Genomic DNA, 67,405 nt, shown 5'->3' on the forward strand with positions numbered 1-67,405 from the left:
GATAGGGTGCCAAGGCACCGTGAAGAGCAGCAAGAGCTTTCAGGGCTGGGCCCTTCCTTGTGGGAGAAGGAGCCGGACGTTTGCCTTTTCGGCAAGAGGCTCTGCCGCGGCCGAGCGCCATGAGATGTTGCGTCTCTGGGAAAGCACAGATCCCCACTGCTGTTGTGCCTGTAGATAGGGTGCCAAGGCACCGTGAAGAGCAGCAAGAGCTTTCAGGGCTGGGCCCTTCCTTGTGGGAGAAGGAGCCGACGTTTGCCTTTTCGGCAAGAGGCTCTGCCGCGGCCGAGCGCCATGAGATGTTTTGTCTCTGGGTAAGCACAGATCCCCACTGCTGTTGTGCCTGTAGATAGGGCGCCAAGGCACCGTGAAGAGCAGCAAGAGCTTTCAGGGCTGGGCCCTTCCTTGTTGGAGAAGGAGCAGGACGTTTTCCTTTTCGGCAAGAGGCTCTGCCGTGGCCGAGCGCCATGAGATGTTGCGTCTCTGGGAAAGCACAGATCCCCACTGCTGTTGTGCCTGTAGATTGGGCGCCAAGGGTAGGTGAAGAGCAGCAACAGCTTTCAGGGCTGTGCCCTTCCTTGTGGGAGAAGGAGACGGACGTTTGCCTTTTCGGCAAGAGGCTCTGCCGCGGCCGAGCACCATGAGATGTTGCATCTCTGGGAAAGCACAGATCCCCAATGCTGCTGTGCCTGTAGATAGGGCGCCAAGGCACCTTGAAGAGCAGCAACAGCTTTCAGGGCTGGGCCCTTCCTTGTGGGAGAAGGAGCCGGACGTTTGCCTTTTCGGCAAGAGGCTCTGCCGCGGCCGAGCGCCATGAGATCTTGCGTCTCCGGGAAAGCACAGATCCCCACTGCTGTTGTGCCTGTAGATAGGGTGCCAAGGCACCGTGAAGAGCAGCAAGAGCTTTCAGGGCTGGGCCCTTCCTTGTGGGAGAAGGAGCCGGACGTTTGCCTTTTCGGCAAGAGGCTCTGCCGCGGCAGAGCGCCATGAGATGTTGCGTCTCTGGGAAAGCACAGATCCCCACTGCTGTTGTGGCTGTTAGATAGGGCGCCAAGGCACCGTGAAGAGCAGCAACAGCTTTCAGGGCTGGGCCCTTCCTTGTGGGAGAAGGAGCCGGACGTTTTCCTTTTCGGCAAGAGGCTCTGCCGTGGCCGAGCGCCATGAGATGTTGCGTCTCTGGGAAAGCACAGATCCCCACTGCTGTTGTGCCTGTAGATAGGGCGCCAAGGCACTGTGAAGAGCAGCAAGAGCTTTCAGGGCTGGGCCCTTCCTTGTGGGAGAAGGAGCCGGACGTTTGCCTTTTCGGCAAGAGGCTCTGCCGCGGCAGAGCGCCATGAGATGTTGCGTCTCTGGAAAAGCACAGATCCCCACTGCTGTTGTGCCTGTAGATAGGGCGCCAAGGCACCGTGAAGAGCAGCAAGAGCTTTCAGGGCTGGGCCCTTCCTTGTGGGAGAAGGAGCAGGACGTTTGCCTTTTCGGCAAGAGGCTCTGCCGTGGCCTAGCGCCATGAGATGTTGCGTCTCTGAGAAAGCACAGATCCCCACTGCTGTTGTGCCTGTAGATTGGGTGCCAAGGGTAGGTGAAGAGCAGCAAGAGCTTTGAGGGCTGTGCCCTTCCTTGTGGGAGAAGGAGCCGGACGTTTGCCTTTTCGGCAGAGGCTCTGCCACGGCCGAGCGCCATGAGATGTTGCGTCTCTGGGAAAGCACAGATCCCCACTGCTGCTGTGCCTGTAGATAGGGCGCCAAGGCACCGTGAAGAGCAGCAAGAGCTTTCAGGGCTGGGCCCTTCCTTGTGGGAGAAGGAGCCGGACGTTTGCCTTTTCGGCAAGAGGCTCTGCTGTGGCCGAGCGCCATGAGATGTTGCGTCTCTGGGAAAGCACAGATCCCCACTGCTGTTGTGCCTGTAGATAGCGCGCCAAGGGTAGGTGAAGAGCAGCAAGAGCTTTCAGGGCTGGGCCCTTCCTTGTGGGAGAAGGAGCCGGACGTTTGCCTTTTTGGAAAGAGGCTCTGCCGTGGCCGAGCGCCATGAGATGTTGCGTCTCTGGGAAAGCACAGATCCCCACTGCTGTTGTGCCTGTCGATTTTGCGCCAAGGCACCGTGAAGAGCAGCAAGAGCTTTCAGGGCTGGGCCCTTCCTTGTTGGAGAAGGAGCCGGACGTTTTCCTTTTCGGCAAGAGGCTCTGCCGTGGCCGAGCGCCATGAGATGTTGCGTCTCTGGGAAAGCACAGATCCCCACTGCTGTTGTGCCTGTAGATAGGGCGCCAAGGCACTGTGAAGAGCAGCAAGAGCTTTCAGGGCTGGGCCCTTCCTTGTTGGAGAAGGAGCCGGACGTTTGCCTTTTCGGCAAGAGGCTCTGCCGCGGCAGAGCGCCATGAGATGTTTTGTCTCGGGGTAAGCACAGATCCCCACTGCTGTTGTGCCTGTAGATAGGGCGCCAAGGCACCGTGAAGAGCAGCAACAGCTTTCAGGGCTGGGCCCTTCCTTGTGGGAGAAGGAGCCGGACGTTTTCCTTTTCGGCAAGAGGCTCTGCCGTGGCCGAGCGCCATGAGATGTTGCGTCTCTGGGAAAGCACAGATCCCCACTGCTGTTGTGCCTGTAGATAGGGCGCCAAGGCACTGTGAAGAGCAGCAAGAGCTTTCAGGGCTGGGCCCTTCCTTGTGGGAGAAGGAGCCGGACGTTTGCCTTTTCGGCAAGAGGCTCTGCCGCGGCAGAGCGCCATGAGATGTTGCGTCTCCGGGAAAGCACAGATCCCCACTGCTGTTGTGCCTGTAGATAGGGCGCCAAGGCACCGTGAAGAGCAGCAAGAGCTTTCAGGGCTGGGCCCTTCCTTGTGGGAGAAGGAGCAGGACGTTTGCCTTTTCGGCAAGAGGCTCTGCCGTGGCCTAGCGCCATGAGATGTTGCGTCTCTGAGAAAGCACAGATCCCCACTGCTGTTGTGCCTGTAGATAGCGCGCCAAGGGTAGGTGAAGAGCAGCAAGAGCTTTCAGGGCTGGGCCCTTCCTTGTGGGAGAAGGAGCCGGACGTTTGCCTTTTTGGCAAGAGGCTCTGCCGTGGCCGAGCGCCATGAGATGTTGCGTCTCTGGGAAAGCACAGATCCCCACTGCTGTTGTGCCTGTCGATAGGGCGCCAAGGCACCGTGAAGAGCAGCAAGAGCTTTCAGGGCTGGGCCCTTCCTTGTTGGAGAAGGAGCCGGACGTTTGCCTTTTCGGCAAGAGGCTCTGCCGCGGCAGAGCGCCATGAGATGTTTTGTCTCGGGGTAAGCACAGATCCCCACTGCTGTTGTGCCTGTAGATAGGGCGCCAAGGCACCGTGAAGAGCAGCAACAGCTTTCAGGGCTGGGCCCTTCCTTGTGGGAGAAGGAGCCGGACGTTTTCCTTTTCGGCAAGAGGCTCTGCCGTGGCCGAGCGCCATGAGATGTTGCGTCTCTGGGAAAGCACAGATCCCCACTGCTGTTGTGCCTGTAGATAGGGTGCCAAGGCACCGTGAAGAGCAGCAACAGCTTTCAGGGCTGGGCCCTTCCTTGTTGGAGAAGGAGCCGGACGTTTGCCTTTTCGGCAAGAGGCTCTGCCGCGGCAGAGCGCCATGAGATGTTGCGTCTCTGGAAAAGCACAGATCCCCACTGCTGTTGTGCCTGTAGATAGGGCGCCAAGGCACCGTGAAGAGCAGCAAGAGCTTTCAGGGCTGGGCCCTTCCTTGTGGGAGAAGGAGCCGGACGTTTGCCTTTTTGGCAAGAGGCTCTGCCGTGGCCGAGCGCCATGAGATGTTGCGTCTCTGGGAAAGCACAGATCCCCACTGCTGTTGTGCCTGTCGATTTTGCGCCAAGGCACCGTGAAGAGCAGCAAGAGCTTTCAGGGCTGGGCCCTTCCTTGTGGGAGAAGGAGCCGGACGTTTGCCTTTTCGGCAAGAGGCTCTGCCGCGGCAGAGCGCCATGAGATGTTGCGTCTCTGGGAAAGCACAGATCCCCACTGCTGTTGTGCCTGTAGATAGGGTGCCAAGGCACCGTGAAGAGCAGCAACAGCTTTCAGGGCTGGGCCCTTCCTTGTTGGAGAAGGAGCCGGACGTTTGCCTTTTCGGCAAGAGGCTCTGCCGCGGCAGAGCGCCATGAGATGTTTTGTCTCGGGGTAAGCACAGATCCCCACTGCTGTTGTGCCTGTAGATAGGGCGCCAAGGCACCGTGAAGAGCAGCAAGAGCTTTCAGGGCTGGGCCCTTCCTTGTGGGAGAGGGAGCAGGACGTTTGCCTTTTCGGCAAGAGGCTCTGCCGTGGCCGAGCGCCATGAGATGTTGCGTCTCTGGGAAAGCACAGATCCCCACTGCTGTTGTGCCTGTAGATTGGGCGCCAAGGGTAGGTGAAGAGCAGCAAGAGCTTTGAGGGCTGTGCCCTTCCTTGTGGGAGAAGGAGCCGGACGTTTGCCTTTTCGGCAAGAGGCTCTGCCGCGGCCGAGCGCCATGAGATGTTGCGTCTCTGGGAAAGCACAGATCCCCACTGCTGCTGTGCCTGTAGATAGGGCGCCAAGGCACCGTGAAGAGCAGCAAGAGCTTTCAGGGCTGGGCCCTTCCTTGTGGGTGAAGGAGCCGGACGTTTGCCTTTTCGGCAAGAGGCTCTGCCGCGGCCGAGCGCCATGAGATGTTGCGTCTCTGGGAAAGCACAGATCCCCACTGCTGTTTTGCCTGTAGATAGTGCGCCAAGGCACTGTGAAGAGCAGCAAGAGCTTTCAGGGCTGGGCCCTTCCTTGTTGGAGAAGGAGCCGGACGTTTGCCTTTTCGGCAAGAGGCTCTGCCGCGGCAGAGCGCCATGAGATGTTTTGTCTCGGGGTAAGCACAGATCCCCACTGCTGTTGTGCCTGTAGATAGGGCGCCAAGGCACCGTGAAGAGCAGCAACAGCTTTCAGGGCTGGGCCCTTCCTTGTGGGAGAAGGAGCCGGACGTTTTCCTTTTCGGCAAGAGGCTCTGCCGTGGCCGAGCGCCATGAGATGTTGCGTCTCTGGGAAAGCACAGATCCCCACTGCTGTTGTGCCTGTAGATAGGGCGCCAAGGCACTGTGAAGAGCAGCAAGAGCTTTCAGGGCTGGGCCCTTCCTTGTGGGAGAAGGAGCCGGACGTTTGCCTTTTCGGCAAGAGGCTCTGCCGCGGCAGAGCGCCATGAGATGTTGCGTCTCCGGGAAAGCACAGATCCCCACTGCTGTTGTGCCTGTAGATAGGGCGCCAAGGCACCGTGAAGAGCAGCAAGAGCTTTCAGGGCTGGGCCCTTCCTTGTGGGAGAAGGAGCAGGACGTTTGCCTTTTCGGCAAGAGGCTCTGCCGTGGCCTAGCGCCATGAGATGTTGCGTCTCTGAGAAAGCACAGATCCCCACTGCTGTTGTGCCTGTAGATAGCGCGCCAAGGGTAGGTGAAGAGCAGCAAGAGCTTTCAGGGCTGGGCCCTTCCTTGTGGGAGAAGGAGCCGGACGTTTGCCTTTTTGGCAAGAGGCTCTGCCGTGGCCGAGCGCCATGAGATGTTGCGTCTCTGGGAAAGCACAGATCCCCACTGCTGTTGTGCCTGTCGATAGGGCGCCAAGGCACCGTGAAGAGCAGCAAGAGCTTTCAGGGCTGGGCCCTTCCTTGTTGGAGAAGGAGCCGGACGTTTGCCTTTTCGGCAAGAGGCTCTGCCGCGGCAGAGCGCCATGAGATGTTTTGTCTCGGGGTAAGCACAGATCCCCACTGCTGTTGTGCCTGTAGATAGGGCGCCAAGGCACCGTGAAGAGCAGCAACAGCTTTCAGGGCTGGGCCCTTCCTTGTGGGAGAAGGAGCCGGACGTTTTCCTTTTCGGCAAGAGGCTCTGCCGTGGCCGAGCGCCATGAGATGTTGCGTCTCTGGGAAAGCACAGATCCCCACTGCTGTTGTGCCTGTAGATAGGGTGCCAAGGCACCGTGAAGAGCAGCAACAGCTTTCAGGGCTGGGCCCTTCCTTGTTGGAGAAGGAGCCGGACGTTTGCCTTTTCGGCAAGAGGCTCTGCCGCGGCAGAGCGCCATGAGATGTTGCGTCTCTGGAAAAGCACAGATCCCCACTGCTGTTGTGCCTGTAGATAGGGCGCCAAGGCACCGTGAAGAGCAGCAAGAGCTTTCAGGGCTGGGCCCTTCCTTGTGGGAGAAGGAGCCGGACGTTTGCCTTTTTGGCAAGAGGCTCTGCCGTGGCCGAGCGCCATGAGATGTTGCGTCTCTGGGAAAGCACAGATCCCCACTGCTGTTGTGCCTGTCGATTTTGCGCCAAGGCACCGTGAAGAGCAGCAAGAGCTTTCAGGGCTGGGCCCTTCCTTGTGGGAGAAGGAGCCGGACGTTTGCCTTTTCGGCAAGAGGCTCTGCCGCGGCAGAGCGCCATGAGATGTTGCGTCTCTGGGAAAGCACAGATCCCCACTGCTGTTGTGCCTGTAGATAGGGTGCCAAGGCACCGTGAAGAGCAGCAACAGCTTTCAGGGCTGGGCCCTTCCTTGTTGGAGAAGGAGCCGGACGTTTGCCTTTTCGGCAAGAGGCTCTGCCGCGGCAGAGCGCCATGAGATGTTTTGTCTCGGGGTAAGCACAGATCCCCACTGCTGTTGTGCCTGTAGATAGGGCGCCAAGGCACCGTGAAGAGCAGCAAGAGCTTTCAGGGCTGGGCCCTTCCTTGTGGGAGAGGGAGCAGGACGTTTGCCTTTTCGGCAAGAGGCTCTGCCGTGGCCGAGCGCCATGAGATGTTGCGTCTCTGGGAAAGCACAGATCCCCACTGCTGTTGTGCCTGTAGATTGGGCGCCAAGGGTAGGTGAAGAGCAGCAAGAGCTTTGAGGGCTGTGCCCTTCCTTGTGGGAGAAGGAGCCGGACGTTTGCCTTTTCGGCAAGAGGCTCTGCCGCGGCCGAGCGCCATGAGATGTTGCGTCTCTGGGAAAGCACAGATCCCCACTGCTGCTGTGCCTGTAGATAGGGCGCCAAGGCACCGTGAAGAGCAGCAAGAGCTTTCAGGGCTGGGCCCTTCCTTGTGGGTGAAGGAGCCGGACGTTTGCCTTTTCGGCAAGAGGCTCTGCCGCGGCCGAGCGCCATGAGATGTTGCGTCTCTGGGAAAGCACAGATCCCCACTGCTGTTTTGCCTGTAGATAGTGCGCCAAGGGTAGGTGAAGAGCAGCAAGAGCTTTCAGGGCTGGGCCCTTCCTTGTGGGAGAAGGAGCCGGACGTTTGCCTTTTCGGCAAGAGGCTCTGCCGCGGCCGAGCGCCATGAGATGTTGCGTCTCTGGGAAAGCACAGATCCCCACTGCTGTTGTGCCTGTAGATAGTGCGCCAAGGGTAGGTGAAGAGCAGCAAGAGCTTTCAGGGCTGGGCCCTTCCTTGTGGGAGAAGGAGCCGGACGTTTGCCTTTTCGGCAAGAGGCTCTGCCGCGGCAGAGCGCCATGAGATGTTGCGTCTCTGGGTAAGCACAGATCCCCACTGCTGTTGTGCCTGTCGATAGGGCGCCAAGGCACCGTGAAGAGCAGCAAGAGCTTTCAGGGCTGGGCCCTTCCTTGTGGGAGAAGGAGCCGGACGTTTGCCTTTTCGGCAAGAGGCTCTGCCGTGGCCTAGCGCCATGAGATGTTGCGTCTCTGGGTAAGCACAGATCCCCACTGCTGTTGTGCCTGTAGATTGGGCGCCAAGGGTAGGTGAAGAGCAGCAAGAGCTTTCAGGGCTGGGCCCTTCCTTGTGGGAGAAGGAGCCGGACGTTTGCCTTTTCGGCAAGAGGCTCTGCCACGGCCGAGCGCCATGAGATGTTGCGTCTCTGGGAAAGCACAGATCCCCACTGCTGCTGTGCCTGTAGATAGGGTGCCAAGGCACCGTGAAGAGCAGCAAGAGCTTTCAGGGCTGGGCCCTTCCTTGTGGGAGAAGGAGCCGGACGTTTGCCTTTTCGGCAAGAGGCTCTGACGTGGCCGAGCGCCATGAGATGTTGCGTCTCTGGGAAAGCACAGATCCCCACTGCTGTTGTGCCTGTCGATAGGGCGCCAAGGCACCGTGAAGAGCAGCAAGAGCTTTGAGGGCTGTGCCCTTACTTGTGGGAGAAGGAGCAGGACGTTTGCCTTTTCGGCAAGAGGCTCTGCCGTGGCCGAGCGCCATGAGATGTTGCCTCTCTGGGAAAGCACAGATCCCCACTGCTGTTGTGCCTGTCGATAGGGCGCCAAGGCACCGTGAAGAGCAGCAAGAGCTTTGAGGGCTGTGCCCTTCCTTTTGGGAGAAGGAGCCGGACGTTTGCGTTTTCGGCAAGAGGCTCTGCCGCGGCCGAGCGCCATGAGATGTTGCGTCTCTGGGAAAGCACAGATCCCCACTGCTGTTGTGCCTGTAGATAGGGTGCCAAGGCACCGTGAAGAGCAGCAACAGCTTTCAGGGCTGGGCCCTTCCTTGTGGGAGAAGGAGCAGGACGTTTGCCTTTTCGGCAAGAGGCTCTGCCGCGGCAGAGCGCCATGAGATATTTTGTCTCGGGGTAAGCACAGATCCCCACTGCTGTTGTGCCTGTAGATAGGGCGCCAAGGCACCGTGAAGAGCAGCAAGAGCTTTCAGGGCTGGGCCCTTCCTTGTGGGAGAAGGAGCAGGACGTTTGCCTTTTCGGCAAGAGGCTCTGCCGTGGCCGAGCGCCATGAGATGTTGCGTCTCTGGGAAAGCACAGATCCCCACTGCTGTTGTGCCTGTAGATTGGGCGCCAAGGGTAGGTGAAGAGCAGCAAGAGCTTTCAGGGCTGTGCCCTTCCTTGTGGGAGAAAGAGCCGGACGTTTGCCTTTTCGGCAAGAGGCTCTGCCGCGGCCGAGCGCCATGAGATGTTGCGTCTCTGGGAAAGCACAGATCCCCACTGCTGCTGTGCCTGTAGATAGTGCGCCAAGGGTAGGTGAAGAGCAGCAACAGCTTTCAGGGCTGGGCCCTTCCTTGTTGGAGAAGGAGCCGGAGGTTTGCCTTTTCGGCAAGAGGCTCTGCCGTGGCCGAGCGCCATGAGATGTTGCGTCTCTGGGAAAGCACAGATCCCCACTGCTGTTGTGCCTGTAGATAGTGCGCCAAGGGTAGGTGAAGAGCAGCAAGAGCTTTCAGGGCTGGGCCCTTCCTTGTGGGAGAAGGAGCCGGACGTTTGCCTTTTCGGCAAGAGGCTCTGCCGCGGCCGAGCGCCATGAGATGTTGCGTCTCTGGGAAAGCACAGATCCCCACTGCTGCTGTGCCTGTAGATAGGGCGCCAAGGCACCGTGAAGAGCAGCAAGAGCTTTCAGGGCTGGGCCCTTCCTTGTGGGAGAAGGAGCCGGACGTTTGCCTTTTCGGCAAGAGGCTCTGCTGTGGCCGAGCGCCATGAGATGTTGCGTCTCTGGGAAAGCACAGATCCCCACTGCTGTTGTGCCTGTAGATAGCGCGCCAAGGGTAGGTGAAGAGCAGCAAGAGCTTTCAGGGCTGGGCCCTTCCTTGTGGGAGAAGGAGCCGGACGTTTGCCTTTTTGGCAAGAGGCTCTGCCGTGGCCGAGCGCCATGAGATGTTGCGTCTCTGGGAAAGCACAGATCCCCACTGCTGTTGTGCCTGTCGATTTTGCGCCAAGGCACCGTGAAGAGCAGCAAGAGCTTTCAGGGCTGGGCCCTTCCTTGTGGGAGAAGGAGCCGGACGTTTGCCTTTTCGGCAAGAGGCTCTGCCGCGGCAGAGCGCCATGAGATGTTGCGTCTCTGGGAAAGCACAGATCCCCACTGCTGTTGTGCCTGTAGATAGGGTGCCAAGGCACCGTGAAGAGCAGCAACAGCTTTCAGGGCTGGGCCCTTCCTTGTTGGAGAAGGAGCCGGACGTTTGCCTTTTCGGCAAGAGGCTCTGCCGCGGCAGAGCGCCATGAGATGTTTTGTCTCGGGGTAAGCACAGATCCCCACTGCTGTTGTGCCTGTAGATAGGGCGCCAAGGCACCGTGAAGAGCAGCAAGAGCTTTCAGGGCTGGGCCCTTCCTTGTGGGAGAAGGAGCCGGACGTTTGCCTTTTCGGCAAGAGGCTCTGCCGTGGCCGAGCGCCATGAGATGTTGCGTCTCTGGGAAAGCACAGATCCCCACTGCTGTTGTGCCTGTAGATTGGGCGCCAAGGGTAGGTGAAGAGCAGCAAGAGCTTTCAGGGCTGTGCCCTTCCTTGTGGGAGAATTAGCCGGACGTTTGCCTTTTCGGCAAGAGGCTCTGCCGCGGCCGAGCGCCATGAGATGTTGCGTCTCTGGGAAAGCACAGATCCCCACTGCTGTTGTGCCTGTAGATTGGGCGCCAAGGGTAGGTGAAGAGCAGCAAGAGCTTTGAGGGCTGTGCCCTTCCTTGTGGGAGAAGGAGCCGGACGTTTGCCTTTTCGGCAAGAGGCTCTGCCGCGGCCGAGCGCCATGAGATGTTGCGTCTCTGGGAAAGCACAGATCCCCACTGCTGCTGTGCCTGTAGATAGGGCGCCAAGGCACCGTGAAGAGCAGCAAGAGCTTTCAGGGCTGGGCCCTTCCTTGTGGGTGAAGGAGCCGGACGTTTGCCTTTTCGGCAAGAGGCTCTGCCGCGGCCGAGCGCCATGAGATGTTGCGTCTCTGGGAAAGCACAGATCCCCACTGCTGTTTTGCCTGTAGATAGTGCGCCAAGGGTAGGTGAAGAGCAGCAACAGCTTTCAGGGCTGGGCCCTTCCTTGTGGGAGAAGGAGCCGGACGTTTGCCTTTTCGGCAAGAGGCTCTGCCGCGGCCGAGCGCCATGAGATGTTGCGTCTCTGGGAAAGCACAGATCCCCACTGCTGTTGTGCCTGTAGATAGTGCGCCAAGGGTAGGTGAAGAGCAGCAAGAGCTTTCAGGGCTGTGCCCTTCCTTGTGGGAGAAGGAGCCGGACGTTTGCCTTTTCGGCAAGAGGCTCTGCCGCGGCAGAGCGCCATGAGATGTTGCGTCTCTGGGTAAGCACAGATCCCCACTGCTGTTGTGCCTGTCGATAGGGCGCCAAGGCACCGTGAAGAGCAGCAAGAGCTTTCAGGGCTGGGCCCTTCCTTGTGGGAGAAGGAGCCGGACGTTTGCCTTTTCGGCAAGAGGCTCTGCCGTGGCCTAGCGCCATGAGATGTTGCGTCTCTGGGTAAGCACAGATCCCCACTGCTGTTGTGCCTGTAGATTGGGCGCCAAGGGTAGGTGAAGAGCAGCAAGAGCTTTCAGGGCTGTGCCCTTCCTTGTGGGAGAAGGAGCCGGACGTTTGCCTTTTCGGCAAGAGGCTCTGCCACGGCCGAGCGCCATGAGATGTTGCGTCTCTGGGAAAGCACAGATCCCCACTGCTGCTGTGCCTGTAGATAGGGTGCCAAGGCACCGTGAAGAGCAGCAAGAGCTTTCAGGGCTGGGCCCTTCCTTGTGGGAGAAGGAGCCGGACGTTTGCCTTTTCGGCAAGAGGCTCTGCCGTGGCCGAGCGCCATGAGATGTTGCGTCTCTGGGAAAGCACAGATCCCCACTGCTGTTGTGCCTGTCGATAGGGCGCCAAGGCACCGTGAAGAGCAGCAAGAGCTTTGAGGGCTGTGCCCTTCCTTGTGGGAGAAGGAGCCGGACGTTTGCCTTTTCGGCAAGAGGCTCTGCCGTGGCCGAGCGCCATGAGATGTTGCGTCTCTGGGAAAGCACAGATCCCCACTGCTGTTGTGCCTGTCGATAGGGCGCCAAGGCACCGTGAAGAGCAGCAAGAGCTTTCAGGGCTGGGCCCTTCCTTGTGGGAGAAGGAGCCGGACGTTTGCGTTTTCGGCAAGAGGCTCTGCCGCGGCCGAGCGCCATGAGATGTTGCGTCTCTGGGAAAGCACAGATCCCCACTGCTGTTGTGCCTGTAGATAGTGCGCCAAGGGTAGGTGAAGAGCAGCAAGAGCTTTCAGGGCTGTGCCCTTCCTTGTGGGAGAAGGAGCCGGACGTTTGCCTTTTCGGCAAGAGGCTCTGCCGCGGCAGAGCGCCATGAGATGTTGCGTCTCTGGGTAAGCACAGATCCCCACTGCTGTTGTGCCTGTCGATAGGGCGCCAAGGCACCGTGAAGAGCAGCAAGAGCTTTCAGGGCTGGGCCCTTCCTTGTGGGAGAAGGAGCCGGACGTTTGCCTTTTCGGCAAGAGGCTCTGCCGTGGCCTAGCGCCATGAGATGTTGCGTCTCTGGGTAAGCACAGATCCCCACTGCTGTTGTGCCTGTAGATTGGGCGCCAAGGGTAGGTGAAGAGCAGCAAGAGCTTTCAGGGCTGTGCCCTTCCTTGTGGGAGAAGGAGCCGGACGTTTGCCTTTTCGGCAAGAGGCTCTGCCACGGCCGAGCGCCATGAGATGTTGCGTCTCTGGGAAAGCACAGATCCCCACTGCTGCTGTGCCTGTCGATAGGGTGCCAAGGCACCGTGAAGAGCAGCAAGAGCTTTCAGGGCTGGGCCCTTCCTTGTGGGAGAAGGAGCCGGACGTTTGCCTTTTCGGCAAGAGGCTCTGCCGTGGCCGAGCGCCATGAGATGTTGCGTCTCTGGGAAAGCACAGATCCCCACTGCTGTTGTGCCTGTCGATAGGGCGCCAAGGCACCGTGAAGAGCAGCAAGAGCTTTGAGGGCTGTGCCCTTCCTTGTGGGAGAAGGAGCCGGACGTTTGCCTTTTCGGCAAGAGGCTCTGCCGTGGCCGAGCGCCATGAGATGTTGCGTCTCTGGGAAAGCACAGATCCCCACTGCTGTTGTGCCTGTCGATAGGGCGCCAAGGCACCGTGAAGAGCAGCAAGAGCTTTCAGGGCTGGGCCCTTCCTTGTGGGAGAAGGAGCCGGACGTTTGCGTTTTCGGCAAGAGGCTCTGCCGCGGCCGAGCGCCATGAGATGTTGCGTCTCTGGGAAAGCACAGATCCCCACTGCTGTTGTGCCTGTAGATAGGGTGCCAAGGCACCGTGAAGAGCAGCAACAGCTTTCAGGGCTGGGCCCTTCCTTGTGGGAGAAGGAGCCGGACGTTTGCCTTTTCGGCAAGAGGCTCTGCCGCGGCAGAGCGCAATGAGATATTTTGTCTCGGGGTAAGCACAGATCCCCACTGCTGTTGTGCCTGTAGATAGGGCGCCAAGGCACCGTGAAGAGCAGCAAGAGCTTTCAGGGCTGGGCCCTTCCTTGTGGGAGAAGGAGCAGGACGTTTGCCTTTTCGGCAAGAGGCTCTGCCGTGGCCGAGCGCCATGAGATGTTGCGTCTCTGGGAAAGCACAGATCCCCACTGCTGTTGTGCCTGTAGATTGGGCGCCAAGGGTAGGTGAAGAGCAGCAAGAGCTTTCAGGGCTGTGCCCTTCCTTGTGGGAGAAAGAGCCGGACGTTTGCCTTTTCGGCAAGAGGCTCTGCCGCGGCCGAGCGCCATGAGATGTTGCGTCTCTGGGAAAGCACAGATCCCCACTGCTGCTGTGCCTGTAGATAGTGCGCCAAGGGTAGGTGAAGAGCAGCAACAGCTTTCAGGGCTGGGGCCCTTCCTTGTTGGAGAAGGAGCCGGAGGTTTGCCTTTTCGGCAAGAGGCTCTGCCGTGGCCGAGCGCCATGAGATGTTGCGTCTCTGGGAAAGCACAGATCCCCACTGCTGTTGTGCCTGTAGATAGTGCGCCAAGGGTAGGTGAAGAGCAGCAAGAGCTTTCAGGGCTGGGCCCTTCCTTGTGGGAGAAGGAGCCGGACGTTTGCCTTTTCGGCAAGAGGCTCTGCCGCGGCCGAGCGCCATGAGATGTTGCGTCTCTGGGAAAGCACAGATCCCCACTGCTGTTGTGCCTGTAGATAGGGCGCCAAGGCACCGTGAAGAGCAGCAAGAGCTTTCAGGGCTGGGCCCTTCCTTGTGGGTGAAGGAGCCCGACGTTTGCCTTTTCGGCAAGAGGCTCTGCCGCGGCCGAGCGCCATGAGATGTTGCGTCTCTGGGAAAGCACAGATCCCCACTGCTGTTTTGCCTGTAGATAGTGCGCCAAGGGTAGGTGAAGAGCAGCAAGAGCTTTCAGGGCTGGGCCCTTCCTTGTGGGAGAAGGAGCCGGACGTTTGCCTTTTCGGCAAGAGGCTCTGCCGCGGCCGAGCGCCATGAGATGTTGCGTCTCTGGGAAAGCACAGATCCCCACTGCTGTTGTGCCTGTAGATAGTGCGCCAAGGGTAGGTGAAGAGCAGCAAGAGCTTTCAGGGCTGGGCCCTTCCTTGTGGGAGAAGGAGCCGGACGTTTGCCTTTTCGGCAAGAGGCTCTGCCGCGGCAGAGCGCCATGAGATGTTGCGTCTCTGGGTAAGCACAGATCCCCACTGCTGTTGTGCCTGTCGATAGGGCGCCAAGGCACCGTGAAGAGCAGCAACAGCTTTCAGGGCTGGGCCCTTCCTTGTGGGAGAAGGAGCCGGACGTTTGCCTTTTCGGCAATAGGCTCTGCCGTGGCCTAGCGCCATGAGATGTTGCGTCTCTGGGTAAGCACAGATCCCCACTGCTGTTGTGCCTGTAGATTGGGTGCCAAGGGTAGGTGAAGAGCAGCAAGAGCTTTCAGGGCTGGGCCCTTCCTTGTGGGAGAAAGAGCCGGACGTTTGCCTTTTCGGCAAGAGGCTCTGCCGCGGCCGAGCGCCATGATATGTTGCGTCTCTGGGAAAGCACAGATCCCCACTGCTGCTGTGCCTGTCGATAGGGCGCCAAGGCACCGTGAAGAGCAGCAAGAGCTTTGAGGGCTGTGCCCTTCCTTGTGGGAGAAGGAGCCGGACGTTTGCCTTTTCGGCATGAGGCTCTGCCGCGGCCGAGAGCCATGAGATCTTGCGTCTCCGGGAAAGCACAGATCACCACTGCTGTTGTGCCTGTAGATAGGGTGCCAAGGCACCGTGAAGAGCAGCAAGAGCTTTCAGGGCTGGGCCCTTCCTTGTGGGAGAAGGAGCCGGACGTTTGCCTTTTCGGCAAGAGGCTCTGCCGCGGCCGAGCGCCATGAGATGTTGCGTCTCTGGGAAAGCACAGATCCCCACTGCTGTTGTGCCTGTAGATAGGGCGCCAAGGCACCGTGAAGAGCAGCAAGAGCTTTCAGGGCTGGGCCCTTCCTTGTGGGTGAAGGAGCCCGACGTTTGCCTTTTCGGCAAGAGGCTCTGCCGCGGCCGAGCGCCATGAGATGTTGCGTCTCTGGGAAAGCACAGATCCCCACTGCTGTTTTGCCTGTAGATAGTGCGCCAAGGGTAGGTGAAGAGCAGCAAGAGCTTTCAGGGCTGGGCCCTTCCTTGTGGGAGAAGGAGCCGGACGTTTGCCTTTTCGGCAAGAGGCTCTGCCGCGGCCGAGCGCCATGAGATGTTGCGTCTCTGGGAAAGCACAGATCCCCACTGCTGTTGTGCCTGTAGATAGTGCGCCAAGGGTAGGTGAAGAGCAGCAAGAGCTTTCAGGGCTGGGCCCTTCCTTGTGGGAGAAGGAGCCGGACGTTTGCCTTTTCGGCAAGAGGCTCTGCCGCGGCAGAGCGCCATGAGATGTTGCGTCTCTGGGTAAGCACAGATCCCCACTGCTGTTGTGCCTGTCGATAGGGCGCCAAGGCACCGTGAAGAGCAGCAACAGCTTTCAGGGCTGGGCCCTTCCTTGTGGGAGAAGGAGCCGGACGTTTGCCTTTTCGGCAATAGGCTCTGCCGTGGCCTAGCGCCATGAGATGTTGCGTCTCTGGGTAAGCACAGATCCCCACTGCTGTTGTGCCTGTAGATTGGGCGCCAAGGGTAGGTGAAGAGCAGCAAGAGCTTTCAGGGCTGGGCCCTTCCTTGTGGGAGAAAGAGCCGGACGTTTGCCTTTTCGGCAAGAGGCTCTGCCGCGGCCGAGCGCCATGATATGTTGCGTCTCTGGGAAAGCACAGATCCCCACTGCTGCTGTGCCTGTCGATAGGGCGCCAAGGCACCGTGAAGAGCAGCAAGAGCTTTGAGGGCTGTGCCCTTCCTTGTGGGAGAAGGAGCCGGACGTTTGCCTTTTCGGCATGAGGCTCTGCCGCGGCCGAGAGCCATGAGATCTTGCGTCTCCGGGAAAGCACAGATCACCACTGCTGTTGTGCCTGTAGATAGGGTGCCAAGGCACCGTGAAGAGCAGCAAGAGCTTTCAGGGCTGGGCCCTTCCTTGTGGGAGAAGGAGCCGGACGTTTGCCTTTTCGGCAAGAGGCTCTGCCGCGGCCGAGCGCCATGAGATGTTGCGTCTCTGGGAAAGCACAGATCCCCACTGCTGCTGTGCCTGTAGATAGGGCGCCAAGGCACCGTGAAGAGCAGCAAGAGCTTTCAGGGCTGGGCCCTTCCTTGTGGGAGAAAGAGCCCGACGTTTGCCTTTTCGGCAAGAGGCTCTGCCGCGGCCGAGCGCCATGAGATGTTGCGTCTCTGGGAAAGCACAGATCCCCACTGCTGTTTTGCCTGTAGATAGTGCGCCAAGGGTAGGTGAAGAGCAGCAAGAGCTTTCAGGGCTGGGCCCTTCCTTGTGGGAGAAGGAGCCGGACGTTTGCCTTTTCGGCAAGAGGCTCTGCCGCGGCCGAGCGCCATGAGATGTTGCGTCTCTGGGAAAGCACAGATCCCCACTGCTGTTGTGCCTGTAGATAGTGCGCCAAGGGTAGGTGAAGAGCAGCAACAGCCTTCAGGGCTGGGCCCTTCCTTGTGGGAGAAGGAGCCGGACGTTTGCCTTTTCGGCAAGAGGCTCTGCCGCGGCAGAGCGCCATGAGATGTTGCGTCTCTGGGTAAGCACAGATCCCCACTGCTGTTGTGCCTGTCGATAGGGCGCCAAGGCACCGTGAAGAGCAGCAACAGCTTTCAGGGCTGGGCCCTTCCTTGTGGGAGAAGGAGCCGGACGTTTGCCTTTTCGGCAATAGGCTCTGCCGTGGCCTAGCGCCATGAGATGTTGCGTCTCTGGGTAAGCACAGATCCCCACTGCTGTTGTGCCTGTAGATTGGGCGCCAAGGGTAGGTGAAGAGCAGCAAGAGCTTTCAGGGCTGGGCCCTTCCTTGTGGGAGAAAGAGCCGGACGTTTGCCTTTTCGGCAAGAGGCTCTGCCGCGGCCGAGCGCCATGATATGTTGCGTCTCTGGGAAAGCACAGATCCCCACTGCTGCTGTGCCTGTCGATAGGGCGCCAAGGCACCGTGAAGAGCAGCAAGAGCTTTGAGGGCTGTGCCCTTCCTTGTGGGAGAAGGAGCCGGACGTTTGCCTTTTCGGCATGAGGCTCTGCCGCGGCCGAGAGCCATGAGATCTTGCGTCTCCGGGAAAGCACAGATCACCACTGCTGTTGTGCCTGTAGATAGGGTGCCAAGGCACCGTGAAGAGCAGCAAGAGCTTTCAGGGCTGGGCCCTTCCTTGTGGGAGAAGGAGCCGGACGTTTGCCTTTTCGGCAAGAGGCTCTGCCGCGGCCGAGCGCCATGAGATGTTGCGTCTCTGGGAAAGCACAGATCCCCACTGCTGCTGTGCCTGTAGATAGGGCGCCAAGGCACCGTGAAGAGCAGCAAGAGCTTTCAGGGCTGGGCCCTTCCTTGTGGGAGAAGGAGCCGGACGTTTGCCTTTTCGGCAAGAGGCTCTGCCGTGGCCGAGCGCCATGAGATGTTGCGTCTCTGGGAAAGCACAGATCCCCACTGCTGTTCTGCCTGTAGATAGTGCGCCAAGGGTAGGTGAAGAGCAGCAAGAGCTTTCAGGGCTGTGCCCTTCCTTGTGGGAGAAGGAGCCGGACGTTTGCCTTTTCGGCAAGAGGCTCTGCCGCGGCCGAGCGCCATGAGGTGTTGCGTCTCTGGGAAAGCACAGATCCCCACTGCTGTTGTGCCTGTAGATAGTGCACCAAGGGTAGGTGAAGAGCAGCAACAGCTTTCAGGGCTGGGCCCGTCCTTGTTGGAGAAGGAGCCGGACGTTTGCCTTTTCGGCAAGAGGCTTTGCCGCGGCAGAGCGCCATGAGATGTTGCGTCTCTGGGTAAGCACAGATCCCCACTGCTGTTGTGCCTGTAGATAGGGCGCCAAGGCACCGTGAAGAGCAGCAAGAGCTTTCAGGGCTGGGCCCTTCCTTGTGGGAGAAGGAGCAGGACGTTTGCCTTTTCGGCAAGAGGCTCTGTCGTGGCCTAGCGCCATGAGATGTTGCGTCTCTGGGAAAGCACAGATCCCCACTGCTGTTGTGCCTGTAGATAGGGCGCCAAGGCACCGTGAAGAGCAGCAAGAGCTTTCAGGGCTGGGCCCTTCCTTGTGGGAGAAGGAGCAGGACGTTTGCCTTTTCGGCAAGAGGCTCTGCCGTGGCCGAGCGCCATGAGATGTTGCGTCTCTGGGAAAGCACAGATCCCCACTGCTGTTGTGCCTGTAGATTGGGCGCCAAGGGTAGGTGAAGAGCAGCAAGAGCTTTCAGGGCTGTGCCCTTCCTTGTGGGAGAAAGAGCCGGACGTTTGCCTTTTCGGCAAGAGGCTCTGCCGCGGCCGAGCGCCATGAGATGTTGCGTCTCTGGGAAAGCACAGATCCCCACTGCTGCTGTGCCTGTAGATAGGGCGCCAAGGCACCGTGAAGAGCAGCAAGAGCTTTCAGGGCTGGGCCCTTCCTTGTGGGAGAAGGAGCCGGACGTTTGCCTTTTCGGCAAGAGGCTCTGCCGTGGCCGAGCGCCATGAGATGTTGCTTCTCTGGGAAAGCACAGATCCCTACTGCTGTTGTGTCTGTAGATAGGGCGCCAAGGCACCGTGAAGAGCAGCAACAGCTTTCAGGGCTGGGCCCTTCCTTGTTGGAGAAGGAGCCGGACGTTTGCCTTTTCGGCAAGAGGCTCTGCCGTGGCCGAGCGCCATGAGATGTTGCGTCTCTGGGAAAGCACAGATCCCCACTGCTGCTGTGCCTGTAGATAGGGCGCCAAGGCACCGTGAAGAGCAGCAAGAGCTTTCAGGGCTGGGCCCTTCCTTGTGGGAGAAGGAGCCGGACGTTTGCCTTTTTGGCAAGAGGCTCTGCCGCGGCAGAGCGCCATGAGATGTTGCGTCTCTGGGAAAGCACAGATCCCCACTGCTGTTGTGCCTGTCGATACGGCGCCAAGGCACCGTGAAGAGCAGCAAGAGCTTTCAGGGCTGTGCCCTTCCTTGTGGGAGAAAGAGCCGGACGTTTGCCTTTTCGGCAAGAGGCTCTGCCGTGGCCGAGCGCCATGAGATGTTGCGTCTCTGGGAAAGCACAGATCCCCACTGCTGTTGTGCCTGTAGATAGTGCGCCAAGGGTAGGTGAAGAGCAGCAACAGCTTTCAGGGCTGGGCCCTTCCTTGTTGGAGAAGGAGCCGGAGGTTTGCCTTTTCGGCAAGAGGCTCTGCCGTGGCCGAGCGCCATGAGATGTTGCGTCTCTGGGAAAGCACAGATCCCCACTGCTGTTGTGCCTGTAGATAGTGCGCCAAGGGTAGGTGAAGAGCAGCAAGAGCTTTCAGGGCTGGGCCCTTCCTTGTGGGAGAAGGAGCCGGACGTTTGCCTTTTCGGCAAGAGGCTCTGCCGCGGCCGAGCGCCATGAGATGTTGCGTCTCTGGGAAAGCACAGATCCCCACTGCTGTTGTGCCTGTAGATAGGGCGCCAAGGCACCGTGAAGAGCAGCAAGAGCTTTCAGGGCTGGGCCCTTCCTTGTGGGTGAAGGAGCCCGACGTTTGCCTTTTCGGCAAGAGGCTCTGCCGCGGCCGAGCGCCATGAGATGTTGCGTCTCTGGGAAAGCACAGATCCCCACTGCTGTTTTGCCTGTAGATAGTGCGCCAAGGGTAGGTGAAGAGCAGCAAGAGCTTTCAGGGCTGGGCCCTTCCTTGTGGGAGAAGGAGCCGGACGTTTGCCTTTTCGGCAAGAGGCTCTGCCGCGGCCGAGCGCCATGAGATGTTGCGTCTCTGGGAAAGCACAGATCCCCACTGCTGTTGTGCCTGTAGATAGTGCGCCAAGGGTAGGTGAAGAGCAGCAAGAGCTTTCAGGGCTGGGCCCTTCCTTGTGGGAGAAGGAGCCGGACGTTTGCCTTTTCGGCAAGAGGCTCTGCCGCGGCAGAGCGCCATGAGATGTTGCGTCTCTGGGTAAGCACAGATCCCCACTGCTGTTGTGCCTGTCGATAGGGCGCCAAGGCACCGTGAAGAGCAGCAACAGCTTTCAGGGCTGGGCCCTTCCTTGTGGGAGAAGGAGCCGGACGTTTGCCTTTTCGGCAATAGGCTCTGCCGTGGCCTAGCGCCATGAGATGTTGCGTCTCTGGGTAAGCACAGATCCCCACTGCTGTTGTGCCTGTAGATTGGGCGCCAAGGGTAGGTGAAGAGCAGCAAGAGCTTTCAGGGCTGGGCCCTTCCTTGTGGGAGAAGGAGCCGGACGTTTGCCTTTTCGGCAAGAGGCTCTGCCGCGGCCGAGCGCCATGAGATGTTGCGTCTCTGGGAAAGCACAGATCCCCACTGCTGCTGTGCCTGTAGATAGGGCGCCAAGGCACCGTGAAGAGCAGCAAGAGCTTTCAGGGCTGGGCCCTTCCTTGTGGGAGAAGGAGCCGGACGTTTGCCTTTTCGGCAAGAGGCTCTGCCGCGGCCGAGCGCCATGAGATGTTGCGTCTCTGGGAAAGCACAGATCCCCACTGCTGCTGTGCCTGTAGATAGGGCGCCAAGGCACCGTGAAGAGCAGCAAGAGCTTTCAGGGCTGGGCCCTTCCTTGTGGGAGAAGGAGCCGGACGTTTGCCTTTTCGGCAAGAGGCTCTGCCGCGGCCGAGCGCCATGAGATGTTGCGTCTCTGGGAAAGCACAGATCCCCACTGCTGTTCTGCCTGTAGATAGTGCGCCAAGGGTAGGTGAAGAGCAGCAAGAGCTTTCAGGGCTGTGCCCTTCCTTGTGGGAGAAGGAGCCGGACGTTTGCCTTTTCGGCAAGAGGCTCTGCCGCGGCCGAGCGCCATGAGGTGTTGCGTCTCTGGGAAAGCACAGATCCCCACTGCTGTTGTGCCTGTAGATAGTGCACCAAGGGTAGGTGAAGAGCAGCAACAGCTTTCAGGGCTGGGCCCGTCCTTGTTGGAGAAGGAGCCGGACGTTTGCCTTTTCGGCAAGAGGCTTTGCCGCGGCAGAGCGCCATGAGATGTTGCGTCTCTGGGTAAGCACAGATCCCCACTGCTGTTGTGCCTGTAGATAGGGCGCCAAGGCACCGTGAAGAGCAGCAAGAGCTTTCAGGGCTGGGCCCTTCCTTGTGGGAGAAGGAGCAGGACGTTTGCCTTTTCGGCAAGAGGCTCTGTCGTGGCCTAGCGCCATGAGATGTTGCGTCTCTGGGAAAGCACAGATCCCCACTGCTGTTGTGCCTGTAGATAGGGCGCCAAGGCACCGTGAAGAGCAGCAAGAGCTTTCAGGGCTGGGCCCTTCCTTGTGGGAGAAGGAGCAGGACGTTTGCCTTTTCGGCAAGAGGCTCTGCCGTGGCCGAGCGCCATGAGATGTTGCGTCTCTGGGAAAGCACAGATCCCCACTGCTGTTGTGCCTGTAGATTGGGCGCCACGGGTAGGTGAAGAGCAGCAAGAGCTTTCAGGGCTGTGCCCTTCCTTGTGGGAGAAAGAGCCGGACGTTTGCCTTTTCGGCAAGAGGCTCTGCCGCGGCCGAGCGCCATGAGATGTTGCGTCTCTGGGAAAGCACAGATCCCCACTGCTGCTGTGCCTGTAGATAGGGCGCCAAGGCACCGTGAAGAGCAGCAAGAGCTTTCAGGGCTGGGCCCTTCCTTGTGGGAGAAGGAGCCGGACGTTTGCCTTTTCGGCAAGAGGCTCTGCCGTGGCCGAGCGCCATGAGATGTTGCTTCTCTGGGAAAGCACAGATCCCTACTGCTGTTGTGTCTGTAGATAGTGCGCCAAGGGTAGGTGAAGAGCAGCAAGAGCTTTCAGGGCTGGGCCCTTCCTTGTTGGAGAAGGAGCCGGACGTTTGCCTTTTCGGCAAGAGGCTCTGCCGCGGCAGAGCGCCATGAGATGTTGCGTCTCTGGGAAAGCACAGATCCCCACTGCTGTTGTGCCTGTAGATAGGGTGCCAAGGCACCGTGAAGAGCAGCAAGAGCTTTCAGGGCTGGGCCCTTCCTTGTGGGAGAAGGAGCCGGACGTTTGCCTTTTCGGCAAGAGGCTCTGCCGCGGCAGAGCGCCATGAGATGTTTTCTCTCTGGGAAAGCACAGATCCCCACTGCTGTTGTGCCTGTCGATAGGGCGCCAAGGCACCGTGAAGAGCAGCAAGAGCTTTCAGGGCTGGGCCCTTCCTTGTGGGAGAAGGAGCAGGACGTTTGCCTTTTCGGCAAGAGGCTCTGCCGTGGCCGAGCGCCATGAGATGTTGCGTCTCTGGGAAAGCACAGATCCCCACTGCTGTTGTGCCTGTATATTGGGCGCCAAGGGTAGGTGAAGAGCAGCAAGAGCTTTCAGGGCTGTGCCCTTCCTTGTGGGAGAAGGAGCCGGACGTTTGCCTTTTCGGCAAGAGGCTCTGCCGCGGCCGAGCGCCATGAGATGTTGCGTCTCTGGGAAAGCACAGATCCCCACTGCTGCTGTGCCTGTAGATAGTGCGCCAAGGCACCGTGAAGAGCAGCAAGAGCTTTCAGGGCTGGGCCCTTCCTTGTAGGAGAAGGAGCCGTACGTTTGCCTTTTCGGCAAGAGGCTCTGCCGTGGCCGAGCGCCATGAGATGTTGCGTCTCTGGGAAAGCACAGATCCCCACTGCTGTTGTGTCTGTAGATAGTGAGCCAAGGGTAGGTGAAGAGCAGCAACAGCTTTCAGGGCTGGGCCCTTCCTTGTTGGAGAAGGAGCCGGACGTTTGCCTTTTCGGCAAGAGGCTCTGCCGCGGCCGAGCGCCATGAGATGTTGCGTCTCTGGGAAAGCACAGATCCCCACTGCTGCTGTGCCTGTAGATAGTGCGCCAAGGCACCGTGAAGAGCAGCAAGAGCTTTCAGGGCTGGGCCCTTCCTTGTGGGAGAAGGAGCAGGACGTTTGCCTTTTCGGCAAGAGGCTCTGCCGTGGCCGAGCGCCATGAGATGTTGCGTCTCTGGGAAAGCACAGATCCCCACTGCTGTTGTGCCTGTATATTGGGCGCCAAGGGTAGGTGAAGAGCAGCAAGAGCTTTCAGGGCTGTGCCCTTCCTTGTGGGAGAAGGAGCCGGACGTTTGCCTTTTCGGCAAGAGGCTCTGCCGCGGCCGAGCGCCATGAGATGTTGCGTCTCTGGGAAAGCACAGATCCCCACTGCTGCTGTGCCTGTAGATAGTGCGCCAAGGCACCGTGAAGAGCAGCAAGAGCTTTCAGGGCTGGGCCCTTCCTTGTAGGAGAAGGAGCCGTACGTTTGCCTTTTCGGCAAGAGGCTCTGCCGTGGCCGAGCGCCATGAGATGTTGCGTCTCTGGGAAAGCACAGATCCCCACTGCTGTTGTGTCTGTAGATAGTGAGCCAAGGGTAGGTGAAGAGCAGCAACAGCTTTCAGGGCTGGGCCCTTCCTTGTTGGAGAAGGAGCCGGACGTTTGCCTTTTCGGCAAGAGGTTCTGCCGTGGCCAAGCGCCATGAGATGTTGCGTCTCTGGGAAAGCACAGATCCCCACTGCTGTTGTGCCTGTCGATAGGGCGCCAAGGCACCGTGAAGAGCAGCAAGAGCTTTCAGGGCTGGGCCCTTCCTTGTGGGAGAAGGAGCCGGACGTTTGCCTTTTCGGCAAGAGGCTCTGCCGCGGCCTAGCGCCATGAGATCTTGCGTCTCCGGGAAAGCACAGATCCCCACTGCTGTTGTGCCTGTAGATAGGGTGCCAAGGCACCGTGAAGAGCAGCAAGAGCTTTCAGGGCTGTGCCCTTCCTTGTGGGAGAAGGAGCCGGACGTTTGCCTTTTCGGCAAGAGGCTCTGCCGCGGCCGAGCGCCATGAGATGTTGCGTCTCTGGGAAAGCACAGATCCCCACTGCTGTTGTGGCTGTTAGATAGGGCGCCAAGGCACCGTGAAGAGCAGCAAGAGCTTTCCGGACTGGGCCCTTCCTTGTGGGAGAAGGAGCAGGACATTTGCCTTTTCGGCAAGAGGCTCTGCCGTGGCCGAGCGCCATGAGATGTTGCGTCTCTGGGTAAGCACAGATCCCCACTGCTGTTGTGCCTGTAGATTGGGCGCCAAGGCACCGTGAAGAGCAGCAAGAGCTTTCAGGGCTGTGCCCTTCCTTGTGGGAGAAGGAGCCGGACGTTTGCCTTTTCTGCAAGAGGCTCTGCCGCGGCCGAGCGCCATGAGATGTTGCGTCTCTGGGAAAGCACAGATCCCCACTGCTGTTGTGCCTGTAGATTGGGCGCCAAGGCACCGTGAAGAGCAGCAAGAGCTTTCAGGGCTGGGCCCTTCCTTGTGGGAGAAGGAGCCGGACGTTTGCCTTTTCGGCAAGAGGCTCTGCCGTGGCCGAGCGCCATGAGATGTTGCGTCTCTGGGAAAGTACAGATCCCCACTGCTGTTCTGCCTGTAGATAGTGCGCCAAGGGTAGGTGAAGAGCAGCAAGAGCTTTCAGGGCTGTGCCCTTCCTTGTGGGAGAAGGAGCCGGACGTTTGCCTTTTCGGGAAGAGGCTCTGCCGCGGCCGAGCGCCATGAGATGTTGCGTCTCTGGGAAAGCACAGATCCCCACTGCTGTTGTGCCTGTAGATAGTGCGCCAAGGGTAGGTGAAGAGCAGCAACAGCTTTCAGGGCTGGGCCCTTCCTTGTGGGAGAAGGAGCCGGACGTTTGCCTTTTCGGCAAGAGGCTCTGCCGCGGCCGAGCGCCATGAGATGTTGCGTCTCTGGGTAAGCACAGATCCCCACTGCTGTTGTGGCTGTAGATAGGGTGCCAAGGCACCGTGAAGAGCAGCAAGAGCTTTCAGGGCTGGGCCCTTCCTTGTGGGAGAAGGAGCCGGACGTTTGCCTTTTCGGCAAGAGGCTCTGCCGCGGCTGAGCGCCATGAGATGTTGCGTCTCTGGGAAAGCACAGATCCCCACTGCTGTTGTGCCTGTCGATAGGGCGCCAAGGCACCGTGAAGAGCAGCAAGAGCTTTCAGGGCTGGGCCCTTCCTTGTGGGAGAAGGAGCCGGACGTTTGCCTTTTCGGCAAGAGGCTCTGCCGCGGCCGAGCGCCATGAGATGTTGCGTCTCTGGGAAAGCACAGATCCCCACTGCTGTTGTGCCTGTAGATAGGGCGCCAAGGCACCGTGAAGAGCAGCAAGAGCTTTCAGGGCTGGGCCCTTCCTTGTGGGAGAAGGAGCCGGACGTTTGCCTTTTCGGCAAGAGGCTCTGCCGCGGCCGAGCGCCATGAGATGTTGCGTCTCTGGGAAAGCACAGATCCCCACTGCTGTTGTGCCTGTAGATAGGGTGCCAAGGCACCGTGAAGAGCAGCAACAGCTTTCAGGGCTGGGCCCTTCCTTGTGGGAGAAGGAGCCGGACGTTTGCCTTTTCGGCAAGAGGCTCTGCCGCGGCAGAGCGCCATGAGATGTTTTGTCTCTGGGTAAGCACAGATCCCCACTGCTGTTGTGCCTGTCGATAGGGCGCCAAGGCACCGTGAAGAGCAGCAAGAGCTTTCAGGGCTGGGCCCTTCCTTGTGGGAGAAGGAGCAGGACGTTTGCCTTTTCGGCAAGAGGCTCTGCCGTGGCCGAGCGCCATGAGATGTTGGTCTCTGGGAAAGCACAGATCCCCACTGCTGTTGTGCCTGTAGATTGGGCGCCAAGGGTAGGTGAAGAGCAGCAAGAGCTTTCAGGGCTGGGCCCTTCCTTGTGGGAGAAGGATCCGGACGTTTGCCTTTTCGGCAAGAGGCTCTGCCGCGGCCGAGCGCCATGAGATGTTGCGTCTCTGGGAAAGCACAGATCCCCACTGCTGTTGTGCCTGTAGATATTGCGCCAAGGGTAGGTGAAGAGCAGCAAGAGCTTTCAGGGCTGGGCCCTTCCTTGTGGGAGAAGGAGCCGGACGTTTGCCTTTTCGGCAAGAGGCTCTGCCGCGGCAGAGCGCCATGAGATGTTGCGTCTCTGGGTAAGCACAGATCCCCACTGCTGTTGTGCCTGTCGATAGGGCGCCAAGGCACCGTGAAGAGCAGCAACAGCTTTCAGGGCTGGGCCCTTCCTTGTGGGAGAAGGAGCCGGACGTTTGCCTTTTCGGCAATAGGCTCTGCCGTGGCCTAGCGCCATGAGATGTTGCGTCTCTGGGTAAGCACAGATCCCCACTGCTGTTGTGCCTGTAGATTGGGCGCCAAGGGTAGGTGAAGAGCAGCAAGAGCTTTCAGGGCTGGGCCCTTCCTTGTGGGAGAAAGAGCCGGACGTTTGCCTTTTCGGCAAGAGGCTCTGCCGCGGCCGAGCGCCATGATATGTTGCGTCTCTGGGAAAGCACAGATCCCCACTGCTGTTGTGCCTGTCGATAGGGCGCCAAGGCACCGTGAAGAGCAGCAAGAGCTTTCAGGGCTGGGCCCTTCCTTGTGGGAGAAGGAGCCGGACGTTTGCGTTTTCGGCAAGAGGCTCTGCCGCGGCCGAGCGCCATGAGATGTTGCGTCTCTGGGAAAGCACAGATCCCCACTGCTGTTGTGCCTGTAGATAGGGTGCCAAGGCACCGTGAAGAGCAGCAACAGCTTTCAGGGCTGGGCCCTTCCTTGTGGGAGAAGGAGCCGGACGTTTGCCTTTTCGGCAAGAGGCTCTGCCGCGGCAGAGCGCAATGAGATATTTTGTCTCGGGGTAAGCACAGATCCCCACTGCTGTTGTGCCTGTAGATAGGGCGCCAAGGCACCGTGAAGAGCAGCAAGAGCTTTCAGGGCTGGGCCCTTCCTTGTGGGAGAAGGAGCAGGACGTTTGCCTTTTCGGCAAGAGGCTCTGCCGTGGCCGAGCGCCATGAGATGTTGCGTCTCTGGGAAAGCACAGATCCCCACTGCTGTTGTGCCTGTAGATTGGGCGCCAAGGGTAGGTGAAGAGCAGCAAGAGCTTTCAGGGCTGTGCCCTTCCTTGTGGGAGAAAGAGCCGGACGTTTGCCTTTTCGGCAAGAGGCTCTGCCGCGGCCGAGCGCCATGAGATGTTGCGTCTCTGGGAAAGCACAGATCCCCACTGCTGCTGTGCCTGTAGATAGTGCGCCAAGGGTAGGTGAAGAGCAGCAACAGCTTTCAGGGCTGGGCCCTTCCTTGTTGGAGAAGGAGCCGGAGGTTTGCCTTTTCGGCAAGAGGCTCTGCCGCGGCCGAGCGCCATGAGATGTTGCGTCTCTGGGAAAGCACAGATCCCCACTGCTGTTGTGCCTGTAGATAGTGCGCCAAGGGTAGGTGAAGAGCAGCAAGAGCTTTCAGGGCTGGGCCCTTCCTTGTGGGAGAAGGAGCCGGACGTTTGCCTTTTCGGCAAGAGGCTCTGCCGCGGCCGAGCGCCATGAGATGTTGCGTCTCTGGGAAAGCACAGATCCCCACTGCTGTTGTGCCTGTAGATAGGGCGCCAAGGCACCGTGAAGAGCAGCAAGAGCTTTCAGGGCTGGGCCCTTCCTTGTGGGTGAAGGAGCCCGACGTTTGCCTTTTCGGCAAGAGGCTCTGCCGCGGCCGAGCGCCATGAGATGTTGCGTCTCTGGGAAAGCACAGATCCCCACTGCTGTTTTGCCTGTAGATAGTGCGCCAAGGGTAGGTGAAGAGCAGCAAGAGCTTTCAGGGCTGGGCCCTTCCTTGTGGGAGAAGGAGCCGGACGTTTGCCTTTTCGGCAAGAGGCTCTGCCGCGGCCGAGCGCCATGAGATGTTGCGTCTCTGGGAAAGCACAGATCCCCACTGCTGTTGTGCCTGTAGATAGTGCGCCAAGGGTAGGTGAAGAGCAGCAAGAGCTTTCAGGGCTGGGCCCTTCCTTGTGGGAGAAGGAGCCGGACGTTTGCCTTTTCGGCAAGAGGCTCTGCCGCGGCAGAGCGCCATGAGATGTTGCGTCTCTGGGTAAGCACAGATCCCCACTGCTGTTGTGCCTGTCGATAGGGCGCCAAGGCACCGTGAAGAGCAGCAACAGCTTTCAGGGCTGGGCCCTTCCTTGTGGGAGAAGGAGCCGGACGTTTGCCTTTTCGGCAATAGGCTCTGCCGTGGCCTAGCGCCATGAGATGTTGCGTCTCTGGGTAAGCACAGATCCCCACTGCTGTTGTGCCTGTAGATTGGGCGCCAAGGGTAGGTGAAGAGCAGCAAGAGCTTTCAGGGCTGGGCCCTTCCTTGTGGGAGAAAGAGCCGGACGTTTGCCTTTTCGGCAAGAGGCTCTGCCGCGGCCGAGCGCCATGATATGTTGCGTCTCTGGGAAAGCACAGATCCCCACTGCTGCTGTGCCTGTCGATAGGGCGCCAAGGCACCGTGAAGAGCAGCAAGAGCTTTGAGGGCTGTGCCCTTCCTTGTGGGAGAAGGAGCCGGACGTTTGCCTTTTCGGCATGAGGCTCTGCCGCGGCCGAGAGCCATGAGATCTTGCGTCTCCGGGAAAGCACAGATCACCACTGCTGTTGTGCCTGTAGATAGGGTGCCAAGGCACCGTGAAGAGCAGCAAGAGCTTTCAGGGCTGGGCCCTTCCTTGTGGGAGAAGGAGCCGGACGTTTGCCTTTTCGGCAAGAGGCTCTGCCGCGGCCGAGCGCCATGAGATGTTGCGTCTCTGGGAAAGCACAGATCCCCACTGCTGCTGTGCCTGTAGATAGGGCGCCAAGGCACCGTGAAGAGCAGCAAGAGCTTTCAGGGCTGGGCCCTTCCTTGTGGGAGAAAGAGCCCGACGTTTGCCTTTTCGGCAAGAGGCTCTGCCGCGGCCGAGCGCCATGAGATGTTGCGTCTCTGGGAAAGCACAGATCCCCACTGCTGTTTTGCCTGTAGATAGTGCGCCAAGGGTAGGTGAAGAGCAGCAAGAGCTTTCAGGGCTGGGCCCTTCCTTGTGGGAGAAGGAGCCGGACGTTTGCCTTTTCGGCAAGAGGCTCTGCCGCGGCCGAGCGCCATGAGATGTTGCGTCTCTGGGAAAGCACAGATCCCCACTGCTGTTGTGCCTGTAGATAGTGCGCCAAGGGTAGGTGAAGAGCAGCAACAGCCTTCAGGGCTGGGCCCTTCCTTGTGGGAGAAGGAGCCGGACGTTTGCCTTTTCGGCAAGAGGCTCTGCCGCGGCAGAGCGCCATGAGATGTTGCGTCTCTGGGTAAGCACAGATCCCCACTGCTGTTGTGCCTGTCGATAGGGCGCCAAGGCACCGTGAAGAGCAGCAACAGCTTTCAGGGCTGGGCCCTTCCTTGTGGGAGAAGGAGCCGGACGTTTGCCTTTTCGGCAATAGGCTCTGCCGTGGCCTAGCGCCATGAGATGTTGCGTCTCTGGGTAAGCACAGATCCCCACTGCTGTTGTGCCTGTAGATTGGGCGCCAAGGGTAGGTGAAGAGCAGCAAGAGCTTTCAGGGCTGGGCCCTTCCTTGTGGGAGAAAGAGCCGGACGTTTGCCTTTTCGGCAAGAGGCTCTGCCGCGGCCGAGCGCCATGATATGTTGCGTCTCTGGGAAAGCACAGATCCCCACTGCTGCTGTGCCTGTCGATAGGGCGCCAAGGCACCGTGAAGAGCAGCAAGAGCTTTGAGGGCTGTGCCCTTCCTTGTGGGAGAAGGAGCCGGACGTTTGCCTTTTCGGCATGAGGCTCTGCCGCGGCCGAGAGCCATGAGATCTTGCGTCTCCGGGAAAGCACAGATCACCACTGCTGTTGTGCCTGTAGATAGGGTGCCAAGGCACCGTGAAGAGCAGCAAGAGCTTTCAGGGCTGGGCCCTTCCTTGTGGGAGAAGGAGCCGGACGTTTGCCTTTTCGGCAAGAGGCTCTGCCGCGGCCGAGCGCCATGAGATGTTGCGTCTCTGGGAAAGCACAGATCCCCACTGCTGCTGTGCCTGTAGATAGGGCGCCAAGGCACCGTGAAGAGCAGCAAGAGCTTTCAGGGCTGGGCCCTTCCTTGTGGGAGAAGGAGCCGGACGTTTGCCTTTTCGGCAAGAGGCTCTGCCGTGGCCGAGCGCCATGAGATGTTGCGTCTCTGGGAAAGCACAGATCCCCACTGCTGTTCTGCCTGTAGATAGTGCGCCAAGGGTAGGTGAAGAGCAGCAAGAGCTTTCAGGGCTGTGCCCTTCCTTGTGGGAGAAGGAGCCGGACGTTTGCCTTTTCGGCAAGAGGCTCTGCCGCGGCCGAGCGCCATGAGGTGTTGCGTCTCTGGGAAAGCACAGATCCCCACTGCTGTTGTGCCTGTAGATAGTGCACCAAGGGTAGGTGAAGAGCAGCAACAGCTTTCAGGGCTGGGCCCGTCCTTGTTGGAGAAGGAGCCGGACGTTTGCCTTTTCGGCAAGAGGCTTTGCCGCGGCAGAGCGCCATGAGATGTTGCGTCTCTGGGTAAGCACAGATCCCCACTGCTGTTGTGCCTGTAGATAGGGCGCCAAGGCACCGTGAAGAGCAGCAAGAGCTTTCAGGGCTGGGCCCTTCCTTGTGGGAGAAGGAGCAGGACGTTTGCCTTTTCGGCAAGAGGCTCTGTCGTGGCCTAGCGCCATGAGATGTTGCGTCTCTGGGAAAGCACAGATCCCCACTGCTGTTGTGCCTGTAGATAGGGCGCCAAGGCACCGTGAAGAGCAGCAAGAGCTTTCAGGACTGGGCCCTTCCTTGTGGGAGAAGGAGCAGGACGTTTGCCTTTTCGGCAAGAGGCTCTGCCGTGGCCGAGCGCCATGAGATGTTGCGTCTCTGGGAAAGCACAGATCCCCACTGCTGTTGTGCCTGTAGATTGGGCGCCAAGGGTAGGTGAAGAGCAGCAAGAGCTTTCAGGGCTGTGCCCTTCCTTGTGGGAGAAAGAGCCGGACGTTTGCCTTTTCGGCAAGAGGCTCTGCCGCGGCCGAGCGCCATGAGATGTTGCGTCTCTGGGAAAGCACAGATCCCCACTGCTGCTGTGCCTGTAGATAGGGCGCCAAGGCACCGTGAAGAGCAGCAAGAGCTTTCAGGGCTGGGCCCTTCCTTGTGGGAGAAGGAGCCGGACGTTTGCCTTTTCGGCAAGAGGCTCTGCCGTGGCCGAGCGCCATGAGATGTTGCTTCTCTGGGAAAGCACAGATCCCTACTGCTGTTGTGTCTGTAGATAGGGCGCCAAGGCACCGTGAAGAGCAGCAAGAGCTTTCAGGGCTGGGCCCTTCCTTGTTGGAGAAGGAGCCGGACGTTTGCCTTTTCGGCAAGAGGCTCTGCCGTGGCCGAGCGCCATGAGATGTTGCGTCTCTGGGAAAGCACAGATCCCCACTGCTGCTGTGCCTGTAGATAGGGCGCCAAGGCACCGTGAAGAGCAGCAAGAGCTTTCAGGGCTGGGCCCTTCCTTGTGGGAGAAGGAGCCGGACGTTTGCCTTTTTGGCAAGAGGCTCTGCCGCGGCAGAGCGCCATGAGATGTTGCGTCTCTGGGAAAGCACAGATCCCCACTGCTGTTGTGCCTGTCGATACGGCGCCAAGGCACCGTGAAGAGCAGCAAGAGCTTTCAGGGCTGTGCCCTTCCTTGTGGGAGAAAGAGCCGGACGTTTGCCTTTTCGGCAAGAGGCTCTGCCGTGGCCGAGCGCCATGAGATGTTGCGTCTCTGGGAAAGCACAGATCCCCACTGCTGTTGTGCCTGTAGATAGTGCGCCAAGGGTAGGTGAAGAGCAGCAACAGCTTTCAGGGCTGGGCCCTTCCTTGTTGGAGAAGGAGCCGGAGGTTTGCCTTTTCGGCAAGAGGCTCTGCCGTGGCCGAGCGCCATGAGATGTTGCGTCTCTGGGAAAGCACAGATCCCCACTGCTGTTGTGCCTGTAGATAGTGCGCCAAGGGTAGGTGAAGAGCAGCAAGAGCTTTCAGGGCTGGGCCCTTCCTTGTGGGAGAAGGAGCCGGACGTTTGCCTTTTCGGCAAGAGGCTCTGCCGCGGCCGAGCGCCATGAGATGTTGCGTCTCTGGGAAAGCACAGATCCCCACTGCTGTTGTGCCTGTAGATAGGGCGCCAAGGCACCGTGAAGAGCAGCAAGAGCTTTCAGGGCTGGGCCCTTCCTTGTGGGTGAAGGAGCCCGACGTTTGCCTTTTCGGCAAGAGGCTCTGCCGCGGCCGAGCGCCATGAGATGTTGCGTCTCTGGGAAAGCACAGATCCCCACTGCTGTTTTGCCTGTAGATAGTGCGCCAAGGGTAGGTGAAGAGCAGCAAGAGCTTTCAGGGCTGGGCCCTTCCTTGTGGGAGAAGGAGCCGGACGTTTGCCTTTTCGGCAAGAGGCTCTGCCGCGGCCGAGCGCCATGAGATGTTGCGTCTCTGGGAAAGCACAGATCCCCACTGCTGTTGTGCCTGTAGATAGTGCGCCAAGGGTAGGTGAAGAGCAGCAAGAGCTTTCAGGGCTGGGCCCTTCCTTGTGGGAGAAGGAGCCGGACGTTTGCCTTTTCGGCAAGAGGCTCTGCCGCGGCAGAGCGCCATGAGATGTTGCGTCTCTGGGTAAGCACAGATCCCCACTGCTGTTGTGCCTGTCGATAGGGCGCCAAGGCACCGTGAAGAGCAGCAACAGCTTTCAGGGCTGGGCCCTTCCTTGTGGGAGAAGGAGCCGGACGTTTGCCTTTTCGGCAATAGGCTCTGCCGTGGCCTAGCGCCATGAGATGTTGCGTCTCTGGGTAAGCACAGATCCCCACTGCTGTTGTGCCTGTAGATTGGGCGCCAAGGGTAGGTGAAGAGCAGCAAGAGCTTTCAGGGCTGGGCCCTTCCTTGTGGGAGAAGGAGCCGGACGTTTGCCTTTTCGGCAAGAGGCTCTGCCGCGGCCGAGCGCCATGAGATGTTGCGTCTCTGGGAAAGCACAGATCCCCACTGCTGCTGTGCCTGTAGATAGGGCGCCAAGGCACCGTGAAGAGCAGCAAGAGCTTTCAGGGCTGGGCCCTTCCTTGTGGGAGAAGGAGCCGGACGTTTGCCTTTTCGGCAAGAGGCTCTGCCGCGGCCGAGCGCCATGAGATGTTGCGTCTCTGGGAAAGCACAGATCCCCACTGCTGCTGTGCCTGTAGATAGGGCGCCAAGGCACCGTGAAGAGCAGCAAGAGCTTTCAGGGCTGGGCCCTTCCTTGTGGGAGAAGGAGCCGGACGTTTGCCTTTTCGGCAAGAGGCTCTGCCGTGGCCGAGCGCCATGAGATGTTGCGTCTCTGGGAAAGCACAGATCCCCACTGCTGTTCTGCCTGTAGATAGTGCGCCAAGGGTAGGTGAAGAGCAGCAAGAGCTTTCAGGGCTGTGCCCTTCCTTGTGGGAGAAGGAGCCGGACGTTTGCCTTTTCGGCAAGAGGCTCTGCCGCGGCCGAGCGCCATGAGGTGTTGCGTCTCTGGGAAAGCACAGATCCCCACTGCTGTTGTGCCTGTAGATAGTGCACCAAGGGTAGGTGAAGAGCAGCAACAGCTTTCAGGGCTGGGCCCGTCCTTGTTGGAGAAGGAGCCGGACGTTTGCCTTTTCGGCAAGAGGCTTTGCCGCGGCAGAGCGCCATGAGATGTTGCGTCTCTGGGTAAGCACAGATCCCCACTGCTGTTGTGCCTGTAGATAGGGCGCCAAGGCACCGTGAAGAGCAGCAAGAGCTTTCAGGGCTGGGCCCTTCCTTGTGGGAGAAGGAGCAGGACGTTTGCCTTTTCGGCAAGAGGCTCTGTCGTGGCCTAGCGCCATGAGATGTTGCGTCTCTGGGAAAGCACAGATCCCCACTGCTGTTGTGCCTGTAGATAGGGCGCCAAGGCACCGTGAAGAGCAGCAAGAGCTTTCAGGGCTGGGCCCTTCCTTGTGGGAGAAGGAGCAGGACGTTTGCCTTTTCGGCAAGAGGCTCTGCCGTGGCCGAGCGCCATGAGATGTTGCGTCTCTGGGAAAGCACAGATCCCCACTGCTGTTGTGCCTGTAGATTGGGCGCCAAGGGTAGGTGAAGAGCAGCAAGAGCTTTCAGGGCTGTGCCCTTCCTTGTGGGAGAAAGAGCCGGACGTTTGCCTTTTCGGCAAGAGGCTCTGCCGCGGCCGAGCGCCATGAGATGTTGCGTCTCTGGGAAAGCACAGATCCCCACTGCTGCTGTGCCTGTAGATAGGGCGCCAAGGCACCGTGAAGAGCAGCAAGAGCTTTCAGGGCTGGGCCCTTCCTTGTGGGAGAAGGAGCCGGACGTTTGCCTTTTCGGCAAGAGGCTCTGCCGTGGCCGAGCGCCATGAGATGTTGCTTCTCTGGGAAAGCACAGATCCCTACTGCTGTTGTGTCTGTAGATAGTGCGCCAAGGGTAGGTGAAGAGCAGCAAGAGCTTTCAGGGCTGGGCCCTTCCTTGTTGGAGAAGGAGCCGGACGTTTGCCTTTTCGGCAAGAGGCTCTGCCGCGGCAGAGCGCCATGAGATGTTGCGTCTCTGGGAAAGCACAGATCCCCACTGCTGTTGTGCCTGTAGATAGGGTGCCAAGGCACCGTGAAGAGCAGCAAGAGCTTTCAGGGCTGGGCCCTTCCTTGTGGGAGAAGGAGCCGGACGTTTGCCTTTTCGGCAAGAGGCTCTGCCGCGGCAGAGCGCCATGAGATGTTTTGTCTCTGGGAAAGCACAGATCCCCACTGCTGTTGTGCCTGTCGATAGGGCGCCAAGGCACCGTGAAGAGCAGCAAGAGCTTTCAGGGCTGGGCCCTTCCTTGTGGGAGAAGGAGCAGGACGTTTGCCTTTTCGGCAAGAGGCTCTGCCGTGGCCGAGCGCCATGAGATGTTGCGTCTCTGGGAAAGCACAGATCCCCACTGCTGTTGTGCCTGTATATTGGGCGCCAAGGGTAGGTGAAGAGCAGCAAGAGCTTTCAGGGCTGTGCCCTTCCTTGTGGGAGAAGGAGCCGGACGTTTGCCTTTTCGGCAAGAGGCTCTGCCGCGGCCGAGCGCCATGAGATGTTGCGTCTCTGGGAAAGCACAGATCCCCACTGCTGCTGTGCCTGTAGATAGTGCGCCAAGGCACCGTGAAGAGCAGCAAGAGCTTTCAGGGCTGGGCCCTTCCTTGTAGGAGAAGGAGCCGTACGTTTGCCTTTTCGGCAAGAGGCTCTGCCGTGGCCGAGCGCCATGAGATGTTGCGTCTCTGGGAAAGCACAGATCCCCACTGCTGTTGTGTCTGTAGATAGTGAGCCAAGGGTAGGTGAAGAGCAGCAACAGCTTTCAGGGCTGGGCCCTTCCTTGTTGGAGAAGGAGCCGGACGTTTGCCTTTTCGGCAAGAGGTTCTGCCGTGGCCAAGCGCCATGAGATGTTGCGTCTCTGGGAAAGCACAGATCCCCACTGCTGTTGTGCCTGTCGATAGGGCGCCAAGGCACCGTGAAGAGCAGCAAGAGCTTTCAGGGCTGGGCCCTTCCTTGTGGGAGAAGGAGCCGGACGTTTGCCTTTTCGGCAAGAGGCTCTGCCGCGGCCTAGCGCCATGAGATCTTGCGTCTCCGGGAAAGCACAGATCCCCACTGCTGTTGTGCCTGTAGATAGGGTGCCAAGGCACCGTGAAGAGCAGCAAGAGCTTTCAGGGCTGTGCCCTTCCTTGTGGGAGAAGGAGCCGGACGTTTGCCTTTTCGGCAAGAGGCTCTGCCGCGGCCGAGCGCCATGAGATGTTGCGTCTCTGGGAAAGCACAGATCCCCACTGCTGTTGTGGCTGTTAGATAGGGCGCCAAGGCACCGTGAAGAGCAGCAAGAGCTTTCCGGACCGGGCCCTTCCTTGTGGGAGAAGGAGCAGGACATTTGCCTTTTCGGCAAGAGGCTCTGCCGTGGCCGAGCGCCATGAGATGTTGCGTCTCTGGGTAAGCACAGATCCCCACTGCTGTTGTGCCTGTAGATTGGGCGCCAAGGCACCGTGAAGAGCAGCAAGAGCTTTCAGGGCTGTGCCCTTCCTTGTGGGAGAAGGAGCCGGACGTTTGCCTTTTCTGCAAGAGGCTCTGCCGCGGCCGAGCGCCATGAGATGTTGCGTCTCTGGGAAAGCACAGATCCCCACTGCTGCTGTGCCTGTAGATTGGGCGCCAAGGCACCGTGAAGAGCAGCAAGAGCTTTCAGGGCTGGGCCCTTCCTTGTGGGAGAAGGAGCCGGACGTTTGCCTTTTCGGCAAGAGGCTCTGCCGTGGCCGAGCGCCATGAGATGTTGCGTCTCTGGGAAAGTACAGATCCCCACTGCTGTTCTGCCTGTAGATAGTGCGCCAAGGGTAGGTGAAGAGCAGCAAGAGCTTTCAGGGCTGTGCCCTTCCTTGTGGGAGAAGGAGCCGGACGTTTGCCTTTTCGGGAAGAGGCTCTGCCGCGGCCGAGCGCCATGAGATGTTGCGTCTCTGGGAAAGCACAGATCCCCACTGCTGTTGTGCCTGTAGATAGTGCGCCAAGGGTAGGTGAAGAGCAGCAACAGCTTTCAGGGCTGGGCCCTTCCTTGTGGGAGAAGGAGCCGGACGTTTGCCTTTTCGGCAAGAGGCTCTGCCGCGGCCGAGCGCCATGAGATGTTGCGTCTCTGGGTAAGCACAGATCCCCACTGCTGTTGTGGCTGTAGATAGGGTGCCAAGGCACCGTGAAGAGCAGCAAGAGCTTTCAGGGCTGGGCCCTTCCTTGTGGGAGAAGGAGCCGGACGTTTGCCTTTTCGGCAAGAGGCTCTGCCGCGGCTGAGCGCCATGAGATGTTGCGTCTCTGGGAAAGCACAGATCCCCACTGCTGTTGTGCCTGTCGATAGGGCGCCAAGGCACCGTGAAGAGCAGCAAGAGCTTTCAGGGCTGGGCCCTTCCTTGTGGGAGAAGGAGCCGGACGTTTGCCTTTTCGGCAAGAGGCTCTGCCGCGGCCGAGCGCCATGAGATGTTGCGTCTCTGGGAAAGCACAGATCCCCACTGCTGTTGTGCCTGTAGATAGGGCGCCAAGGCACCGTGAAGAGCAGCAAGAGCTTTCAGGGCTGGGCCCTTCCTTGTGGGAGAAGGAGCCGGACGTTTGCCTTTTCGGCAAGAGGCTCTGCCGCGGCCGAGCGCCATGAGATGTTGCGTCTCTGGGAAAGCACAGATCCCCACTGCTGTTGTGCCTGTAGATAGGGTGCCAAGGCACCGTGAAGAGCAGCAACAGCTTTCAGGGCTGGGCCCTTCCTTGTGGGAGAAGGAGCCGGACGTTTGCCTTTTCGGCAAGAGGCTCTGCCGCGGCAGAGCGCCATGAGATGTTTTGTCTCTGGGTAAGCACAGATCCCCACTGCTGTTGTGCCTGTCGATAGGGCGCCAAGGCACCGTGAAGAGCAGCAAGAGCTTTCAGGGCTGGGCCCTTCCTTGTGGGAGAAGGAGCAGGACGTTTGCCTTTTCGGCAAGAGGCTCTGCCGTGGCCGAGCGCCATGAGATGTTGGTCTCTGGGAAAGCACAGATCCCCACTGCTGTTGTGCCTGTAGATTGGGCGCCAAGGGTAGGTGAAGAGCAGCAAGAGCTTTCAGGGCTGGGCCCTTCCTTGTGGGAGAAGGATCCGGACGTTTGCCTTTTCGGCAAGAGGCTCTGCCGCGGCCGAGCGCCATGAGATGTTGCGTCTCTGGGAAAGCACAGATCCCCACTGCTGTTCTGCCTGTAGATATTGCGCCAAGGGTAGGTGAAGAGCAGCAAGAGCTTTCAGGGCTGGGCCCTTCCTTGTGGGAGAAGGAGCCGGACGTTTGCCTTTTCGGCAAGAGGCTCTGCCGCGGCAGAGCGCCATGAGATGTTGCGTCTCTGGGTAAGCACAGATCCCCACTGCTGTTGTGCCTGTCGATAGGGCGCCAAGGCACCGTGAAGAGCAGCAACAGCTTTCAGGGCTGGGCCCTTCCTTGTGGGAGAAGGAGGCGGACGTTTGCCTTTTCGGCAATAGGCTCTGCCGTGGCCTAGCGCCATGAGATGTTGCGTCTCTGGGTAAGCACAGATCCCCACTGCTGTTGTGCCTGTAGATTGGGCGCCAAGGGTAGGTGAAGAGCAGCAAGAGCTTTCAGGGCTGGGCCCTTCCTTGTGGGAGAAAGAGCCGGACGTTTGCCTTTTCGGCAAGAGGCTCTGCCGCGGCCGAGCGCCATGATATGTTGCGTCTCTGGGAAAGCACAGATCCCCACTGCTGCTGTGCCTGTCGATAGGGCGCCAAGGCACCGTGAAGAGCAGCAAGAGCTTTGAGGGCTGTGCCCTTCCTTGTGGGAGAAGGAGCCGGACGTTTGCCTTTTCGGCATGAGGCTCTGCCGCGGCCGAGAGCCATGAGATCTTGCGTCTCCGGGAAAGCACAGATCACCACTGCTGTTGTGCCTGTAGATAGGGTGCCAAGGCACCGTGAAGAGCAGCAAGAGCTTTCAGGGCTGGGCCCTTCCTTGTGGGAGAAGGAGCCGGACGTTTGCCTTTTCGGCAAGAGGCTCTGCCGCGGCCGAGCGCCATGAGATGTTGCGTCTCTGGGAAAGCACAGATCCCCACTGCTGCTGTGCCTGTAGATAGGGCGCCAAGGCACCGTGAAGAGCAGCAAGAGCTTTCAGGGCTGGGCCCTTCCTTGTGGGAGAAGGAGCCGGACGTTTGCCTTTTCGGCAAGAGGCTCTGCCGTGGCCGAGCGCCATGAGATGTTGCGTCTCTGGGAAAGCACAGATCCCCACTGCTGTTCTGCCTGTAGATAGTGCGCCAAGGGTAGGTGAAGAGCAGCAAGAGCTTTCAGGGCTGTGCCCTTCCTTGTGGGAGAAGGAGCCGGACGTTTGCCTTTTCGGCAAGAGGCTCTGCCGCGGCCGAGCGCCATGAGGTGTTGCGTCTCTGGGAAAGCACAGATCCCCACTGCTGTTGTGCCTGTAGATAGTGCACCAAGGGTAGGTGAAGAGCAGCAACAGCTTTCAGGGCTGGGCCCGTCCTTGTTGGAGAAGGAGCCGGACGTTTGCCTTTTCGGCAAGAGGCTTTGCCGCGGCAGAGCGCCATGAGATGTTGCGTCTCTGGGTAAGCACAGATCCCCACTGCTGTTGTGCCTGTAGATAGGGCGCCAAGGCACCGTGAAGAGCAGCAAGAGCTTTCAGGGCTGGGCCCTTCCTTGTGGGAGAAGGAGCAGGACGTTTGCCTTTTCGGCAAGAGGCTCTGTCGTGGCCAAGCGCCATGAGATGTTGCGTCTCTGGGAAAGCACAGATCCCCACTGCTGTTGTGCCTGTAGATAGGGCGCCAAGGCACCGTGAAGAGCAGCAAGAGCTTTCAGGGCTGGGCCCTTCCTTGTGGGAGAAGGAGCAGGACGTTTGCCTTTTCGGCAAGAGGCTCTGCCGTGGCCGAGCGCCATGAGATGTTGCGTCTCTGGGAAAGCACAGATCCCCACTGCTGTTGTGCCTGTAGATTGGGCGCCAAGGGTAGGTGAAGAGCAGCAAGAGCTTTCAGGGCTGTGCCCTTCCTTGTGGGAGAAAGAGCCGGACGTTTGCCTTTTCGGCAAGAGGCTCTGCCGCGGCCGAGCGCCATGAGATGTTGCGTCTCTGGGAAAGCACAGATCCCCACTGCTGCTGTGCCTGTAGATAGGGCGCCAAGGCACCGTGAAGAGCAGCAAGAGCTTTCAGGGCTGGGCCCTTCCTTGTGGGAGAAGGAGCCGGACGTTTGCCTTTTCGGCAAGAGGCTCTGCCGTGGCCGAGCGCCATGAGATGTTGCTTCTCTGGGAAAGCACAGATCCCTACTGCTGTTGTGTCTGTAGATAGGGCGTCAAGGCACCGTGAAGAGCAGCAAGAGCTTTCAGGGCTGGGCCCTTCCTTGTTGGAGAAGGAGCCGGACGTTTGCCTTTTCGGCAAGAGGCTCTGCCGTGGCCGAGCGCCATGAGATGTTGCGTCTCTGGGAAAGCACAGATCCCCACTGCTGCTGTGCCTGTAGATAGGGCGCCAAGGCACCGTGAAGAGCAGCAAGAGCTTTCAGGGCTGGGCCCTTCCTTGTGGGAGAAGGAGCCGGACGTTTGCCTTTTCGGCAAGAGGCTCTGCCGCGGCAGAGCGCCATGAGATGTTGCGTCTCTGGGAAAGCACAGATCCCCACTGCTGTTGTGCCTGTCGATACGGCGCCAAGGCACCGTGAAGAGCAGCAAGAGCTTTCAGGGCTGTGCCCTTCCTTGTGGGAGAAAGAGCCGGACGTTTGCCTTTTCGGCAAGAGGCTCTGCCGTGGCCGAGCGCCATGAGATGTTGCGTCTCTGGGAAAGCACAGATCCCCACTGCTGTTGTGCCTGTAGATAGTGCGCCAAGGGTAGGTGAAGAGCAGCAACAGCTTTCAGGGCTGGGCCCTTCCTTGTTGGAGAAGGAGCCGGAGGTTTGCCTTTTCGGCAAGAGGCTCTGCCGTGGCCGAGCGCCATGAGATGTTGCGTCTCTGGGAAAGCACAGATCCCCACTGCTGTTGTGCCTGTAGATAGTGCGCCAAGGGTAGGTGAAGAGCAGCAAGAGCTTTCAGGGCTGGGCCCTTCCTTGTGGGAGAAGGAGCCGGACGTTTGCCTTTTCGGCAAGAGGCTCTGCCGCGGCCGAGCGCCATGAGATGTTGCGTCTCTGGGAAAGCACAGATCCCCACTGCTGTTGTGCCTGTAGATAGGGCGCCAAGGCACCGTGAAGAGCAGCAAGAGCTTTCAGGGCTGGGCCCTTCCTTGTGGGTGAAGGAGCCCGACGTTTGCCTTTTCGGCAAGAGGCTCTGCCGCGGCCGAGCGCCATGAGATGTTGCGTCTCTGGGAAAGCACAGATCCCCACTGCTGTTTTGCCTGTAGATAGTGCGCCAAGGGTAGGTGAAGAGCAGCAAGAGCTTTCAGGGCTGGGCCCTTCCTTGTGGGAGAAGGAGCCGGACGTTTGCCTTTTCGGCAAGAGGCTCTGCCGCGGCCGAGCGCCATGAGATGTTGCGTCTCTGGGAAAGCACAGATCCCCACTGCTGTTGTGCCTGTAGATAGTGCGCCAAGGGTAGGTGAAGAGCAGCAAGAGCTTTCAGGGCTGGGCCCTTCCTTGTGGGAGAAGGAGCCGGACGTTTGCCTTTTCGGCAAGAGGCTCTGCCGCGGCAGAGCGCCATGAGATGTTGCGTCTCTGGGTAAGCACAGATCCCCACTGCTGTTGTGCCTGTCGATAGGGCGCCAAGGCACCGTGAAGAGCAGCAAGAGCTTTCAGGGCTGGGCCCTTCCTTGTGGGAGAAGGAGCCGGACGTTTGCCTTTTCGGCAATAGGCTCTGCCGTGGCCTAGCGCCATGAGATGTTGCGTCTCTGGGTAAGCACAGATCCCCACTGCTGTTGTGCCTGTAGATTGGGCGCCAAGGGTAGGTGAAGAGCAGCAAGAGCTTTCAGGGCTGGGCCCTTCCTTGTGGGAGAAAGAGCCGGACGTTTGCCTTTTCGGCAAGAGGCTCTGCCGCGGCCGAGCGCCATGAGATGTTGCGTCTCTGGGAAAGCACAGATCCCCACTGCTGCTGTGCCTGTCGATAGGGCGCCAAGGCACCGTGAAGAGCAGCAAGAGCTTTGAGGGCTGTGCCCTTCCTTGTGGGAGAAGGAGCCGGACGTTTGCCTTTTCGGCATGAGGCTCTGCCGCGGCCGAGAGCCATGAGATCTTGCGTCTCCGGGAAAGCACAGATCACCACTGCTGTTGTGCCTGTAGATAGGGTGCCAAGGCACCGTGAAGAGCAGCAAGAGCTTTCAGGGCTGGGCCCTTCCTTGTGGGAGAAGGAGCCGGACGTTTGCCTTTTCGGCAAGAGGCTCTGCCGCGGCCGAGCGCCATGAGATGTTGCGTCTCTGGGAAAGCACAGATCCCCACTGCTGCTGTGCCTGTAGATAGGGCGCCAAGGCACCGTGAAGAGCAGCAAGAGCTTTCAGGGCTGGGCCCTTCCTTGTGGGAGAAGGAGCCGGACGTTTGCCTTTTCGGCAAGAGGCTCTGCCGTGGCCGAGCGCCATGAGATGTTGCGTCTCTGGGAAAGCACAGATCCCCACTGCTGTTCTGCCTGTAGATAGTGCGCCAAGGGTAGGTGAAGAGCAGCAAGAGCTTTCAGGGCTGTGCCCTTCCTTGTGGGAGAAGGAGCCGGACGTTTGCCTTTTCGGCAAGAGGCTCTGCCGCGGCCGAGCGCCATGAGGTGTTGCGTCTCTGGGAAAGCACAGATCCCCACTGCTGTTGTGCCTGTAGATAGTGCACCAAGGGTAGGTGAAGAGCAGCAACAGCTTTCAGGGCTGGGCCCGTCCTTGTTGGAGAAGGAGCCGGACGTTTGCCTTTTCGGCAAGAGGCTCTGCCGCGGCCGAGCGCCATGAGATGTTGCGTCTCTGGGTAAGCACAGATCCCCACTGCTGTTGTGCCTGTAGATAGGGCGCCAAGGCACCGTGAAGAGCAGCAAGAGCTTTCAGGGCTGGGCCCTTCCTTGTGGGAGAAGGAGCAGGACGTTTGCCTTTTCGGCAAGAGGCTCTTTCGTGGCCTAGCGCCATGAGATGTTGCGTCTCTGGGAAAGCACAGATCCCCACTGCTGTTGTGCCTGTAGATAGGGCGCCAAGGCACCGTGAAGAGCAGCAAGAGCTTTCAGGGCTGGGCCCTTCCTTGTGGGAGAAGGAGCAGGACGTTTGCCTTTTCGGCAAGAGGCTCTGCCGTGGCCGAGCGCCATGAGATGTTGCGTCTCTGGGAAAGCACAGATCCCCACTGCTGTTGTGCCTGTAGATTGGGCGCCAAGGGTAGGTGAAGAGCAGCAAGAGCTTTCAGGGCTGTGCCCTTCCTTGTGGGAGAAAGAGCCGGACGTTTGCCTTTTCGGCAAGAGGCTCTGCCGCGGCCGAGCGCCATGAGATGTTGCGTCTCTGGGAAAGCACAGATCCCCACTGCTGCTGTGCCTGTAGATAGGGCGCCAAGGCACCGTGAAGAGCAGCAAGAGCTTTCAGGGCTGGGCCCTTCCTTGTGGGAGAAGGAGCCGGACGTTTGCCTTTTCGGCAAGAGGCTCTGCCGTGGCCGAGCGCCATGAGATGTTGCTTCTCTGGGAAAGCACAGATCCCTACTGCTGTTGTGTCTGTAGATAGTGCGCCAAGGGTAGGTGAAGAGCAGCAAGAGCTTTCAGGGCTGGGCCCTTCCTTGTTGGAGAAGGAGCCGGACGTTTGCCTTTTCGGCAAGAGGCTCTGCCGTGGCCGAGCGCCATGAGATGTTGCGTCTCTGGGAAAGCACAGATCCCCACTGCTGCTGTGCCTGTAGATAGGGCGCCAAGGCACCGTGAAGAGCAGCAAGAGCTTTCAGGGCTGGGCCCTTCCTTGTGGGAGAAGGAGCCGGACGTTTGCCTTTTCGGCAAGAGGCTCTGCCGCGGCAGAGCGCCATGAGATGTTGCGTCTCTGGGAAAGCACAGATCCCCACTGCTGTTGTGCCTGTCGATACGGCGCCAAGGCACCGTGAAGAGCAGCAAGAGCTTTCAGGGCTGGGCCCTTCCTTGTGGGAGAAGGAGCCGGACATTTGCCTTTTCGGCAAGAGGCTCTGCCGCGGCCGAGCACCATGAGATGTTGCGTCTCTGGGAAAGCACAGATCCCCACTGCTGTTGTGCCTGTAGATAGGGTGCCAAGGCACCGTGAAGAGCAGCAAGAGCTTTCAGGGCTGGGCCCTTCCTTGTGGGAGAAGGAGCCGGACGTTTGCCTTTTCGGCAAGAGGCTCTGCCGCGGCAGAGCGCCATGAGATGTTTTGTCTCTGGGAAAGCACAGATCCCCACTGCTGTTGTGCCTGTCGATAGGGCGCCAAGGCACCGTGAAGAGCAGCAAGAGCTTTCAGGGCTGGGCCCTTCCTTGTGGGAGAAGGAGCAGGACGTTTGCCTTTTCGGCAAGAGGCTCTGCCGTGGCCGAGCGCCATGAGATGTTGCGTCTCTGGGAAAGCACAGATCCCCACTGCTGTTGTGCCTGTATATTGGGCGCCAAGGGTAGGTGAAGAGCAGCAAGAGCTTTCAGGGCTGTGCCCTTCCTTGTGGGAGAAGGAGCCGGACGTTTGCCTTTTCGGCAAGAGGCTCTGCCGCGGCCGAGCGCCATGAGATGTTGCGTCTCTGGGAAAGCACAGATCCCCACTGCTGCTGTGCCTGTAGATAGTGCGCCAAGGCACCGTGAAGAGCAGCAAGAGCTTTCAGGGCTGGGCCCTTCCTTGTGGGAGAAGGAGCCGTACGTTTGCCTTTTCGGCAAGAGGCTCTGCCGTGGCCGAGCGCCATGAGATGTTGCGTCTCTGGGAAAGCACAGATCCCCACTGCTGTTGTGTCTGTAGATAGTGAGCCAAGGGTAGGTGAAGAGCAGCAACAGCTTTCAGGGCTGGGCCCTTCCTTGTTGGAGAAGGAGCCGGACGTTTGCCTTTTCGGCAAGAGGTTCTGCCGTGGCCAAGCGCCATGAGATGTTGCGTCTCTGGGAAAGCACAGATCCCCACTGCTGTTGTGCCTGTCGATAGGGCGCCAAGGCACCGTGAAGAGCAGCAAGAGCTTTCAGGGCTGGGCCCTTCCTTGTGGGAGAAGGAGCCGGACGTTTGCCTTTTCGGCAAGAGGCTCTGCCGCGGCCTAGCGCCATGAGATCTTGCGTCTCCGGGAAAGCACAGATCCCCACTGCTGTTGTGCCTGTAGATAGGGTGCCAAGGCACCGTGAAGAGCAGCAAGAGCTTTCAGGGCTGTGCCCTTCCTTGTGGGAGAAGGAGCCGGACGTTTGCCTTTTCGGCAAGAGGCTCTGCCGCGGCCGAGCGCCATGAGATGTTGCGTCTCTGGGAAAGCACAGATCCCCACTGCTGTTGTGGCTGTTAGATAGGGCGCCAAGGCACCGTGAAGAGCAGCAAGAGCTTTCCGGACTGGGCCCTTCCTTGTGGGAGAAGGAGCAGGACATTTGCCTTTTCGGCAAGAGGCTCTGCCGTGGCCGAGCGCCATGAGATGTTGCGTCTCTGGGTAAGCACAGATCCCCACTGCTGTTGTGCCTGTAGATTGGGCGCCAAGGCACCGTGAAGAGCAGCAAGAGCTTTCAGGGCTGTGCCCTTCCTTGTGGGAGAAGGAGCCGGACGTTTGCCTTTTCTGCAAGAGGCTCTGCCGCGGCCGAGCGCCATGAGATGTTGCGTCTCTGGGAAAGCACAGATCCCCACTGCTGCTGTGCCTGTAGATTGGGCGCCAAGGCACCGTGAAGAGCAGCAAGAGCTTTCAGGGCTGGGCCCTTCCTTGTGGGAGAAGGAGCCGGACGTTTGCCTTTTCGGCAAGAGGCTCTGCCGTGGCCGAGCGCCATGAGATGTTGCGTCTCTGGGAAAGTACAGATCCCCACTGCTGTTCTGCCTGTAGATAGTGCGCCAAGGGTAGGTGAAGAGCAGCAAGAGCTTTCAGGGCTGTGCCCTTCCTTGTGGGAGATGAGCCGGACGTTTGCCTTTTCGGGAAGAGGCTCTGCCGCGGCCGAGCGCCATGAGATGTTGCGTCTCTGGGAAAGCACAGATCCCCACTGCTGTTGTGCCTGTAGATAGTGCGCCAAGGGTAGGTGAAGAGCAGCAACAGCTTTCAGGGCTGGGCCCTTCCTTGTGGGAGAAGGAGCCGGACGTTTGCCTTTTCGGCAAGAGGCTCTGCCGCGGCCGAGCGCCATGAGATGTTGCGTCTCTGGGTAAGCACAGATCCCCACTGCTGTTGTGGCTGTAGATAGGGTGCCAAGGCACCGTGAAGAGCAGCAAGAGCTTTCAGGGCTGGGCCCTTCCTTGTGGGAGAAGGAGCCGGACGTTTGCCTTTTCGGCAAGAGGCTCTGCCGCGGCTGAGCGCCATGAGATGTTGCGTCTCTGGGAAAGCACAGATCCCCACTGCTGTTGTGCCTGTCGATAGGGCGCCAAGGCACCGTGAAGAGCAGCAAGAGCTTTCAGGGCTGGGCCCTTCCTTGTGGGAGAAGGAGCCGGACGTTTGCCTTTTCGGCAAGAGGCTCTGCCGCGGCCGAGCGCCATGAGATGTTGCGTCTCTGGGAAAGCACAGATCCCCACTGCTGTTGTGCCTGTAGATAGGGCGCCAAGGCACCGTGAAGAGCAGCAAGAGCTTTCAGGGCTGGGCCCTTCCTTGTGGGAGAAGGAGCCGGACGTTTGCCTTTTCGGCAAGAGGCTCTGCCGTGGCCGAGCGCCATGAGATGTTGCGTCTCTGGGAAAGCACAGATCCCCACTGCTGTTGTGCCTGTAGATAGGGTGCCAAGGCACCGTGAAGAGCAGCAACAGCTTTCAGGGCTGGGCCCTTCCTTGTGGGAGAAGGAGCCGGACGTTTGCCTTTTCGGCAAGAGGCTCTGCCGCGGCAGAGCGCCATGAGATGTTTTGTCTCTGGGTAAGCACAGATCCCCACTGCTGTTCTGCCTGTCGATAGGGCGCCAAGGCACCGTGAAGAGCAGCAAGAGCTTTCAGGGCTGGGCCCTTCCTTGTGGGAGAAGGAGCAGGACGTTTGCCTTTTCGGCAAGAGGCTCTGCCGTGGCCGAGCGCCATGAGATGTTGGTCTCTGGGAAAGCACAGATCCCCACTGCTGTTGTGCCTGTAGATTGGGCGCCAAGGGTAGGTGAAGAGCAGCAAGAGCTTTCAGGGCTGGGCCCTTCCTTGTGGGAGAAAGAGCCGGACGTTTGCCTTTTCGGCAAGAGGCTCTGCCGCGGCCGAGCGCCATGAGATGTTGCGTCTCTGGGAAAGCACAGATCCCCACTGCTGCTGTGCCTGTAGATAGGGCGCCAAGGCACCGTGAAGAGCAGCAAGAGCTTTCAGGGCTGGGCCCTTCCTTGTGGGAGAAGGATCCGGACGTTTGCCTTTTCGGCATGAGGCTCTGCCGCGGCCGAGAGCCATGAGATCTTGCGTCTCCGGGAAAGCACAGATCACCACTGCTGTTTTGCCTGTAGATAGGGTGCCAAGGCACCGTGAAGAGCAGCAAGAGCTTTCAGGGCTGGGCCCTTCCTTGTGGGAGAAGGAGCCGGACGTTTGCCTTTTCTGCAAGAGGCTCTGCCGCGGCCGAGCGCCATGAGATGTTGCGTCTCTGGGAAAGCACAGATCCCCACTGCTGCTGTGCCTGTAGATAGGGCGCCAAGGCACCGTGGAGAGCAGCAAGAGCTTTCAGGGCTGGGCCCTTCCTTGTGGGAGAAGGAGCCGGACGTTTGCCTTTTCGGCAAGAGGCTCTGCCGTGGCCGAGCGCCATGAGATGTTGCGTCTCTGGGAAAGCACAGATCCCCACTGCTGTTCTGCCTGTAGATAGTGCGCCAAGGGTAGGTGAAGAGCAGCAAGAGCTTTCAGGGCTGTGCCCTTCCTTGTGGGAGAAGGAGCCGGACGTTTGCCTTTTCGGCAAGAGGCTCTGCCGCGGCCGAGCGCCATGAGGTGTTGCGTCTCTGGGAAAGCACAGATCCCCACTGCTGTTGTGGCTGTTAGATAGGGCGCCAAGCCACCGTGTAGAGCAGCAACAGCTTTCAGGGCTGGGCCCTTCCTTGTGGGAGAAGGAGCCGGACGTTTGCCTTTTCGGCAAGAGGCTCTGCCGCGGCCGAGCGCCATGAGGTGTTGCGTCTCTGGGAAAGCACAGATCCCCACTGCTGTTGTGCCTGTAGATAGTGCGCCAAGGGTAGGTGAAGAGCAGCAACAGCTTTCAGGGCTGGGCCCTTCCTTGTGGGAGAAGGAGCCGGACGTTTGCCTTTTCGGCAAGAGGCTTTGCCGCGGCAGAGCGCCATGAGATGTTGCGTCTCTGGGTAAGCACAGATCCCCACTGCTGTTGTGCCTGTAGATAGGGCGCCAAGGCACCGTGAAGAGCAGCAAGAGCTTTCAGGGCTGGGCCCTTCCTTGTGGGAGAAGGAGCAGGACGTTTGCCTTTTCGGCAAGAGGCTCTGCCGTGGCCTAGCGCCATGAGATGTTGCGTCTCTGGGAAAGCACAGATCCCCACTGCTGTTGTGCCTGTAGATTGGGCGCCAAGGGTAGGTGAAGAGCAGCAAGAGCTTTCAGGGCTGGGCCCTTCCTTGTGGGAGAAGGAGCCGGACGTTTGCCTTTTCGGCAAGAGGCTCTGCCACGGCCGAGCGCCATGAGATGTTGCGTCTCTGGGAAAGCACAGATCCCCACTGCTGCTGTGCCTGTAGATAGGGCGCCAAGGCACCGTGAAGAGCAGCAAGAGCTTTCAGGGCTGGGCCCTTCCTTGTGGGAGAAGGAGCCGGACGTTTGCCTTTTCGGCAAGAGGCTCTGCCGTGGCCGAGCGCCATGAGATGTTGCGTCTCTGGGAAAGCACAGATCCCCACTGCTGTTGTGCCTGTAGATAGCGCGCCAAGGGTAGGTGAAGAGCAGCAAGAGCTTTCAGGGCTGGGCCCTTCCTTGTGGGAGAAAGAGCCGGACGTTTGCCTTTTCGGCAAGAGGCTCTGCCGCGGCCGAGCGCCATGAGATGTTGCGTCTCTGGGAAAGCACAGATCCCCACTGCTGCTGTGCCTGTAGATAGGGCGCCAAGGCACCGTGAAGAGCAGCAAGAGCTTTCAGGGCTGGGCCCTTCCTTGTGGGAGAAGGAGCCGGACGTTTGCCTTTTCGGGAAGAGGCTCTGCCGCGGCCGAGCGCCATGAGATGTTGCGTCTCTGGGAAAGCACAGATCCCCACTGCTGTTGTGCCTGTAGATAGTGCGCCAAGGGTAGGTGAAGAGCAGCAACAGCTTTCAGGGCTGGGCCCTTCCTTGTGGGAGAAGGAGCCGGACGTTTGCCTTTTCGGCAAGAGGCTCTGCCGCGGCCGAGCGCCATGAGATGTTGCGTCTCTGGGTAAGCACAGATCCCCACTGCTGTTGTGGCTGTAGATAGGGTGCCAAGGCACCGTGAAGAGCAGCAAGAGCTTTCAGGGCTGGGCCCTTCCTTGTGGGAGAAGGAGCCGGACGTTTGCCTTTTCGGCAAGAGGCTCTGCCGCGGCTGAGCGCCATGAGATGTTGCGTCTCTGGGAAAGCACAGATCCCCACTGCTGTTGTGCCTGTCGATAGGGCGCCAAGGCACCGTGAAGAGCAGCAAGAGCTTTCAGGGCTGGGCCCTTCCTTGTGGGAGAAGGAGCCGGACGTTTGCCTTTTCGGCAAGAGGCTCTGCCGCGGCCGAGCGCCATGAGATGTTGCGTCTCTGGGAAAGCACAGATCCCCACTGCTGTTGTGCCTGTAGATAGGGCGCCAAGGCACCGTGAAGAGCAGCAAGAGCTTTCAGGGCTGGGCCCTTCCTTGTGGGAGAAGGAGCCGGACGTTTGCCTTTTCGGCAAGAGGCTCTGCCGCGGCCGAGCGCCATGAGATGTTGCGTCTCTGGGAAAGCACAGATCCCCACTGCTGTTGTGCCTGTAGATAGGGTGCCAAGGCACCGTGAAGAGCAGCAACAGCTTTCAGGGCTGGGCCCTTCCTTGTGGGAGAAGGAGCCGGACGTTTGCCTTTTCGGCAAGAGGCTCTGCCGCGGCAGAGCGCCATGAGATGTTTTGTCTCTGGGTAAGCACAGATCCCCACTGCTGTTCTGCCTGTCGATAGGGCGCCAAGGCACCGTGAAGAGCAGCAAGAGCTTTCAGGGCTGGGCCCTTCCTTGTGGGAGAAGGAGCAGGACGTTTGCCTTTTCGGCAAGAGGCTCTGCCGTGGCCGAGCGCCATGAGATGTTGGTCTCTGGGAAAGCACAGATCCCCACTGCTGTTGTGCCTGTAGATTGGGCGCCAAGGGTAGGTGAAGAGCAGCAAGAGCTTTCAGGGCTGGGCCCTTCCTTGTGGGAGAAAGAGCCGGACGTTTGCCTTTTCGGCAAGAGGCTCTGCCGCGGCCGAGCGCCATGAGATGTTGCGTCTCTGGGAAAGCACAGATCCCCACTGCTGCTGTGCCTGTAGATAGGGCGCCAAGGCACCGTGAAGAGCAGCAAGAGCTTTCAGGGCTGGGCCCTTCCTTGTGGGAGAAGGATCCGGACGTTTGCCTTTTCGGCATGAGGCTCTGCCGCGGCCGAGAGCCATGAGATCTTGCGTCTCCGGGAAAGCACAGATCACCACTGCTGTTTTGCCTGTAGATAGGGTGCCAAGGCACCGTGAAGAGCAGCAAGAGCTTTCAGGGCTGGGCCCTTCCTTGTGGGAGAAGGAGCCGGACGTTTGCCTTTTCTGCAAGAGGCTCTGCCGCGGCCGAGCGCCATGAGATGTTGCGTCTCTGGGAAAGCACAGATCCCCACTGCTGCTGTGCCTGTAGATAGGGCGCCAAGGCACCGTGGAGAGCAGCAAGAGCTTTCAGGGCTGGGCCCTTCCTTGTGGGAGAAGGAGCCGGACGTTTGCCTTTTCGGCAAGAGGCTCTGCCGTGGCCGAGCGCCATGAGATGTTGCGTCTCTGGGAAAGCACAGATCCCCACTGCTGTTCTGCCTGTAGATAGTGCGCCAAGGGTAGGTGAAGAGCAGCAAGAGCTTTCAGGGCTGTGCCTTTCCTTGTGGGAGAAGGAGCCGGACGTTTGCCTTTTCGGCAAGAGGCTCTGCCGCGGCCGAGCGCCATGAGGTGTTGCGTCTCTGGGAAAGCACAGATCCCCACTGCTGTTGTGGCTGTTAGATAGGGCGCCAAGCCACCGTGTAGAGCAGCAACAGCTTTCAGGGCTGGGCCCTTCCTTGTGGGAGAAGGAGCCGGACGTTTGCCTTTTCGGCAAGAGGCTCTGCCGCGGCCGAGCGCCATGAGGTGTTGCGTCTCTGGGAAAGCACAGATCCCCACTGCTGTTGTGCCTGTAGATAGTGCGCCAAGGGTAGGTGAAGAGCAGCAACAGCTTTCAGGGCTGGGCCCTTCCTTGTGGGAGAAGGAGCCGGACGTTTGCCTTTTCGGCAAGAGGCTTTGCCGCGGCAGAGCGCCATGAGATGTTGCGTCTCTGGGTAAGCACAGATCCCCACTGCTGTTGTGCCTGTAGATAGGGCGCCAAGGCACCGTGAAGAGCAGCAAGAGCTTTCAGGGCTGGGCCCTTCCTTGTGGGAGAAGGAGCAGGACGTTTGCCTTTTCGGCAAGAGGCTCTGCCGTGGCCTAGCGCCATGAGATGTTGCGTCTCTGGGAAAGCACAGATCCCCACTGCTGTTGTGCCTGTAGATTGGGCGCCAAGGGTAGGTGAAGAGCAGCAAGAGCTTTCAGGGCTGGGCCCTTCCTTGTGGGAGAAGGAGCCGGACGTTTGCCTTTTCGGCAAGAGGCTCTGCCACGGCCGAGCGCCATGAGATGTTGCGTCTCTGGGAAAGCACAGATCCCCACTGCTGCTGTGCCTGTAGATAGGGCGCCAAGGCACCGTGAAGAGCAGCAAGAGCTTTCAGGGCTGGGCCCTTCCTTGTGGGAGAAGGAGCCGGACGTTTGCCTTTTCGGCAAGAGGCTCTGCCGTGGCCGAGCGCCATGAGATGTTGCGTCTCTGGGAAAGCACAGATCCCCACTGCTGTTGTGCCTGTAGATAGCGCGCCAAGGGTAGGTGAAGAGCAGCAAGAGCTTTCAGGGCTGGGCCCTTCCTTGTGGGAGAAAGAGCCGGACGTTTGCCTTTTCGGCAAGAGGCTCTGCCGCGGCCGAGCGCCATGAGATGTTGCGTCTCTGGGAAAGCACAGATCCCCACTGCTGCTGTGCCTGTAGATAGGGCGCCAAGGCACCGTGAAGAGCAGCAAGAGCTTTCAGGGCTGGGCCCTTCCTTGTGGGAGAAGGAGCCGGACGTTTGCCTTTTCGGCAAGAGGCTCTGCCGTGGCCGAGCGCCATGAGATGTTGCGTCTCTGGGAAAGCACAGATCCCCACTGCTGTTGTGTCTGTAGATAGTGCGCCAAGGGTAGGTGAAGAGCAGCAAGAGCTTTCAGGGCTGGGCCCTTCCTTGTGGGAGAAGGAGCCGGACGTTTGCCTTTTCGGCAAGAGGCTCTGCCGCGGCAGAGCGCCATGAGATGTTTTGTCTCTGGGTAAGCACAGATCCCCACTGCTGTTGTGCCTGTAGATAGGGCGCCAAGGCACCGTGAAGAGCAGCAAGAGCTTTCAGGGCTGGGCCCTTCCTTGTGGGAGAAGGAGCCGGACGTTTGCCTTTTCGGCAAGAGGCTCTGCCGTGGCCGAGCGCCATGAGATGTTGCGTCTCTGGGAAAGCACAGATCCCCACTGCTGTTGTGTCTGTAGATAGTGCGCCAAGGGTAGGTGAAGAGCAGCAAGAGCTTTCAGGGCTGGGCCCTTCCTTGTGGGAGAAGGAGCCGGACGTTTGCCTTTTCGGCAAGAGGCTCTGCCGCGGCCGAGCACCATGAGATGTTGCGTCTCTGGGAAAGCACAGATCCCCACTGCTGTTGTGCCTGTAGATAGGGTGCCAAGGCACCGTGAAGAGCAGCAACAGCTTTCAGGGCTGGGCCCTTCCTTGTGGGAGAAGGAGCCGGACGTTTGCCTTTTCGGCAAGAGGCTCTGCCGCGGCAGAGCGCCATGAGATGTTTTGTCTCTGGGTAAGCACAGATCCCCACTGCTGTTGTGCCTGTAGATAGGGCGCCAAGGCACCGTGAAGAGCAGCAACAGCTTTCAGGGCTGGGCCCTTCCTTGTGGGAGAAGGAGCCGGACGTTTGCCTTTTCGGCAAGAGGCTCTGCCGTGGCCGAGCGCCATGAGATGTTGCGTCTCTGGGAAAGCACAGATCCCCACTGCTGTTGTGTCTGTAGATAGTGCGCCAAGGGTAGGTGAAGAGCAGCAAGAGCTTTCAGGGCTGGGCCCTTCCTTGTGGGAGAAGGAGCCGGACGTTTGCCTTTTCGGCAAGAGGCTCTGCCGCGGCAGAGCGCCATGAGAGGTTGCGTCTCTGGGAAAGCACAGATCCCCACTGCTGTTGTGCCTGTCGATAGGGCGCCAAGGCACCGTGAAGAGCAGCAAGAGCTTTCAGGGCTGGGCCCTTCCTTGTGGGAGAAGGAGCCGGACGTTTGCCTTTTCGGCAAGAGGCTCAGCCGCGGCCGAGCACCATGAGATGTTGCGTCTCTGGGAAAGCACAGATCCCCACTGCTGTTGTGCCTGTAGATAGGGTGCCAAGGCACCGTGAAGAGCAGCAACAGCTTTCAGGGCTGGGCCCTTCCTTGTGGGAGAAGGAGCTGGACGTTTGCCTTTTCTGCAAGAGGCTCTGCCGCGGCCGAGCGCCATGAGATGTTGCGTCTCTGGGAAAGCACAGATCCCCACTGCTGCTGTGCCTGTAGATAGGGCGCCAAGGCACCGTGGAGAGCAGCAAGAGCTTTCAGGGCTGGGCCCTTCCTTGTGGGAGAAGGAGCCGGACGTTTGCCTTTTCGGCAAGAGGCTCTGCCGTGGCCGAGCGCCATGAGATGTTGCGTCTCTGGGAAAGCACAGATCCCCACTGCTGTTCTGCCTGTAGATAGTGCGCCAAGGGTAGGTGAAGAGCAGCAAGAGCTTTCAGGGCTGTGCCCTTCCTTGTGGGAGAAGGAGCCGGACGTTTGCCTTTTCGGCAAGAGGCTCTGCCGCGGCCGACCGCCATGAGGTGTTGCGTCTCTGGGAAAGCACAGATCCCCACTGCTGTTGTGGCTGTTAGATAGGGCGCCAAGGCACCGTGAAGAGCAGCAACAGCTTTCAGGGCTGGGCCCTTCCTTGTGGGAGAAGGAGCCGGACGTTTGCCTTTTCGGCAAGAGGCTCTGCCGCGGCCGAGCGCCATGAGGTGTTGCGTCTCTGGGAAAGCACAGATCCCCACTGCTGTTGTGCCTGTAGATAGTGCGCCAAGGGTAGGTGAAGAGCAGCAACAGCTTTCAGGGCTGGGCCCTTCCTTGTGGGAGAAGGAGCAGGACGTTTGCCTTTTCGGCAAGAGGCTCTGCCGTGGCCTAGCGCCATGAGATGTTGCGTCTCTGGGAAAGCACAGATCCCCACTGCTGCTGTGCCTGTAGATAGGGCGCCAAGGCACCGTGAAGAGCAGCAAGAGCTTTCAGGGGCTGGGCCCTCCTTGTGGGAGAAGGAGCCGGACGTTTGCCTTTTCGGCAAGAGGCTCTGCCGTGGCCGAGCGCCATGAGATGTTGCGTCTCTGGGAAAGCACAGATCCCCACTGCTGTTGTGCCTGTAGATAGCGCGCCAAGGGTAGGTGAAGAGCAGCAAGAGCTTTCAGGGCTGGGCCCTTCCTTGTGGGAGAAAGAGCCGGACGTTTGCCTTTTCGGCAAGAGGCTCTGCCGCGGCCGAGCGCCATGAGATGTTGCGTCTCTGGGAAAGCACAGATCCCCACTGCTGCTGTGCCTGTAGATAGGGCGCCAAGGCACCGTGAAGAGCAGCAAGAGCTTTCAGGGCTGGGCCCTTCCTTGTGGGAGAAGGAGCCGGACGTTTGCCTTTTCGGCAAGAGGCTCTGCCGTGGCCGAGCGCCATGAGATGTTGCGTCTCTGGGAAAGCACAGATCCCCACTGCTGTTGTGTCTGTAGATAGTGCGCCAAGGGTAGGTGAAGAGCAGCAAGAGCTTTCAGGGCTGGGCCCTTCCTTGTGGGAGAAGGAGCCGGACGTTTGCCTTTTCGGCAAGAGGCTCTGCCGCGGCAGAGCGCCATGAGATGTTTTGTCTCTGGGTAAGCACAGATCCCCACTGCTGTTGTGCCTGTAGATAGGGCGCCAAGGCACCGTGAAGAGCAGCAACAGCTTTCAGGGCTGGGCCCTTCCTTGTGGGAGAAGGAGCCGGACGTTTGCCTTTTCGGCAAGAGGCTCTGCCGTGGCCGAGCGCCATGAGATGTTGCGTCTCTGGGAAAGCACAGATCCCCACTGCTGTTGTGTCTGTAGATAGTGCGCCAAGGGTAGGTGAAGAGCAGCAAGAGCTTTCAGGGCTGGGCCCTTCCTTGTAGGAGAAGGAGCCGGACGTTTGCCTTTTCGGCAAGAGGCTCTGCCGCGGCAGAGCGCCATGAGAGGTTGCGTCTCTGGGAAAGCACAGATCCCCACTGCTGTTGTGCCTGTCGATAGGGCGCCAAGGCACCGTGAAGAGCAGCAAGAGCTTTCAGGGCTGGGCCCTTCCTTGTGGGAGAAGGAGCCGGACGTTTGCCTTTTCGGCAAGAGGCTCTGCCGCGGCAGAGCGCCATGAGATGTTTTGTCTCTGGGTAAGCACAGATCCCCACTGCTGTTGTGCCTGTAGATAGGGCGCCAAGGCACCGTGAAGAGCAGCAACAGCTTTCAGGGCTGGGCCCTTCCTTGTGGGAGAAGGAGCCGGACGTTTGCCTTTTCGGCAAGAGGCTCTGCCGTGGCCGAGCGCCATGAGATGTTGCGTCTCTGGGAAAGCACAGATCCCCACTGCTGTTGTGTCTGTAGATAGTGCGCCAAGGGTAGATGAAGAGCAGCAAGAGCTTTCAGGGCTGGGCCCTTCCTTGTGGGAGAAGGAGCCGGACGTTTGCCTTTTCGGCAAGAGGCTCTGCCGCGGCAGAGCGCCATGAGAGGTTGCGTCTCTGGGAAAGCACAGATCCCCGCTGCTGTTGTGCCTGTCGATAGGGCGCCAAGGCACCGTGAAGAGCAGCAAGAGCTTTCAGGGCTGGGCCCTTCCTTGTGGGAGAAGGAGCCGGACGTTTGCCTTTTCGGCAAGAGGCTCTGCCGCGGCCGAGCGCCATGAGATGTTGCGTCTCTGGGAAAGCACAGATCCCCACTGCTGTTGTGCCTGTAGATAGGGGTGCCAAGGCACCGTGAAGAGCAGCAACAGCTTTCAGGGCTGGGCCCTTCCTTGTGGAAGAAGGAGCCGGACGTTTGCCTTTTCGGCAAGAGGCTCTGCCGCGGCAGAGCGCCATGAGATGTTTTGTCTCTGGGTAAGCACAGATCCCCACTGCTGTTGTGCCTGTAGATAGGGCGCCAAGGCACCGTGAAGAGCAGCAAGAGCTTTCAGGGCTGGGCCCTTCCTTGTGGGAGAAGGAGCCGGACGTTTGCCTTTTCGGCAAGAGGCTCTGCCGTGGCCGAGCGCCATGAGATGTTGCGTCTCTGGGAAAGCACAGATCCCCACTGCTGTTGTGCCTGTAGATAGCGCGCCAAGGGTAGGTGAAGAGCAGCAAGAGCTTTCAGGGCTGGGCCCTTCCTTGTGGGAGAAAGAGCCGGACGTTTGCCTTTTCGGCAAGAGGCTCTGCCGCGGCCGAGCGCCATGAGATGTTGCGTCTCTGGGAAAGCACAGATCCCCACTGCTGTTGTGCCTGTAGATAGTGCGCCAAGGCACCGTGAAGAGCAGCAAGAGCTTTCAGGGCTGGGCCCTTCCTTGTGGGAGAAGGAGCCGTACGTTTGCCTTTTCGGCAAGAGGCTCTGCCGTGGCCGAGCGCCATGAGATGTTGCGTCTCTGGGAAAGCACAGATCCCCACTGCTGTTGTGTCTGTAGATAGTGCGCCAAGGGTAGGTGAAGAGCAGCAAGAGCTTTCAGGGCTGGGCCCTTCCTTGTTGGAGAAGGAGCCGGACGTTTGCCTTTTCGGCAAGAGGCTCTGCCGTGGCCAAGCGCCATGAGATGTTGCGTCTCTGGGAAAGCACAGATCCCCACTGCTGTTGTGCCTGTCGATAGGGCGCCAAGGCACCGTGAAGAGCAGCAAGAGCTTTCAGGGCTGGGCCCTTCCTTGTGGGAGAAGGAGCCGGACGTTTGCCTTTTCGGCAAGAGGCTCTGCCGCGGCCGAGCGCCATGAGATCTTGCGTCTCCGGGAAAGCACAGATCCCCACTGCTGTTGTGCCTGTAGATAGGGTGCCAAGGCACCGTGAAGAGCAGCAAGAGCTTTCAGGGCTGTGCCCTTCCTTGTGGGAGAAGGAGCCGGACGTTTGCCTTTTCGGCAAGAGGCTCTGCCGCGGCAGAGCGCCATGAGATGTTGCGTCTCTGGGAAAGCACAGATCCCCACTGCTGTTGTGGCTGTTAGATAGGGCGCCAAGGCACCGTGAAGAGCAGCAAGAGCTTTCAGGACTGGGCCCTTCCTTGTGGGAGAAGGAGCAGGACGTTTGCCTTTTCGGCAAGAGGCTCTGCCATGGCCGAGCGCCATGAGATGTTGCGTCTCTGGGTAAGCACAGATCCCCACTGCTGTTGTGCCTGTAGATTGGGCGCCAAGGCACCGTGAAGAGTAGCAAGAGCTTTCAGGGCTGTGCCCTTCCTTGTGGGAGAAGGAGCCGGACGTTTGCCTTTTCTGCAAGAGGCTCTGCCGCGGCCGAGCGCCATGAGATGTTGCGTCTCTGGGAAAGCACAGATCCACACTGCTGTTGTGCCTGTAGATAGTGCGCCAAGGGTAGGTGAAGAGCAGCAACAGCTTTCAGGGCTGGGCCCTTCCTTGTGGGAGAAGGAGCCGGACGTTTGCCTTTTCGGCAAGAGGCTCTGCCGCGGCCGAGCGCCATGAGATGTTGCGTCTCTGGGTAAGCACAGATCCCCACTGCTGTTGTGCCTGTAGATAGGGTGCCAAGGCACCGTGAAGAGCAGCAAGAGCTTTCAGGGCTGGGCCCATCCTTGTGGGAGAAGGAGCCGGACGTTTGCCTTTTCGGCAAGAGGCTCTGCCGCGGCCTAGCGCCATGAGATGTTGCGTCTCTGGGAAAGCACAGATCCCCACTGCTGTTGTGCCTGTCGATAGGGCGCCAAGGCACCGTGAAGAGCAGCAAGAGCTTTCAGGGCTGGGCCCTTCCTTGTGGGAGAAGGAGCCGGACGTTTGCCTTTTCGGCAAGAGGCTCTGCCGCGGCCGAGCGCCATGAGATGTTGCGTCTCTGGGAAAGCACAGATCCCCACTGCTGTTGTGCCTGTAGATAGGGCGCCAAGGCACCGTGAAGAGCAGCAAGAGCTTTCAGGGCTGGGGCCCTTCCTTGTGGGAGAAGGAGCCGGACGTTTGCCTTTTCGGCAAGAGGCTCTGCCGCGGCCGAGCGCCATGAGATGTTGCGTCTCTGGGAAAGCACAGATCCCCACTGCTGTTGTGCCTGTAGATAGGGTGCCAAGGCACCGTGAAGAGCAGCAAGAGCTTTCAGGGCTGGGCCCTTCCTTTGTGGGAGAAGGAGCCGGACGTTTGCCTTTTCGGCAAGAGGCTCTGCCGCGGCAGAGCGCCATGAGATGTTTTGTCTCTGGGTAAGCACAGATCCCCACTGCTGTTGTGGCTGTAGATAGGGCGCCAAGGCACCGTGAAGAGCAGCAAGAGCTTTCAGGGCTGGGCCCTTCCTTGTGGGAGAAGGAGCAGGACGTTTGCCTTTTCGGCAAGAGGCTCTGCCGTGGCCGAGCGCCATGAGATGTTGCGTCTCTGGGAAAGCACAGATCCCCACTGCTGTTGTGCCTGTAGATTGGGCGCCAAGGGTAGGTGAAGAGCAGCAAGAGCTTTCAGGGCTGGGCCCTTCCTTGTGGGAGAAAGAGCCGGACGTTTGCCTTTTCGGCAAGAGGCTCTGCCGCGGCCGAGCGCCATGAGATGTTGCGTCTCTGGGAAAGCACAGATCCCCACTGCTGCTGTGCCTGTAGATAGGGCGCCAAGGCACCGTGAAGAGCAGCAACAGCTTTCAGGGCTGGGCCCTTCCTTGTGGGAGAAGGAGCCGGACGTTTGCCTTTTCGGCATGAGGCTCTGCCGCGGCCGAGAGCCATGAGATCTTGCGTCTCCGGGAAAGCACAGATCACCACTGCTGTTGTGCCTGTAGATAGGGTGCCAAGGCACCGTGAAGAGCAGCAAGAGCTTTCAGGGCTGGGCCCTTCCTTGTGGGAGAAGGAGCCGGACGTTTGCCTTTTCTGCAAGAGGCTCTGCCGCGGGCCGAGCGCCATGAGATGTTGCGTCTCTGGGAAAGCACAGATCCCCACTGCTGTTGTGCCTGTCCATAGGGCGCCAAGGCACCGTGAAGAGCAGCAAGAGCTTTCAGGGCTGGCCCTTCCTTGTGGGAGAAGGAGCCGGACGTTTGCCTTTTCGGCAAGAGGCTCTGCCGTGGCCGAGCGCCATGAGATGTTGCGTCTCTGGGAAAGCACAGATCCCCACTGCTGTTCTGCCTGTAGATAGTGCGCCAAGGGTAGGTGAAGAGCAGCAAGAGCTTTCAGGGCTGTGCCCTTCCTTGTGGGAGAAGGAGCCGGACGTTTGCCTTTTCGGCAAGAGGCTCTGCCGCGGCCGAGCGCCATGAGATGTTGCGTCTCTGGGAAAGCACAGATCCCCACTGCTGTTGTGCCTGTAGATAGTGCGCCAAGGGTAGGTGAAGAGCAGCAACAGCTTTCAGGGCTGGGCCCTTCCTTGTGGGAGAAGGAGCCGGACGTTTGCCTTTTCGGCAAGAGGCTCTGCCGCGGCAGAGCGCCATGAGATGTTGCGTCTCTGGGTAAGCACAGATCCCCACTGCTGTTGTGGCTGTAGATAGGGCGCCAAGGCACCGTGAAGAGCAGCAAGAGCTTTCAGGGCTGGGCCCTTCCTTGTGGGAGAAGGAGCCGGACGTTTGCCTTTTCGGCAAGAGGCTCTGCCGCGGCCTAGCGCCATGAGATGTTGCGTCTCTGGGTAAGCACAGATCCCCACTGCTGTTGTGCCTGTAGATTGGGCGCCAAGGGTAGGTGAAGAGCAGCAAGAGCTTTCAGGGCTGGGCCCTTCCTTGTGGGAGAAGGAGCCGGACGTTTGCCTTTTCGGCAAGAGGCTCTGCCGCGGCCCGAGCGCCATGAGATGTTGCGTCTCTGGGAAAGCACAGATCCCCACTGCTGTTGTGCCTGTAGATAGGGTGCCAAGGCACCGTGAAGAGCAGCAACAGCTTTCAGGGCTGGGCCCTTCCTTGTGGGAGAAGGAGCCGGACGTTTGCCTTTTCGGCAAGAGGCTCTGCCGCGGCAGAGCGCCATGAGATGTTTTGTCTCTGGGTAAGCACAGATCCCCACTGCTGTTGTGCCTGTAGATAGGGCGCCAAGGCACCGTGAAGAGCAGCAAGAGCTTTCAGGGCTGGGCCCTTCCTTGTGGGAGAAGGAGCCGGACGTTTGCCTTTTCGGCAAGAGGCTCTGCCGTGGCCGAGCGCCATGAGATGTTGCGTCTCTGGGAAAGCACAGATCCCCACTGCTGTTGTGTCTGTAGATAGTGCGCCAAGGGTAGGTGAAGAGCAGCAACAGCTTTCAGGGCTGGGCCCTTCCTTGTTGGAGAAGGAGCCGGACGTTTGCCTTTTCGGCAAGAGGCTCTGCCGTGGCCGAGCGCCATGAGATGTTGCGTCTCTGGGAAAGCACAGATCCCCACTGCTGCTGTGCCTGTAGATAGGGCGCCAAGGCACCGTGAAGAGCAGCAAGAGCTTTCAGGGCTGGGCCCTTCCTTGTGGGAGAAGGAGCCGGACGTTTGCCTTTTCGGCAAGAGGCTCTGCCGTGGCAGAGCGCCATGAGATGTTGCGTCTCTGGGAAAGCACAGATCCCCACTGCTGTTGTGCCTGTAGATAGCGCGCCAAGGGTAGGTGAAGAGCAGCAAGAGCTTTCAGGGCTGGGCCCTTCCTTGTGGGAGAAGGAGCCGGACGTTTGCCTTTTCGGCAAGAGGCTCTGCCGTGGCCGAGCGCCATGAGATGTTGCGTCTCTGGGAAAGCACAGATCCCCACTGCTGTTGTGCCTGTCGATAGGGCGCCAAGGCACCGTGAAGAGCAGCAAGAGCTTTCAGGGCTGGGCCCTTCCTTGTGGGAGAAGGAGCCGGACGTTTGCCTTTTCGGCAAGAGGCTCTGCCGCGGCCGAGCGCCATGAGATGTTGCGTCTCTGGGAAAGCACAGATCCCCACTGCTGTTGTGCCTGTAGATAGGGTGCCAAGGCACCGTGAAGAGCAGCAAGAGCTTTCAGGGCTGGGCCCTTCCTTGTGGGAGAAGGAGCCGGACGTTTGCCTTTTCGGCAAGAGGCTCTGCCGCGGCAGAGCGCCATGAGATGTTTTGTCTCTGGGTAAGCACAGATCCCCACTGCTGTTGTGGCTGTAGATAGGGCGCCAAGGCACCGTGAAGAGCAGCAAGAGCTTTCAGGGCTGGGCCCTTCCTTGTGGGAGAAGGAGCAGGACGTTTGCCTTTTCGGCAAGAGGCTCTGCCGTGGCCGAGCGCCATGAGATGTTGCGTCTCTGGGAAAGCACAGATCCCCACTGCTGTTGTGCCTGTAGATTGGGCGCCAAGGGTAGGTGAAGAGCAGCAAAAGCTTTCAGGGCTGTGCCCTTCCTTGTGGGAGAAAGAGCCGGACGTTTGCCTTTTCGGCAAGAGGCTCTGCCGCGGCCGAGCGCCATGAGATGTTGCGTCTCTGGGAAAGCACAGATCCCCACTGCTGCTGTGCCTGTAGATAGGGCGCCAAGGCACCGTGAAGAGCAGCAAGAGCTTTCAGGGCTGGGCCCTTCCTTGTGGGAGAAGGAGCCGGACGTTTGCCTTTTCGGCAAGAGGCTCTGCCGTGGCCGAGCGCCATGAGATGTTGCGTCTCTGGGAAAGCACAGATCCCCACTGCTGTTGTGCCTGTCGATAGGGCGCCAAGGCACCGTGAAGAGCAGCAAGGGCTTTCAGGGCTGGGCCCTTCCTTGTGGGAGAAGGAGCCGGACGTTTGCCTTTTCGGCAAGAGGCTCTGCCGCGGCCGAGCGCCATGAGATCTTGCGTCTCCGGGAAAGCACAGATCCCCACTGCTGTTGTGCCTGTAGATAGGGTGCCAAGGCACCGTGAAGAGCAGCAAGAGCTTTCAGGGCTGTTCCCTTCCTTGTGGGAGAAGGAGCCGGACGTTTGCCTTTTCGGCAAGAGGCTCTGCCGCGGCAGAGCGCCATGAGATGTTGCGTCTCTGGGAAAGCACAGATCCCCACTGCTGTTGTGGCTGTTAGATAGGGCGCCAAGGCACCGTGAAGAGCAGCAAGAGCTTTCAGGACTGGGCCCTTCCTTGTGGGAGAAGGAGCAGGACGTTTGCATTTTCGGCAAGAGGCTCTGCCGTGGCCGAGCGCCATGAGATCTTGCGTCTCTGGGAAAGCACAGATCCCCACTGCTGTTGTGCCTGTAGATTGGGCGTCAAGGGTAGGTGAAGAGCAGCAAGAGCTTTCAGGGCTGGGCCCTTCCTTGTGGGAGAAGGAGCCGGACGTTTGCCTTTTCGGCAAGAGGCTCTGCCGCGGCAGAGCGCCATGAGATGTTGCGTCTCTGGGTAAGCACAGATCCCCACTGCTGTTGTGGCTGTAGATAGGGCGCCAAGGCACCGTGAAGAGCAGCAAGAGCTTTCAGGGCTGGGCCCTTCCTTGTGGGAGAAGGAGCCGGACGTTTGCCTTTTCGGCAAGAGGCTCTGCCGCGGCCTAGCGCCATGAGATGTTGCGTCTCTGGGTAAGCACAGATCCCCACTGCTGTTGTGCCTGTAGATTGGGCGCCAAGGGTAGGTGAAGAGCAGCAACAGCTTTCAGATCTGGGCCCTTCCTTGTGGGAGAAGGAGCCGGACGTTTGCCTTTTCGGCAAGAGGCTCTGCCGCGGCACAGCGCCATGAGATGTTTTGTCTCTGGGAAAGCACAGATCCCCACTGCTGTTGTGCCTGTAGATAGGGCGCCAAGGCACCGTGAAGAGCAGCAAGAGCTTTCAGGGCTGGGCCCTTCCTTGTGGGAGAAGGAGCAGGACGTTTGCCTTTTCGGCAAGAGGCTCTGCCGTGGCCGAGCGCCATGAGATGTTGCGTCTCTGGGAAAGCACAGATCCCCACTGCTGTTGTGCCTGTAGATTGGGCGCCAAGGGTAGGTGAAGAGCAGCAAGAGCTTTCAGGGCTGTGCCCTTCCTTGTGGGAGAAAGAGCCGGACGTTTGCCTTTTCGGCAAGAGGCTCTGCCGCGGCCGAGCGCCATGAGATGTTGCGTCTCTGGGAAAGCACAGATCCCCACTGCTGCTGTGCCTGTAGATAGGGCACCAAGGCACCGTGAAGAGCAGCAAGAGCTTTCAGGGCTGGGCCCTTCCTTGTAGGAAAAGGAGCCGGACGTTTGCCTTTTCGGCAAGAGGCTCTGCCGTGGCCGAGCGCCATGAGATGTTGCGTCTCTGGGAAAGCACAGATCCCCACTGCTGTTGTGTCTGTAGATAGTGCGCCAAGGGTAGGTGAAGAGCAGCAACAGCTTTCAGGGCTGGGCCCTTCCTTGTTGGAGAAGGAGCCGGACGTTTGCCTTTTCGGCAAGAGGCTCTGCCGTGGCCGAGCGCCATGAGATATTGCGTCTCTGGGAAAGCACAGATCCCCACTGCTGCTGTGCCTGTAGATAGGGCGCCAAGGCACCGTGAAGAGCAGCAAGAGCTTTCAGGGCTGGGCCCTTCCTTGTGGGAGAAGGAGCCGGACGTTTGCCTTTTCGGCAAGAGGCTCTGACGTGGCCGAGCGCCATGAGATGTTGCGTCTCTGGGAAAGCACAGATCCCCACTGCTGTTGTGCCTGTAGATAGCGCGCCAAGGGTAGGTGAAGAGCAGCAAGAGCTTTCAGGGCTGGGCCCTTCCTTGTGGGAGAAGGAGCCGGACGTTTGCCTTTTTGGCAAGAGGCTCTGCCGTGGCCGAGCGCCATGAGATGTTGCGTCTCTGGGAAAGCACAGATCCCCACTGCTGTTGTGCCTGTCGATAGGGCGCCAAGGCACCGTGAAGAGCAGCAAGAGCTTTCAGGGCTGGGCCCTTCCTTGTGGGAGAAGGAGCCGGACGTTTGCCTTTTCGGCAAGAGGCTCTGCCGCGGCCGAGCGCCATGAGATGTTGCTCTCTGGGAAAGCACAGATCCCCACTGCTGTTGTGCCTGTAGATAGGGTGCCAAGGCACCGTGAAGAGCAGCAAGAGCTTTCAGGGCTGGGCCCTTCCGTGTGGGAGAAGGAGCCGGACGTTTGCCTTTTCGGCAAGAGGCTCTGCCGTGGCCGAGCGCCATGAGATGTTGCGTCTCTGGGAAAGCACAGATCCCCACTGCTGTTGTGCCTGTCCATAGGGCGCCAAGGCACCGTGAAGAGCAGCAAGAGCTTTCAGGGCTGGGCCTTCCTTGTGGGAGAAGGAGCCGGACGTTTGCCTTTTCGGCAAGAGGCTCTGCCGCGGCCGAGCGCCATGAGATCTTGCGTCTCCGGGAAAGCACAGATCCCCACTGCTGTTGTGCCTGTAGATAGGGTGCCAAGGCACCGTGAAGAGCAGCAAGAGCTTTCAGGGCTGTGCCCTTCCTTGTGGGAGAAGGAGCCGGACGTTTGCCTTTTCGGCAAGAGGCTCTGCCGTGGCAGAGCGCCATGAGATGTTGCGTCTCTGGGAAAGCACAGATCCCCACTGCTGTTGTGGCTGTTAGATAGGGCGCCAAGGCACCGTGAAGAGCAGCAAGAGCTTTCAGGACTGGGCCCTTCCTTGTGGGTGAAGGAGCAGGATGTTTGCCTTTTCGGCAAGAGGCTCTGCCGTGGCCGAGCGCCATGAGATGTTGCGTCTCTGGGTAAGCACAGATCCCCACTGCTGTTGTGCCTGTAGATAGGGCGCCAAGGCACCGTGAAGAGCAGCAAGAGCTTTCAGGGCTGGGCCCTTCCTTGTGGGAGAAGGATCCGGACGTTTGCCTTTTCGGCAAGAGGCTCTGCCGTGGCCGAGCGCCATGAGATGTTGCGTCTCTGGGAAAGCACAGATCCCCACTGCTGTTGTGCCTGTAGATAGTGCGCCAAGGGTAGGTGAAGAGCAGCAACAGCTTTCAGGGCTGGGCCCTTCCTTGTTGGAGAAGGAGCCGGACGTTTGCCTTTTCGGCAAGAGGCTCTGCCGTGGCCGAGCGCCATGAGATGTTGCGTCTCTGGGAAAGCACAGATCCCCACTGCTGCTGTGCCTGTAGATAGGGCGCCAAGGCACCGTGAAGAGCAGCAAGAGCTTTCAGGGCTGGGCCCTTCCTTGTGGGAGAAGGAGCCGGACGTTTGCCTTTTCGGCAAGAGGCTCTGACGTGGCCGAGCGCCATGAGATGTTGCGTCTCTGGGAAAGCACAGATCCCCACTGCTGTTGTGCCTGTCGATAGGGCGCCAAGGCACCGTGAAGAGCAGCAAGAGCTTTCAGGGCTGGGCCCTTCCTTGTGGGAGAAGGAGCCGGACGTTTGCCTTTTCGGCAAGAGGCTCTGCCGCGGCCGAGCGCCATGAGATGTTGCGTCTCTGGGTAAGCACAGATCCCCACTGCTGTTGTGGCTGTAGATAGGGCGCCAAGGCACCGTGAAGAGCAGCAAGAGCTTTCAGGGCTGGGCCCTTCCTTGTGGGAGAAGGAGCCGGACGTTTGCCTTTTCGGCAAGAGGCTCTGCCGCGGCCTAGCGCCATGAGATGTTGCGTCTCTGGGCAAGCACAGATCCCCACTGCTGTTGTGCCTGTAGATTGGGCGCCAAGGGTAGGTGTAGAGCAGCAAGAGCTTTCAGGACTGTGCCCTTCCTTGTGGGAGAAGAAGCCGGACGTTTGCCTTTTCGGCAAGAGGCTCTGCCACGGCCGAGCGCCATGAGATGTTGCGTCTCTGGGAAAGCACAGATCCCCACTGCTGCTGTGCCTGTAGATAGGGCGCCAAGAGTAGGTGAAGAGCAGCAAGAGCTTTCAGGGCTGGGCCCTTCCTTGTGGGAGAAGGAGCCGGACGTTTGCCTTTTCGGCAAGAGGCTCTGACGTGGCCGAGCGCCATGAGATGTTGCGTCTCTGGGAAAGCACAGATCCCCACTGCTGTTGTGCCTGTAGATAGCGCGCCAAGGGTAGGTGAAGAGCAGCAAGAGCTTTCAGGGCTGGGCCCTTCCTTGTGGGAGAAGGAGCCGGACGTTTGCCTTTTTGGCAAGAGGCTCTGCCGTGGCCGAGCGCCATGAGATGTTGCGTCTCTGGGAAAGCACAGATCCCCACTGCTGTTGTGCCTGTCGATAGGGCGCCAAGGCACCGTGAAGAGCAGCAAGAGCTTTCAGGGCTGGGCCCTTCCTTGTGGGAGAAGGAGCCGGACGTTTGCCTTTTCGGCAAGAGGCTCTGCCGCGGCAGAGCGCCATGAGATGTTGCTCTCTGGGAAAGCACAGATCCCCACTGCTGTTGTGCCTGTAGATAGGGTGCCAAGGCACCGTGAAGAGCAGCAAGAGCTTTCAGGGCTGGGCCCTTCCTTGTGGGAGAAGGAGCCGGACGTTTGCCTTTTCGGCAAGAGGCTCTGCTGCGGCCTAGCGCCATGAGATGTTGCGTCTCTGGGAAAGCACAGATCCCCACTGCTGTTGTGCCTGTAGATTGGGCGCCAAGGGTAGGTGAAGAGCAGCAAGAGCTTTCAGGACTGTGCCCTTCCTTGTGGGAGAAGAAGCCGGACGTTTGCCTTTTCGGCAAGAGGCTCTGCCACGGCCGAGCGCCATGAGATGTTGCGTCTCTGGGAAAGCACAGATCCCCACTGCTGCAGTGCCTGTAGATAGGGCGCCAAGAGTAGGTGAAGAGCAGCAAGAGCTTTCAGGGCTGGGCCCTTCCTTGTGGGAGAAGGAGCCGGACGTTTGCCTTTTCGGCAAGAGGCTCTGACGTGGCCGAGCGCCATGAGATGTTGCGTCTCTGGGAAAGCACAGATCCCCACTGCTGTTGTGCCTGTAGATAGGGCGCAGAGGCACCGTGAAGAGCAGCAAGAGCTTTCAGGGCTGGGCCCTTCCTTGTGGGAGAAGGAGCCGGACGTTTGCCTTTTTGGCAAGAGGCTCTGCCGTGGCCGAGCGCCATGAGATGTTGCGTCTCTGGGAAAGCACAGATCCCCACTGCTGTTGTGCCTGTCGATAGGGTGCCAAGGCACCGTGAAGAGCAGCAAGAGCTTTCAGGGCTGGGCCCTTCCTTGTGGGAGAAGGAGCCGGACGTTTGCCTTTTCGGCAAGAGGCTCTGCCGCGGCAGAGCGCCATGAGATGTTGCTCTCTGGGAAAGCACAGATCCCCACTGCTGTTGTGCCTGTCGATAGGGTGCCAAGGCACCGTGAAGAGCAGCAAGAGCTTTCAGGGCTGGGCCCTTCCTTGTGGGAGAAGGAGCCGGACGTTTGCCTTTTCGGCAAGAGGCTCTGCTGCGGCCGAGCGCCATGAGATGTTTTGTCTCTGGGTAAGCACAGATCCCCACTGCTGTTGTGCCTGTAGATAGGGCGCCAAGGCACCGTGAAGAGCAGCAAGAGCTTTCAGGGCTGGGCCCTTCCTTGTGGGAGAAGGAGCCGGACGTTTGCCTTTTCGGCAAGAGGCTCTGACGTGGCCGAGCGCCATGAGATGTTGCGTCTCTGGGAAAGCACAGATCCCCACTGCTGTTGTGCCTGTAGATAGCGCGCCAAGGGTAGGTGAAGAGCAGCAAGAGCTTTCAGGGCTGGGCCCTTCCTTGTGGGAGAAGGAGCCGGACGTTTGCCTTTTTGGCAAGAGGCTCTGCCGTGGCCGAGCGCCATGAGATGTTGCGTCTCTGGGAAAGCACAGATCCCCACTGCTGTTGTGCCTGTCGATAGGGCGCCAAGGCACCGTGAAGAGCAGCAAGAGCTTTCAGGGCTGGGCCCTTCCTTGTGGGAGAAGGAGCCGGACGTTTGCCTTTTCGGCAAGAGGCTCTGCCGCGGCTGAGCGCCATGAGATGTTGCTCTCTGGGAAAGCACAGATCCCCACTGCTGTTGTGCCTGTAGATAGGGTGCCAAGGCACCGTGAAGAGCAGCAAGAGCTTTCAGGGCTGGGCCCTTCCTTGTGGGAGAAGGAGCCGGACGTTTGCCTTTTCGGCAAGAGGCTCTGCCGTGGCCGAGCGCCATGAGATGTTGCGTCTCTGGGAAAGCACAGATCCCCACTGCTGTTGTGTCTGTAGATAGTGCGCCAAGGGTAGGTGAAGAGCAGCAACAGCTTTCAGGGCAGGGCCCTTCCTTGTTGGAGAAGGAGCCGGACGTTTGCCTTTTCGGCAAGAGGCTCTGCCGTGGCCGAGCGCCATGAGATCTTGCGTCTCCGGGAAAGCACAGATCCCCACTGCTGTTGTGCCTGTAGATAGGGTGCCAAGGCACCGTGAAGAGCAGCAAGAGCTTTCAGGGCTGTGCCCTTCCTTGTGGGAGAAGGAGCCGGACGTTTGCCTTTTCGGCAAGAGGCTCTGCCGCGGCAGAGCGCCATGAGATGTTGCGTCTCTGGGAAAGCACAGATCCCCACTGCTGTTGTGGCTGTTAGATAGGGCGCCAAGGCACCGTGAAGAGCAGCAAGAGCTTTCAGGACTGGGCCCTTCCTTGTGGGTGAAGGAGCAGGACGTTTGCCTTTTCGGCAAGAGGCTCTG

Source organism: Harpia harpyja, chromosome 13, assembly GCF_026419915.1.
Source record: "Harpia harpyja isolate bHarHar1 chromosome 13, bHarHar1 primary haplotype, whole genome shotgun sequence".
NCBI lineage: Eukaryota > Metazoa > Chordata > Aves > Accipitriformes > Accipitridae > Harpia > Harpia harpyja.